This window comes from Salvelinus fontinalis, chromosome 2 (genome assembly GCF_029448725.1).
Source record: "Salvelinus fontinalis isolate EN_2023a chromosome 2, ASM2944872v1, whole genome shotgun sequence".
Taxonomy (NCBI): Eukaryota; Metazoa; Chordata; class Actinopteri; order Salmoniformes; family Salmonidae; genus Salvelinus; species Salvelinus fontinalis.
Genome location: NC_074666.1, coordinates 52,665,054 through 52,729,418, shown reverse-complemented (window position 1 = coordinate 52,729,418; position 64,365 = coordinate 52,665,054). Strand labels below are relative to the sequence as shown.

The 64,365-nt window shown below is 42.2% G+C and overlaps 1 protein-coding gene across 3 annotated transcripts; it reads right to left on the bottom strand.

The window, feature by feature from the left end:
• Window positions 1–21,500: 21,500 nt before the first annotated feature.
• On the bottom strand, window positions 21,501–60,828 carry LOC129820993 (prolyl 4-hydroxylase subunit alpha-2-like). Of its 3 annotated transcripts, none has more exons than XM_055878195.1 (15): window positions 60,706–60,828; window positions 41,688–41,790; window positions 39,532–39,628; window positions 39,180–39,331; window positions 35,611–35,748; window positions 34,635–34,874; window positions 33,384–33,583; window positions 32,889–33,065; window positions 32,621–32,691; window positions 32,405–32,504; window positions 32,128–32,181; window positions 30,992–31,045; window positions 28,892–28,960; window positions 28,518–28,614; window positions 21,501–22,089 (listed from the first exon to the last, which is right to left on the bottom strand). In XM_055878195.1, the coding sequence occupies exons 2-15, from the start codon at window positions 41,770–41,772 to the stop codon at window positions 22,019–22,021; spliced, it is 1,605 nt and encodes a 534-aa protein (XP_055734170.1). In that variant the 5' UTR covers window positions 41,773–41,790; window positions 60,706–60,828; the 3' UTR covers window positions 21,501–22,018. The 3 variants fall into 3 exon arrangements, 2 of the variants coding, with proteins under 2 accessions (XP_055734170.1, XP_055734163.1); XM_055878188.1 differs by lacking the exon at window positions 30,992–31,045 and adding an exon at window positions 30,865–30,930; XR_008754261.1 differs by lacking the exons at window positions 21,501–22,089; window positions 28,518–28,614 and having other exon boundaries at window positions 28,927–28,960; window positions 30,865–31,045.
• Window positions 60,829–64,365: the final 3,537 nt, after the last annotated feature.

The window sequence follows — 64,365 nt, the reverse complement described above, 5'->3', positions numbered from 1 at the left end:
GCCAATATTTCACATTTTTTAAGTGTTTTACAGCGAAAACACAATATAGCATTATATTAGCTTACTACAATAGCCAACCACACAACAGCATTGATTCAAGCCAAAAATAGCGATAACGTATAAACCAGCAAAAGATACAAATTTTTTCACTAACCTTCTCAAACTTCATCAGATGACAGTCCTATAACATCATATTACACAATGCATATAGAGTTTGTTCGAAAATGTGCATATTTAGCGGCACAAATCGTGGTTATACAATGAGAAAAGTAGCCAGGCTGCCAACAATATGTCGGGAGAAATCTTGGGAGAGGCACCTAATCTAATCGATAACTAATCATAAACTTGACTAAAAAATACAGGTTGGACAGCAAATGAAAGATACATTAGTTCTTAATGCAATCGCTGTGTTAGATTTTTAAAATTAACGTTACTACGACCTACAGCGTGCGTTAAAGCGAGACGGCATCGAAATTAATGGCGGACTATGCATTTTACATTTTTCAACAGAACAACGAATTAACATCATAAATACTTCTTACTACTTGATGAGCTTCCATCAGAATCTTGGGCAAGGTGTCCTTAGTCCAAAAGAATCGTTGCTCGGTTGTAGATTGTCGCCTTCAACGTTGGAATTAGCTGTAAACATTAGCCATGTGGCAAAGACGTGTCCGACTCACTAAAACGCAGGGCAAATAAATATCCGAAAATCGCAATATACCGATATAAACTGATATAACTCGGTTTAATATAACAACATTATGATGTCTTTAACACCTATAACGAATAAAAACATGACCGGATATATCTAAGGCCTATAACCGGAGCGTTCTAGAGCCACAGCCAGATATCCTTCCTGCGTCAGAGCGAAGTGAACAAAGGCCGGACACCTCGTTCCCAGGCCATTTATAACCTCTCAGTTCTGCCTAGCAACCCCATTTCAACTCTCACTATTCGCTGACACCCAGGGGAAGACGTATGCAGTGCATCTCAACCAATAGAAGACAGGCAAATTAATAAACTGACCTGGGAACAGCTTGCAGATTTCAGCAGTCTCACATCCTCATAGGAAAAGTGCTCCAACTCCTGTTCTCTGTCACTCACAGATATAATTCAAATGGTTTTAGAAACTAGAGAGTGTTTTCTATCCAATAGTAATAATAATATACATATTGTACGAGCAAGAATTGAGTACGAGGCAGTTTAATTTGGGAACGAAATTATTACAAAGTGCAAATAGCACCCCCTATTGAGAAGACAGAACTACAGTTTTCAGCTGTGCTAACATAATTGCAAAAGGGTTTTCTAATTATCAATTAGCCTTTTAAAATGATAAACCTGGATTAGCTAACCCAATGTGCCATTGGAACACAGGAATGATGATTGCTGGTAATGGGCCTCTGTACGCTTATGTAGATATTCCATAAAAAATCTGCCATTTCCAGCTACAATAGTCATTTAGAACATTAACAATGTCTACACTGTATTTCAATTTGATGTTATTTTAATGGCCAAAAAAAAAAAATCTTACAAAAACAATGACATTTTTAAGTGACCCCAAACCTTTGAACGGTGGTTTATATATTTTTCTTGCTTTGCCCAATAAAGCACAATAATGATTCATCTTACAGAAATCATCAAGCAATTGTGACCATTGAATGATCAATTTAGGTATATTGCTATCAGGAGAAAATTACTAGGAAAAGGACTATTCATAGGAGGCTTAAATTGCAATTGTCTGATTTACCAGAGTGATTATACATTAAATGTTCCTAGACGTACAGTTCCCGGTTTGGTCTCACCTGACACATCCACTGTAATGATTTGCAGTTGTCTGTATATGTCCTGTAGACGTAGAAGATCCAGTGCAACCCCATCCATGTCCTTCTCACTGGGGAGCCGCTGGGAGACCAATGATACATTAGCCAGGGAATCTAGATTTATGGGAAAGGTTTAAACACGGCAGGGAAAAAATGGAACAAGAGTTAATGGACACTGGGTCTAGTCACTTTTAACACGTTCATACCCAAGCATACATAACTGATTTAGTAATGGAGTTGTGTAAGGTTCAATAAGTCTGCGTACAAAATGCCACGCTATTCCCTAGTGCACTGCTTTTGACCAGAGCCCTAAAGTAGTGCACTATATTAGGAATATGGGGTCATTTGGGACACAACTTGGGTCTTGTAGTCACACTTAATATGTTATGTCCAAGCATAACTGGTTTAGTAAGGGTCTTGTGTTAGCTTGAGTAAGTTTGAATAAGGTTATTTAAGACACACTTATACAAACAATAATTGTAATAAGGTGAACATAGATTCTATTACAAGCCTTGTAGATCATATCTGTGATAAAATAACAGATCACTTTGTGGAGGACGCCCTATGTGAGGGGATCCCTATACTGGTGGCTCCCAACCAGGGGTATTAAGACCCCTGGGGGTACTTGGCCTAGCCATAGGGGGTACTCGAGAAGACTCATGAGACCACAGGCTTACTGGTAAAATGCACATTAGGGGGTACTTCAGGGGTACTCCAGGGAGAGAAAAATTCAGTTGGTGGTACAGGAAACAAAAAAGATTGGGAAGCACAGCCCTTTACAATGGGATACATAAAGACTAACAAGGGGTATTAAAAGTGCCATAGTGGAGGCCTGTGGGATCTCCAGTGTAAAGTACAGTACAGATCTCAGGCAGTGTGGGAGAGGTGCAATTCATCTTTTTGGGGAACAAGGACCCATATTGTGGGCCTGAATCAGCCGAATTCACCCCTCTCTGTCGGTCTGAACTAAAGGTCAGAAGCACATGCTCAAACTGCATGCAGACCAAGTCAATAACTAATGGCAGCACTCTTGTTCTTCATGTCCAAAGAGGAGGCCGCGTCATTCATCCATAAAAACATGAAGTTGTAATTAACACGCACACGTACAAACTGAAAATAAAGACCATCCCTCCCAAATTCAAGGCTTAAATAACAGTGGAAGTGTGTATATCTAGCAGATAGATACCTTCGATATATGAAGAACATGTCTTGGTAACTTGATCCACCATGTTCCACTCCAGCCTCAGTCTTCACACCAGCTTGTATGCAGTGAAAGGGTTGTTGATGTGTTCTTCCAGATCCTCTGGGAAGGCTCCAGAGGCATTTTCACAGGCTTCAACAACACTGTGTTGGATTATTAGAAAATATGATGAACTGAAAGCCCATTTCTAAGACCAGCATTAGAGTAGGCCTGTGGCACCGGAGGCCACAATAAAGAAAAGAAAAAAGAGAGAGAAAAATATTTCAATAGAAAACAACCAAGTAACTCCTAGATTACGGTTGGAAAATATAAATGTTCTTTCTACAGCCACGTACTGTATCTACATGTCCACCTACCATGGTGAAGCCCAGAATGGGGCTGAAAAAACAGGAAGTTATTTTTAAAAGTAATCTTAGAACTAATCATCTAGTTTTTCAAAAGGAACAGGATCTGGCACTGTCCTTTTTGGACTGTTTAGTTATGGGACCTGTTTGGCCGGATTTGTTACCTCTCATGGCATTAAAAATAATTTTCACTTTTTGCAATGTAAAAATTTGAGTATAAGTAAACAACGTTAATTTGAGTTGCCTCTTCGTGAGTTATCCTAGCCCCCCCACCCCCCGCCCTATGGGATCAAAATCATGCCAAATGTATTTGCAAATGTAAATCACCAATCCACAAATATAAATCACTTTCCACAAATGTAAATCACTTTCCACAAATGTAAATCACTTTCCACAAATGTAAATCACTTTCCACATATGTAAATAGCAGGATTTCTTATAAGCTTCCGGGTTAGAGTCCCGCTCCTTGAAAGCGGCAGCTCTAGCATTTATCTCAGTGTGGATGCTGCCTGTAATCCATGGCTTCTGGTTGGGGTATGTACGTATGGGCACTGTGGGGACTACATCATCGATGCACTTATTGATGAAGCCAAAGATAGATGTGGTGTACTCCTCAATGCCATTGGAGGAATCCCGGAACATGTTCCAGTCTGTGATAGCAAAACAGCCATGTAGCATAGCATCTGCTTCATCTGACCACTTTTTAATTGATCTAGTCACTGGTGCTTCCTGCTTTATTTATTTATTCTGCTTGTAAGCAGGAATCAGGAGGATGGAATTATGGTCAGATTTGCCAAATGTAGGGCGAGGGAGAGCTTTGTATGCATCTCTGTGTGTGGAGTATAGGTGGTCCAGAGTTATTTTCCCTCTGGTTGGACATTTAAGATGCTGATTCAGCTACAAAGAATATAGATGAAAACTCTCTCGGTAGGTAATGGGGTCTGCAGCTTATCATGAGAAACTCTACCTCTGCCGCCCCTTGTCTTACCAGACACCGCTGTTCTATCCTGCCGGTACATCGCATAACCAGCTGGCTGTATGTTGATATTGTCGTCGTTCAGCCACAACTCCGAGAAGCATAAGATGTCACAGTTTTTAATGTCCCGTTGGTAGTCTAATCTTCCCAAAAACTCGTCCATTTTATTTTCCAGAGATTGCAAGTTTGCTAGCAGAATTGAGGGGAGTGTTTTTTTTTTTCTGCCTCCAACTCCTCAAAAGGCAACCCGCCCTTCGGCCTCTCTTTCTACGCCTCTTCTTCACGCAGATCACTGGGGTCGGGGCCTGTTCCCGAGGGAGCCGTATATCCTCCACCTCGGGCTCGTCAGAGTCATGAAAGAAGAAAAAGTATTCTGCTCGTCCGTGGTGAGTAATTCCAGTTCTGATGTCTATGACGAAAAAAACTGTTTTTTTGTCAGTAAAATGTCTCCAGGCATCTGTAGTGTGAGGCTAATCTCTCCCCCATTGAACTATTCACATACGCAACATGTTCCTTGAAGCATATCTTTTTGCAAAACTGTACCAGATTGGCACTTATCTGCTGATGCCAAGCTGCAGCCATACAATATATGTATTTGTACATATTATTATTTTTTTTGTACATATGTGTTATATATTGTGTTTGTTTAATTACTTATCATGGAGCGGACACAGTTTTCATGCTGTGCTTTTGTTTTGTGTCTAGGTGGGATGAAAAGGTCCTAGCAGCAACATTCAGTGCCAACAAAAAAAATACAAATTAAAATAATGAAAGCAAATGGAGCCAATTATTTGATGCATAAATAAGAAGTTTATTTGAAGTTAATACACTGAGTGTACAAAACATTAGAAACACCTGCTCTTTCCATGAGACTGACCAGGTGAATCGAGGTAAAAGCTATGATCCCTTATTGATGTCATCTGTTAAATCCACTTCAATCAGTGTAGATGAAGGGGAGGAGACAGGTTAAATAATTATTTTTAAGCCTGAAGATTATTTTTGAGACAATTGAGACGTGGATTGTGTGCCATTCAGAGGGTGAATGGACAAGACAAAATAATGAAGTGCCTTTGAACAAGGGTATGGTAGTAGGTGCCAGGCACACTGGTTTGAGTGTCAAGAACTGCAACGCTGCTCGTTTTTTCTTTACACTCAACAGTTTCCAGTGTGTATCAAGAATGGTCCACCTATCACGACTCAGGATAGGACCCAGATGCAGACACAGGAGGCGGATGGTTCAGCTCTCAGATCATTTATTATAATTAAAATTATAAACTTGGATTAGCTAACACAACGTGCCATTGGAACACAGGCGTGATGGTTGCTGATAATGGGCCTCTGTACGCCTATGTAGATATTCCATAAAAAATCTTCAGTTTCCAGCCACAATAGTGATTTACAACATTAACAATGTCTACACTGTATTTCGGATCAATGTGATGTTATTTTAATGGACAAAAAAAGTGCAGGACATTTCTAAGTGACCCCAAACGCTTGAACGGTAGTAGAAATACATTAGGCTATAGGCCTATTTCAATCATATTGAAATACATTTTAATGTTCTATTTTTCAACTTATTGGCTACTGTCTGTAGTCTAATTTGTCTCAATATAAACTACATGACCAAAGGTATGTGGACACCTGCTCGTCAAACATCTCATTCCAAAATCATGGGCATTAATATGGAGTTTGTCTCCCCTTTGCTGCTATAATAGCCTCCACTCTACTGGGAAGGCTTTCCACTAGATGTTGGAACATTGCTGCAGAGACTTGCTCCCATTCAGCCACAAGAGCATTAGTGAGGTCGGTCACTGAATTTTGGCAATTAGGCCTGGCACGCAGTCGGCGTTCCAATTCATCTTAAAGGTATTCCGATGGGGTTGAGGTCAGGGCTCTGTGCAGGCCAGACAAGTTATTTGTCTCTCCTTCACAGTGGGGGACGAGAATATACTGTGGACTCTCAGAGAAAGATGTAAATCTCTGGTGCGTCGGCGGCGCCAAAAGCACGTGTTTGTGTTAGTCTTCACTTCGGCAGTGGCACCATCCAGAAACATCCACCCTCTTGACCCACACATGCGTTTTGGGATTTTAGTTTGACGTTTGTCTATACAGAGTGATGTGGAGAACACATAGACTCAGAGTCATGTATAGCACCTCTGAATGCAGTCGTTACCTGCACTACAACGCATCAATGGGACATTGTTGTCCTTTTCTAACCTGTTCCCAAATCTCTAAGTGCTCTTGTTAACTCCATTGCTGTCATTTTCATGCCAGGCATGAGAGCAGAAACAGACTGGCACACAGGCAACACATTTTGTGGAACAAATTAAGCAAGGCGACTATAGATATGTGTGGGAAATGATGTACTGAAAAACAGAAAATCAGAATTGACCTCATATATATCTCAGTGGATTAGATGATATGACAAATCAATATCTGGGTTCACACAGCACATATGAGATCAGAAAATTGAACTTTTCAGGCTTTTTTATAGTAGCAATTCCTCTACATTAGTTTTACCTCTTCTATTTTCTCTTTGTTTGTTTTATTTGTGTGTGTGTGTGTGTGTGTGTGTGTGTGTGTGTGTGTGTGTGTGTGTGTGTGTGTGTGTGTGTGTGTGCTGCAGATTAGGTGGATGCTAAAATCAAAACAGCAAGCAAAATATATTCCGTAGTATGTATAGAGGAACAGTGATTCTTGGTCCAAATATTGTATTACTCTGTCTTCTACAATGTATTTTAAATTTATAATGCGGATCTTGCAGAGATGTTGAGACACGTTTCAATGTCATTTAAATCAATCACATAAACTACTCTATGGACTACCCGCTAACAATATAATGCTCGACAATTACTGTAAAAAAATTAAAAATGCCACACAGTTCAAATGTCAGCTTGGTATTGTTGACATCTTGTCCTGCTTCACTGTACAAACACTTGAAAGGTGCTTTTGTGTAATTCAGTGGAGAGTAACAATGGGGAAATGTGCAGAAATGTGTAGGTAAACTGAGAGGAGAATCCATCCTGGCTCCAGTCTCAGTCCATCTGGGACAAAGAGCATCTTCTCCTGAACTCCTGTCCATGGGCCCGCACCCATTTATTGGCAACTAAAACCAGGGAAGAAATAAGAGTCAAGTTCTGTGCATTTCATTTTTTTGGATCTCTAATTTACCCATTATATTATTTAATTATCTTATCACTTTATACCATCTTCTCTTTATTATGTACTGATCAGCTGATAGGTTGTTTCCCCATCTGACTGTAATGCTGATGTTATGGCTCAAGTTTTCTCGCTACCCTTCTGCTTTAAAGTACCATCAATGTACTCTACTTGTATTTGAATACTTTGGTTTTGGTTATTACATCTCAATATGTCTATTATTGATTCTGTTGATATCATATGGATCATTAGGTCTTCATTTCAATAAAATTGTTATAAAGAGTGATGAGATATTGTCTTTTATCATTACAGATAACGTTTTTCAACCTTTTTTTTCGATGTAATTGTTCATACTATGAGGCATAGGTTTTGATGGGAACTTACCCCATTTATTGCCCACAAATACAGGGCATGCAGCGTGTAAGGTCCTAGCGTCCTCCTCTCCATTCTGCAAAAGGTTGTACCACAGCACCGCTGAACCCTATAGCAGATTACACAGGTAACAATGAGTTCACGGATATACCTCAAACCAGATCTACAAGCACTACTCCCATGTTTTACTGGCTTAGGGCAGAGATGCACAGCTCCAGTGCTCGTTAAGGACCACCTATAGTGTATGAGACTGATTTCTACCTGAGAAACTAGGTACATGCACTCTCCTGCCAATCAGTAGCATTAATCAACCAGTTCAGGGCCAGGGAAAACCATAAAGCAGTAGAACTGCGGGCCTGAGTTGTGCATCGCTGGCTTTTGGACAATGCACATGGACACCTATAGTGTTTAACGTTGCTGTCACTACCCATATAACCACGAATGATGATGATGATTAATCATCTTTGAATGTACCTTGTACGGTCGTAGAGCGGCTCCTAGATCAGGGAACACAGTCGATCCACCCACTGCCACATCACTCATCTGACATGGATCAGAAGAGGGAGACATTATGTACAACACAGTCACATGTTTCATTACTTTGTCACATTTTAGCCAGAGATATCGATATACAGCAGTCTTACATAGATTAAGATCGTTGCGATCCTGCCACCCCTCGTCATGTAGTCTGTGTCATTGGTCAGCTGCGGAGCATAAGAATATTACTTAATATGCTTGTTGTACAAATAACACATACCATTATCAAATAATTTTAATGCTTACCTTGTTGTCGAAGTGTGGTTCATATTGGCCCCCAATCCCATAATTTGCAACCTGAAAAAAATCTGGCATTTGAGACATTTTAAAAAATTCAACACCCTAATCCCTTAAACCTAGCCGTATCCTCCAGCCAACACCCAGGCTTAACCCTGAGCTCTGCCTCTAGCTGTCGCCTACCTGGAGCATCTCTGCTGCCTCCATGTCCAGCCCAGTCAGGTCAGCCATTCTCTGGGTAACACGGGAGATGACAGGGTTGTCCTCGTCAGCCAGCCATGCACTGGCCACACAACACAATGGGTTAAGATAAAGTCACAGGGTCACATAAGGTCAGAGGATATCACCGAATCGTTGGTCTACGATCGATCCTGATTGCCAAGCTTTACAAATGGAACTTGCAAAAATAGAGGATGGTATAGAAAAAAAACAGAGGAAGTCTTTATTGTGTGTAAGTAGCTATTCAAATAGAAGTTACACATTACATCCTGTCTGCTTAATGCATAGGGGAATTCAATACACTAATAAAAATGCACTATTTTATAACAACATAAAAACAACCAACCTTTTAGCCACACGGGTATCAGCTGAAAATCTTTCCCCTGTCACATGGTCTGACACCTTTGCTCTGTCAAGCTTGGTCACAATGCACAACACAAAATTGAGTCCAAAAAATAGAGACACTTGTGAATATATTCTTAGTAGTTTAAAATCAAGCTACAGTACCTTTGATCTGGATAGGTGTTTTATGATCTCAATCTCCTTTTCAGATACAAGGTCATGATATCGTATTATTAGTGGATGGTCCCATTCCTGCTCCTCTTTAATAGGGGCATAGATGAGTCGAGGGTTGCCTCTACCAGTGCTGTACCTGCACCGCAATGTCCTCTGTCTCCTCGGGGTCTGACCATCACAGACACAGCATCTTTTATTTATACACTCACAAGACAGGTAGACAATGAGTACAGAATTCATGGAAAAGTTCATGTTGGCAGCTCAGAACCAAATCTTGTGTGGCGCTGAACTATGGCCAGCCTTGTTACGGATGTTAAGGACAGACTGTTATTTTACATTCGTAGTATGTTGATATTTGTTATTGAGTACGAGGGACTTGCCATTTTGATGCCCTCCCCTCTGCAAAGAGATTCGTATGTTTCGCTTGCTGGTTTGATTAGTGTTAAGAAGTTCACTGGTGCATCTGAGGGCAATGAGGGTGTTTGTGTCTGGCTCCCACACCGGATGCTCTCTCTCAGGGTTCTGTAGTAGGCCAGGTGCACCATGGTCTGCCTGCAACTGGGGTCTAAGGGGAGGAAGTGTTTTGACAGACACACACTGTTCTGTAGCACATCTTAGCTAACTCTCAAACTTGAGTCCAGATATCAAATTAACATGGTAAAATACTTCACAGGAATTTGGGCTCACTCTCTGGAGATTAATGATCACTGTATTGTTTTTGAAACCATTGCATAAGAGAAACAACTGCTCCTTTATGTAACATAAGCCACATACCCAGTTCCTGCAACTGTTGCGTTAGCTCCAATGCTAGAGGCAGATTACCCATCTGAAAGGCTAGGGGACCCAGGTAGGTCAGAACCTCTCTCCTGGTCACCAGGGCTGGGATGCCATCCTCCAGCTGCCTGAAGGTCTCCTGGAGCCAGAGCAGGGCATACTGGAACTTGTGGTTCTGCAGGGCCACCATGGCAACGTGGAAGGACTCATCTGGATCCAAGGGCGTCACATTTACCTGTCCTGTGAAGCAAATAATGCTACATTTTATTTGTACATTTTGTTTGTACAGCACTTTTCATTTAAGACAGAAATGAAAAAGCTCTGAACACAGCAACAACCTTAAACATTTATAAAACAATATGTTTTTTTATTTCAAAGGATATTGGTCAGATACTGTATAAGAAACACAAACTATTGGAGGCAGCAGAAGACTAACTGGCAGAACTTTAAAAACGTAACCCCTGTAGATCTACGCTCTTTGATCACAAAATCGACTTAGTTAACGTGGAATTGCTTTATGATGGCCGTAAAATGTATAATTTAGCTAGTTGATTTGGAGTTTTAGGACCCCGATAGGTATACAAAAATGAAACAAAATAGATTTGATGAAATATTGAATTTGGTCCCACCTGTTTTGAGCCCCACATTTGGGGGGGCGTGCATGTTTTGCATGTTATTTTGACATTAATACGTGTCACATATCAGTTTGCAAACAATGTAGAAAATAATCTATACTATCACGACTTCTGCCGACGTCGATGCCTCTCCTTGTTCGGGCGGTGCTCGGCGGTCGACGTCACCGGTCTTCTAGCCATCATTGATTCTTTTTTCATTTTCTATTGGTTTTGTCTTGTCTTCCTACACACCTGGTTCCAATCCCATTCATTACATGTTGTGTATTTAACCCTCTGTTTCCCCTCATGTCCTTGTCAGAGATTGTTTGTTTGTATATTCGTGTATTGTGTATTGGTGCGCGACGGGTTCTTGTACCCACTTTTATTTTATCTTGTATTTTTGATTATGGAGTTTTGTCAAGTCTACTAAACGACTCCATTTATACCAAGTTCGATTCTCCTGCGCCTGACTTCCCTGCCAGCTACACACACGACATTACATATACATCATTGAGCCTCATACAAACATTGTCTCTTTTTTGTTTTCTTGAGTAAGGCAGCTCCAAAATGCAGATGTTTCAGCCTAGCTCGGTGCTTTCTGTGGTGGTGGGGCAAGCCAGCAGAAAACACAGAGAGCTGCACCATGATTGACTCAGAGGTCTTTCACTCATGGGGACTTTACGTCACTGCCAAGCGTAAGAAGAGACCTTGAACATTCTAGCCCTGCGGGTTCCGCCATAGAGTTACATTAGAAGTGCCCATCCAAGAAGGCTCAAGGTCATTGGCCACAGATAAAATGACGTCAAATCACGTTATATCTACAGTAGCTTTGATTGGACTGATCATGTCAACATCATGCTTTCACAATCTTAGCTAGCAGTCATCATCATGAATCAAGTCGATAATCTTTTGGCAAATCATTTTTAATCCTTGTCATATGAAGAGAAATAATGAAGTGGTTTGGAAGGAATCAGTGACAGTGACTGTGTGGTCCCAAATCTGGGATTAAGGGGCTCTTTTCCAAATTTAAAAATGATAAACATTCAACATTGGCCATGCTGTCAATGAAGCATGATTTGTGCCACGCTTAAAACAACTGTTGACCTCGGAACTGCGAATTCTTGAACTCACTGAAGTCAAGTAAACTGGGAAGTCGGGAATAAACGAGCTTCAACTGGGAAAATACTTTTTGAATGGTCATCCAACTTGGATTTGTAAATCCGTCCTCCAGTTGTTTTGAAAGCACCATAAATCCAGAGAATGCCAGACTTTGATGACAACATTTGCCCCACGAAGGACAGGCACGCCAACTTCCTGTTCAAGACCAAAAATGTCTTGTATGCTGCTGCATAAATTATGTAATATGCCAGGAAGATATGTATACTGTAGCTAAGAAAGTAATACTAAGTGTATGTTGTGTAGTAAGATGTTAGTAAAAAAAAATTGGTATATTTACCCCTCTTAATTTCGCCGACTGTTCTACTGTAGCCTATAACCTGTTTTAGAGAAATGCAATCATCAAATATTGTAAGCTTTATTTATTTTTTCTAAAAATGTGGGGCTCAGAACAGGTGGGGCTCTACCCTGAATGATGGGTCGCCACTGGTGACATATTAGTTTGTAGCTCACATGGTTCGGATTTTACAGAAGATTTCATGACAATTTTCTTGTCCGGATTCTCTCATGTGTAGAAAAAGGCCGCTTTCACAAGTCCCCATGTAATGCATAAAGAAGTGATTGAGGTGCAGCCACTAGAAGAAACGGAAAGTCTCCAGCATAAACACACTGCGAGCTATTCAATATTCAAAAATTATGTCACCTGTGACAAACGGGTGCGTCAATCGACTCTAGGGGTTTTTAACATAGAACCACATTAGACGAAGGCCGTTAGGTAAAAAGGAGTCTTTAGCCCAGACTGAATGCTTTGATGGTCTGGGCCATGCAGAGGTGTAAGTGGGGAAGCTCGTTCAGAATGGGCAGAACGCTAGGTCACCCATCATTTTTAAGTGGGTTTTAATGGACAGACAGTCTATGATCCATGAGCTGCAGTAATGTTTGGTGACGAGGGCAGTGTTGTCATGTATAGGGTTTTCCTGCAAATTGGGCTTCTTTGAAAACGATTTTGCGGGTGAAAAATGTATTTGTCTATTTCTAAGTTGAAATATGTATTTCACTGTGACGTGCTGCTACTGACTGTCAGGCAGTGAGGAAGGTTGTTGCTGAGGGACCGGAGGGGTGGGTGTGTTTTGAGAGAGCAGTACAGCTATTGGCTGTGAGCAAGACGAGAGAGCAGCACTCGTGCACGTTGTGACAACTTTTTACCAGCTGTCGGTAGGCTATTTATAGTTTGTCATCATTGAGACAAATATTTGAAACATATTTTACATAAAACATATTAATACGCGAGAACTGATACACATCAAGAACTAATGGAGACAAAGCATTGGGAAAGACTTTGGGCGCATTAAAGCGCATTACATAAATTCGCTAGGAGGTGGTTTAAACTGCATTCTAATGTTGACTGCTTCAAGAAAACGGTGGTTCTTTTTGATACAATAAATATGTTGAAATTACAATATCACTGGAGTGATTGCAAATCAATTTGTGCCACTTGTGTAGCCTACCTGGAGCTTGCAAACCCATTTAATAATAAATAGCTTCCCAGCTAGCACAGTGGATCTGGGAAGGTTCTAGCTGAGAGTCGGGCACTCTCCTGAGAGTCAGACTCAGCCGATGTCATGTGGCCCGAGTCTGGGCCGCCTTCGGCAGTATTACTTATGGCTAGAATGTGCGGATTGAGCTGGGGCTGATTCCGGTATGAGTTATCCAGCCCAAACATATTACTTGGGGCTCTGGCAGATTGTGGCTACTCTCTGGTAGATGATTACACGGGCTGCTATTATTTATTTATTTTTCCATGTTTTCTCATTGTTTCTGTGATCAAAACATACATCTTAAATTCTAAGAGTCCTGTTTAAGTACTATTTTAGTATTTTGATACTTGGGGCAATTGATAAGCATTAAACATTTTGTGGATGGGGCCTCCCGAGTGGAGCAGCGGTCTAAGACACTGCGTTGCAGTGCAAACTGCGTTGCTACAGATGCTGGTTCGACACCCATGCCGGCCGCGACCGGGAAACTCATGAGGCGATGCACAATTGGCCCAGCTTCGTCAGGGTTGGGGAGGGTTTGGCCAGCCGGGATGTCCTTGTTCCGTCGCACTGTAGAAACTCTTGTGGCGGGCCAGGCGCTGACACGGTCACCAGGTGTACGGTGTTTCCTCCGACACATTGGTGCGGCTGGCTTCCGGGTTAAGCATGCATTGTGTCAAGAAGCAGTGCAGCTTGGCGGGGTTGTGTTACGGGAGTTGCAGCGATGAGACAAGACAATTGGATATGACGAAAAGGGGGTAATACATAAATAAATACAAATTATGGATGTGTAGAATTTGTATGTATAACATATATAATAGTGATATTTTAAATGACTAAAATCGGTTAATTTTGTATACATTTATTTAAAATTGCATCATGCCGCTTCTGGGGGGATTCTGGTAAGATGCAGGCAAGTCAGCTGAATTCCGGTCGGAAACGGTCAGATGTACTGGGGATTATGGGCAGGCATTCATTTTGATTCCGGGCCAAGTCCGACACCCGATTCCGGGCCGATTAAATCAGTGGCCGCTTCTGGGCCGATTTCTCATTGCTAGCTGAGCTATAACTTCAGTTTATTGTTGGTGTAGCCTTGTGTTATTATGCAATTATTAATGTAGATGTTTAGTTAATTAAATTGGAAATTATCAAAGCTTTATCGCAAATGTCGATCATTTGGTACCTGTCTGTCTGTGCGAGTTTGTTTTGTTCCTCAAACCTACCAGCGTGTTTCCCCTTGCTCCTGCCTTGTCTATTTTCCTGTTTTCCTTTCTGCCTGCCCTGACCCTGAGCCTGCCTGCCGTCCTGTACCTTTACCCCACTACTCTTGATTACCGACTTCTGCCTGATCTGACCCTGAGCCTGCCTGCCTGCCGTCCGGTACCTTTACCCCACTACTCTTGATTACCGACTTCTGCCTGCCCTGACCCTGAGCCTGCCTGCCGTCCGGTACCTTTACCCCACTACTCTTGATTACCGACTTCTGCCTGATCTGACCCTGAGCCTGCCTGCCTGCCGTCCGGTACCTTTACCCCACTACTCTTGATTACCGACTTCTGCCTGCCCTGACCCTGAGCCTGCCTGCCGTCCGGTACCTTTACCCCACTACTCTTGATTACCGACTTCTGCCTGATCTGACCCTGAGCCTGCCTGCCGTCCGGTACCTTTACCCCACTACTCTTGATTACCGACTTCTGCCTGATCTGACCCTGAGCCTGCCTGCCGTCCGGTACCTTTACCCCACAACTCTTGATTACTGACTTCTGCCTGATCTGACCCTGAGCCTGCATGCCGTCCGGTACCTTTACCTGCCCTTGTTCGAATTAATACACTTTCCTTACTTCGACATTGTCTTCCCTTCAAACGTGATAAGCTACGTGTTACAATAAAGGAAAGATACTACTAAAATATGATTTTTTTTTGTTGCCCAATAAAGCAAAATAATTATGAATCTTACAGAAATCATCAAGCAATTGTGACCATTGAATGATCCATTTAGGTATATGGCTATAAAGAGAAAATGGAGGCTTAAATTCTTAGGAGTCTTAAATTCCAATGGTCTGATTTACCAGAGTGATTATTTACCAAATGTTCCTAGACGTACAGTTCCCGGTTTGGTCTCACCTGACACATCCACTGTAATGATTGGCAGTTGTCTGTATATGTCCTGTAGACGTAGAAGACCCAGTGCAACCCCATCCATGTCCTTCTCACTGGGGAGCCGCTGGGAGACCAATGATACATTAGCCAGGAAATCTAGATTTATGGGAAAGGTTTAAACACGGCAGGAAAAGAATGGAACAAGAGTTAATGGACACTGGGTCTAGTCACTTTTAACACGTTCATATCCAAGCATACATAACCGATTTAGTAATGGAGTTGTGTAAGGTTCAATAAGTCTGTGTACAAAATGCCACATTGTTCCCTAGTGCACTGCTTTTGACCAGAGCCCTAATACATTTAAACTCTGTTTTTCACAATTCCTGACATTTAATCCTAGTCAAAATGTCCTGTCTTAGGTCAGTTAGGATCACCACTTCATTTTAAGAATGTGAAATGTCAGAATAATAGTAGAGAGAATGATTTATTTCAGCTTTGATTTCTTTCATCGCATTCCCAGTGAGTCAGAAGTTTACATACACTCAGTTACTATTTGGTAGCATTGCCTTTAAATTGTTTAACTTTGGTCAAACGTTTCAGGTAGCATTCCACAAGCTTCCCACAAAAAGTTGGGTAAATTTTGGCCCATTCCTCCTCACCAGAGCTGGTGTAACTGAGTTAGGTTAGTAGGCCTTCCTACTCGCACACACTTTTTCAGTTCTGCCCACAAATTTTCTAAAGGCTTGAGGTCAGGGCTTTGTGATGGTCACTCCAATACCTTGACTTTGTTGTCCTTAAGCCATTCTGCCACAACTTTGGAAGTATGCTTGGGGTCATTGTCCATTTGGTAGACCCATTTGCGACCAAGCTTTAACTTCCTTACTAATGTCTAGAGATGTTGCTTCAATATATCCACATAATTTTCATTACACATAATGCCATCTATTTTGTGAAGTGCACCAGTCCCTCCTGCAGCAAAGCACCCCCACAACATGATTCTGCCACCCATGTGCTTCACGGTTGGGATGGTGTTCTTCGGCTTGCAAGCCTCCCCCTTTTTCCTTCAAACGTAACAATGGTCATTATGTTGAAACAGTTCTATTTTTGTTTCATCGGACCAGAGGACATTTCTCCAAAAAGTACGATCTTTGTCCCCATGTGCAGTTGCAAACCGTAGTCTGGCTTTTCTATGGCGGTTTTGGTGCAGTCGCTTCTTCCTTGCCGAGCGGCCTTTCAGGTTATGTTGATATAGGACTCGTTTTACTGTGGATATAAATACTTTTGTTCCTGTCTCCTCCAGCATTTTCACAAGGTCCTTTGCTGTTGTTCTGGGATTGATTTGCACTTTTCGCACCTAAGTACTTTCATCTCTAGGAGACAGAACACGTCTCCTTCTTGAGCGGTATGATGGCTGCATGGTCCTATGGTGTTTATACTTGCGTACTATTGTTTGTACAGATGAACGTGGTACCTTCAGGCGTTTGAAAATTTCTCCCAAGTATGAACCAGACTTGTGGAGGTCTACAATTTTTTTTCTGAGGTCTTGGCTGATTTCTTTTGATTTTCCCATGATGTCAATCAAAGAGGCACTGAGTTTGAAGGTAGGCCTTGAAATACATCCACGGGTATACCTCCAGTTGACTCAAATTATGTAAATTCGTCTATCAGAAGTTTCTAAAGCCATGACATAATTTTCTGGAATTTTCCAAGATGTTTAAAGGCACAGTCAACTTAGTGTATGTAAAATTCTGACCCACTGGAATTGGGATACAGTTAATTATAAGTGATATAATCTGTCTGTAAGCAATTATTGGAAAAATTACTTATGTCATGCACACAGTAGATATCCTAACCGACTTGCCAAATCTATAGTTTGTAAACGATTGATTTGTGAAGTGGTTGAAAAACGAGTTTTAATGACTCCAACCTAAGTGTATGTAAACTTCCGACTTCAACTGTATCTGCATCATCAATCCATAAAAATGAGGTTGTATTAACGAGCGCACATCAACAGCGGAAGTGTGTATATCAAGCAGATAGATACTATGTGAATACCGTATACATCTGATGATGTGAATTTCCATTCAAGATATTAGATCACTACCTTCGATATATGAAGAACATGTCTTGGTAACTTGATCCACCATGTTCCACTCCAGCCTCAGTCTTCGCACCAGCTTGTATGCAGTGAAAGGGTTGCTGATGTGTTTTTCCAGATCCTCTGGGAAGTCTCCAGAGGCATTTTCACAGGCTTCAACAACACTGTGTTGGATTATTAGAAAATATGATGAACTGAAAGCCCATATCTAAGACCAGCAGCAGAGTATGTAGGAGTTATGGCACCAGAGGCCACACAAAAAAAAGAGAAAATACATTCTGTTTTGAAAAACCAAGTAACTCCTAGATTACGGTTGAAAGTGTTCATTTTCTTTCAACAGCTACATACTATATCTACATGTCCACCTATCCTGGTGAAGGCCAGAATGGGGCCGAAACCACACATGCAACATTTCATTTTTGTTTTCATAATATGAAGATTTCCGACAGCAGTCTAGGACTATTCCGTTTTTTTTTCTTTATTGCCAAGAAGATCAATGAAACAATTAAAACTGATTCCAGGTCTCTTTTTAGAGGACTTAGACTTCTTTTAACTTTTAAGTCGGAAACTGGGTCCTTCTGATTCCTCAATGGATAGATGAGGTTAATTGCTGAATATTATGTGACAAAGTGGACATTTCCCATAAACCCACTACCCTCTGCACTGTCACCTGTTCAATCGGTCTATGCATTGTTTCTGTGCTGTGATGTAATCTCTGAGGCTCTGGATGAGGCTCCGCTCAATGACAAGCAGTTCCATCATGTGATCTGTCAGGAAGGGGAAAATGCCGTTCCCAATGAATATCATCTGACGCTCACAGACACAGGGGTGCACATACACTAATAGTGAATCGTCTTTAAATCACAAATCCGTGAATGACCTCAATCCTGACTATAAAGTTTTGATTCAGGGAATGTGCATCTAAAAAGTAACATAACTTTACCTGTAGAGGAGTAGAACTCAGTCTCTTCAGCACAGAAAGTCCAGCCTATCAGCAATAATAAAATCACACGTCGAAGACAATTTGCTTCCATTTCTAGGCCAGTCGCACAGCTCTAGCCCTGTTTAAGTACAACTCCAAATATACCCAATGTATATGTTATATATACATTAAGGTATACCCAATGTTGATGTTGAACCAGCAAATACAATCGTATTCTTCTCAGATTCCAAGATGAGAGTCCAAAGCAGAAATGATGTGGTAAAATACAACTACTACGTTCTGAAAGACACTACTCCAAAGACAGCCGAGAAGCCAAACATGTCCACGTCAATGAGTCTGGTCAAACCCTTACACCTCGAGTCACCTGCACCTACAGTTTTCATAAAGCACAGTCATGGCAAATAGATGATCTTTTCATTCGCACTCATCTGAATTGAGTAACCTACTGTACAGTTTAAGTCCACAGATTATGGCACTAGTAAGAGCGTGCTAGCCACATTGTCTTACAAATGCTGTAGACAAGAGATAGACAGAGGTAGTCAAATGCCAGGAAGTTGTGCAAAACCGTGTAGGCGCTAAACCCCTACTACTGTAACTCCCTGATGGCGTATGTGTCATAACACCTAAGTAGAAATGCATTTAGTTTAACTGAGTATTTAGCATTTGAACTGAACCAGGGTTATGGAGATACCACCAAGGGCTACTGTTAATCCTTTAATGACAGGGTGTGGACATGACTTCATTTCTGGTGAAACACCAGAAGACATAAAGCCATGCTGAGCAACGTGAATCATAGGCTGAGTCCCTCTTACACAAACTCTTCAACTCTCTTACCCAACACATCTATTCTGTTAGGGTGTCATCTGTTGATCTCAAATGAACCACAAAGTGCACCCTCGTCAACATACAAACCTGTCATGAGAGGATCTCTGGGAAATTTTTACAGTAATTTGACATAATATCCGAACAAAGCTAAGGGAGCGGTAGAGAGAAACGTATTTATGAGTGTGGACGGACAGTAAATTAGACTTGTGTGGTAACATTAACTTTCCTGTGTTCAGTCAATACTAAAATAGAAGCACATGGTAAGATGCCCCACAGTCATAGTAGGGTAAGGGCAAGACAGCCATATACACTGAGTGTACAAAACATTAGGAACACCTGCTCTTTCCATGACATAGACTGACCAGGTGAATCCAGGTGAAAGCTATGATCCAGTATTGATGTCACTTCTTATTAAAATCAGTGTAGATGAAGGGGAGGCGACAGGTTAAAGAAGGATTTTTAAGCCTTGAGACAATTGAGAAAATAATTGTGTATGTGTGCCATTCAGAGGGTGAATGGGCAAGACAAAGATTTAAGTGGCTTTGGATGGGGTATGGCAGTAGTTGCCAGGCGCACCGGTTTGAGTGTGTCAAGAACTGCAACACTGCTGGGTTTTTAATGCTCAAAAGTTTCCCGTGTGTATCAAGAATGGAACACCACCCAAAGGACATCCAGCCAACTTGACACAACTGTGGGAAGCATTGGAGTCAACATGGGCCAACATCCCTGTGGAAGTCTTCGCCACCTTGCAGAGTCCATGCCCTGACAAATTGAGGCTGTTCTGAGGGCAAAGGGGGGTGCAACTCAATATTAGGAAGGTGGAAATGGAAAATGTTGACACCAACATTACCGTAATGAGTTACAGGGTAAAGGCTGAGATGTTACCAAATCGCAGTCTGCTCGGAAATGAGTCCCTGTCCATGAACTCTTGTCCGATCATTCTCGAAGTGTTTTAAATAATCAATTTTAAATAATCAATGTGACACGCAACACTCCATGTTTTCAGTGTGGTGCGTAAAAAGGCTTCACATTTTAATAGTGAATGTCTGACTGACTTTTCGCAAAGTGAGAGGCCGTGTTTGAGAGCGTCAAAACCGTGATGTAGCATGGGTAAATTGTGACTGACTGATCTACAAATAATATTGAATAGTTCTTTTGCAGGTGATTTGACTAGTCAGTCTTGACTCGCCTTTAAAGTCGACTGCAATGTTGAACGCACCCATAGAGTTTGGTCCCGCTCCCCTGCTCAGACATTGCATCCATCCACCAACGGTTGCGTACCAGGTCATCAACGTTTCTGTTGGACACCACATTGCTATAACATATGGTACTTAAAATACCTATCCAGGCGTCGTAAGATCTGGCATGCATCATCAACGCCTGGGCAGAGGAACGCGCCCCATGTGTGTAGGAAAAATGGCACCCTCATCACCGCTTTGCTACAATTCTCTGTCGTGAACAGTTGGGACGTCTTAATCTGGAAAACATGTCATCCTTACTAGGTGGTGATGATGCCATGGCTTTACATTTAAAAAAACCCATTTGATTTATCTAGGCAAGTCAGTTAAGAACAAATTCTTATTTACAATGACGGCCTACACCGGCCAAACCCAGATGACACTGAGCCAATTGCGTGCCGCCCTATGGGACTCCCAATCACACCCGGTTACATACATCAATAGCCTTTCTCAATGGTGGTGGTGATGACATTATGAAACAGTAATGTTACACAACTTTGTTCACAAGGTTACAATATAGGCCTCCCAATGTAGCCTGGTCTCTTATCTGTTTGACAATGACTGACAAGGAGTTGGCATGATAGCACAAACAGACTGGCCCTCAGTCAGCTGCCCATCAGCTAGTGGCTAACTCCTGAAGTGGTTCATATTTGATGATGACTAGTCCTTTTTTCTTGAACTTAGATCATGCAGGCAGCGTTGATGTGATTTATCAGGCAGTCAGATATAAATCATGAGCCTTAGCCAATTTTAGGCTAATTTAGTAAAATGTAATCATAAAATAGGTTAGGGCTAGGCAAAAACCTCATAACAACTTACATTTGACAGAGCCGGCAGAGATCCGCCATCACAATAGTGAATGTAGGACGCCTGCACTTTTAATCAAATACACTGTTTATTCTGCTCCACATTTTCCACCTTTTAAAAAGGTCACAATCATACAGTGTAATAATTTAAGAAGTCTATAAATACAAACGTAAATGGACAGGAATAGATGAAGCAGTATGTTCTGATAGGGTTGTGCAGTCAGTATGTGATTATGCATAAGTCATTTTTGTATGAAACATCTGAATGCTAAATAAACATGTAAACAAAACAAGAAATCAGATACTTTAATGCTACATATCCATTTCTCTCTATCTGCATAGGTACTGCAGACTCCCAAGCTTCAGATCATTGTTAAAAGCCATAATGGATACCACAGTAGGTAGGGGTGTGTGTGTGTGTGTGTGTGTGTGTGTGTGTGTGTGTGTGTGTGTGTGTGTGTGTGTGTGTGTGTGTGTGTGTGTGTGTGTGTGTGTGTGTGTGTGTGTGTGTGTGTTTTCAATCAAAATTTCAGGCACTGCAGTTGGAGTGTACTCCTCCAGCCAGGGTTCAGGGGTGGGAGGTCAAGTTCAGTCCACTTCTGTCAGGCCACATGGTCTCCTGAACTCCTGACCTCGTTCGTGGATCCATTTGTTGGAGACTGGCAACAGATTTAAAAATAAAAAAAAGTACAGTATGTCAATGTCAGTCTCAATTCAGTGGAAGTCTCAATTATCTCCAACGTGTGAGATTAGGGCTCTGTGAAAACCTACAACTACCAGGAAGACTCCACTCACAGGTAGATGCTTCCTATTCCCAAAGTACAGTGCCTTCAGAAAGTATTCATACCACTTGACTTATTCTCCATTTCCTTGTGTTGTTTTATCCATTTTGGATTTGAGGCTATGTCAAATCTCACCCATCTACACACAATGCTCCATAATGACAACTTGAAAACATGTTTTTAGAAATTATGGCAATGCTATTGAAAATGGAAATATCTTATTTACATAAGTATTCACACCCCCGAGTCAATATTTTCTGGAAGCACCTTGGGCAGCAATTACCGCTGAGAGTCTTTCTGGGTAAGTCTGTAAGAGCTTTCCACACTTGGATTGTGCAACATTTGCCCAATTATTATTTTCAAAATTCTTCAAGTTCCGTCAAATTGATTGCTGATCAATCCTAGACAATAGTTTTCAGTATACTGAACAAAAATATAAAAACGCAACACGCAACAATTTCAAAGGTTTTACTAAGTTACAGTTCATATAATAAAATAAAATCAATTTAAATACATTTATTAGGCCCTTAATCTATGGACTTCACATGACTGGGAACACAGACATGCATCTGATGGTCACAGATACATTAAAAAAGGTAGGGATCAGAAAACCAGTCGGTATCTGGCATGACCATAACTTGCTTCATGCAGCGTAGAGTTGATCAGGCTGTTGATTGTGGCATTGGAATGTTGTCCCACTCCTCTTCAATGGCTGTGCGAAGTTGCTGGATATTGGCGGGAACTGGAACATGCTATTGCACACGTCGATCCAGAGCATCACAAACATGTTCAAAGGGTGACATGTCTGGTGAGTATGCAGGCCACGGAAGAACTGGGACATTTTCAGCTTCCAGGTAGTGTACAGATCCTTGCAACATGGGGCCGTGTATTATCATGCTGAAACATGAGGTGATGGCGTCGGATGAACGGCACCACAATGGGCCTCAGGATCTCGTTATGGTATCCCTGTGCATTCAAATTGCCATCGATAAAATGCAATTGTGTTTGTTGTACGTAGCATATGCCTGCCCATACCATATCCCCACCGGCATCATGGGGCAGGCACTCTGTTCACAACGTTGACATCAGCAAACTGGTCTCCCACATTACGCCATACACTGCTATCTGTACAGTTGAAACTGGGATTAATCCGTGAAGGGCACACTTCTCCAGTGCGCCAGTGGCCATCGAAGGAGAGCATTTGCCCACTGAAGTCGGTTACGACGACAAACTGCAGTCAGGTCAAGACCCTGGCGAGGACAACGAGCATGCAGATGAGCTTCCCTGAGACGGTTTCTGACAGTTTGTGCAGAAATTCTTCAGATGTGCAAACCCACAGTTTCATCAGCTGTCTGGGTGGCTGGTCTCAGATGATCCGTCAGGTGAATAAGCCGGATGTGGAGGTCCTGGCCTGGTAACATATGGTCTGCGGTTGAGGCCGCTTGGACGTACTGCCAAATTCTCTAAAACAACGTTGGAGGCAGTTTATGGTAGAGAACTTAGCATTCAATTCTTTGGCAACAGCTCTGGTGGACATTCCTGCACTCAGCATCCCAATTGAACACTACCTCAAAACTTAAGTAATCTGTGGCATTGTGTTGTGTGACAAAGCTGCACATTTTAGTGGCCTTTTATTGTCCAAAGCACAAGGTGCACTTGTGTAATGACTATGCTGTTTAATCAGCTTCTTGACATGGCACAGCTGTCACGTGAATTAATTATCTTGGCAAAGGAGAAATGCTCACTAACAGGGATGTAAACAAATTTGTGCACAACATTTGGGAGAAATAAGCTTTTTGTGCATATGGAACATTTCTGCTATCTTTGATTTCAGCTCATGAAACATGGGACCAAAACTTTACATGTTGCTTTTACATTTTTGTTCAGTGTAAATTTAAGTCAAAACTGTAACTCGGCCACTCAGGAACATTCACTGTCTTCTTGGTGAGCAACTCCAGTGTAGATTTGTCCTTGTGTTTTAGGTTCTTCAGAGCCGCGTCTTCAGAGCACGTGTTTACAGACATATTCAATCTCTCCCTATCCTAGTCTGCTGTCCCCACTTGCTTCAAGATGTCTACCATTATTCCTGTACCCAAGAAAGCAAAGGTAACTGAAGTAAATAACTAAATCGCCCCGTAGCACTCACTTCTGTCATCATGAAGTGCTTTGAAAGGCTACTTAAGGATCATATCACCTCTATCTTACACCATAGACCCACTTCAATTTGCATACCGCCCCAATAGATCCACAGACGCTGCAATCACCATCGTGCAGTGCGATGGAACACTGGTCACACTGCCCTATCCCATCCTGACAAGAGGAATACCTATGTAAGAGCGCTGTTCATTGAAAACAGCTCAGCCTTCAACACCATAGTACCCGCCAAGCTCATCCTTAAGCTTGGGGCCCTGGGTCTGAACCGCGCCATGTGCAACTGGGTCCTGGAGTTCCTGACGGGCCACCCCAAGGTGGTGACAGTAGGAAACAACACCTCCATTACGCTGATCCTAAACACAGGGGCCTCACAAGGGTGCGTGCTCAGCCCCGTCTTGTACTCCCTGTTCACCCATGACTGCGTGGCCACGCACGCCTCCAACTTAATCATCAAGTTTGCAGATCTGGTCTGCCCAACAAATTACCGGGGGCACACTGCCTGCCCTCCAGGACACCTACAGCACCCGATGTCACAGGAAGACCTAAAAGATCATCAAGGATATCAACTACCTGAGCCACGGCCTGTTCACACAGCTATCATTCAGAAGGCGAGGTCAGTACAGGTGCATCAACAGCTTCTATCTCAAGGCCATCAGACTGTTGAATAGCCATCACTTGCCGGCCTCCATCCAGTACCCTGCCTTGAACACAGTCACTGTCATTAGCTGGCTACCACCCGGTTACTCAAACCTGCTCCTTAGAGGCTGCTGCCCTTTGTACATAGGCATGGAATCACTGGTCACTTTGATAACGGAACACTGGTCACTTAAATAATATTTACATAAAAGTAAGGTATTTAAAGCGGAAAGTATTCAGGGCACTTGACTTTTTCCACATTTTGTTACGTTAGAGCCTTATTCTAAAATGTATTAAATTATTTCCCCCCCCTCATCAATCTACACACTGACAAAGCGAAAACAGGCGTTTAAAAATGTTAGCAAATGTATTGAACATTTTAAACTGAAATACCTTATTTGCTTAAGTATTCAGACCCTTTGCTATGAGACTCAAAATTGAGCTCAGGTGCATCCTGTTTCCATTAATCATTCTTGAGATGTTTCTACAACTTGATTGGAGACCACCTGTGGTATATTCAGTTGATTGGACATGATTTGGAAAGACTCACATCTGTCTATATAAGGTCCCACAGTTGACAGTGCATGTCAGAGCAAAAACCAAGCCATGAGATCGAAGGAATTGTCCGTAGAGCTCTGAGACAGGACGAGGCACAGATCTGGGGGAGGGTACCAAAAAGTTTCTGCAGCATTGAATGTCCACAAGAACACAGTGGCCTCCATCATTCTTAAATGGAAGAAGTTTGGACTCACTAAAGACTCTTCCTAGAGATGGCCGCCCAGCTAAACTGAGCAATCGGGGGAGAAGGGCCTTGGTCAGGGAGGTGACCAAGAAACCGATGGTGGAGATGGTAGAACATTCCAGAAGGACAACCATCTCTGCAGCACTCCACCAATAAACGCCTGATTGTTTGAGTGCTGCAGAGATAGTTGTCCTTCTGGAAAGTTCTCCCATCTTCACAGAGGAACTCAGGAGCTCTGTTAGAGTGACCATCGGGTTCTTGGTCACCTCCCTGACCAAGGCCCTTCTCCCCTAATTGCTCAGTTTGGCCGGGCGGGTCTGAATTCTTATGTAAATGTAATATAACTTTTCTATTTTTTATACATTTGAAAACATTTCTAAAAACCTGTTTTTGCTTTGTCATTCAGCGGTAATGTGTGTAGATTGATGAGAAAAAACAACAACAATTGAATACATTTTAGAATAAGGCTGTAACGTAACAAAATGTGGAACAAGTCAAGGGGTCTGAATACTTTCCAAAGGTACTGTAGATGAAGTCTCTTCTAGATGAAAAGTCCCCTCCTCGATCTTAATGGAGGCTGCTGTTCTGTCTTACCCAGCTAATTGTATATCATCCATGTCCTTGTTCAGCCACGACTTGGTGCCAAGAGTGTGCAAAGCTGTCATCAAGGCAAAGAATTTCAAATTTAACATATATTTTGATTTGTTTAAAACTTTTTGGGTTACTACACAATTCCATATGTGTTATTTCATAGTGTTGATGTCTTCACTATTATTCTACAATGTAGAAAATAGTAAAAATAAAGAAAAACCCTAGAATGAGTGTCCAAACTTTTGACTAGTACTGTAAATGTGTATGCGACCAATAAAATGTGATGTATTGTCCGGCTGAAAGGTGAGTTCATTTCCCAGTGTCTGGTGGAAAGGAGACAGACCCAGGCTTTCCTCTAGGATTTTGCCTGTGCTTAGCTCCATTCCGTTTCTTTTTTATCCTGAAAAACTCCCCAGTCCTTATCAATTACAAGCATACCAATAACATGACGCAGCCACCCCTATGCTTGAAAATATGGTACTCAATAATGTGTTTTAATTGGATTTGCCCTAAAAATAACACTTTCTATTCAAGACAAAGGGTTAATTGCTTTGACACGTTTTTTTTGTTTGTTGCAGACTCCATGCAACTTATTATGTGACTTGTTAAGCAAATGTATTTAGGCTTGCCATAACAAAGGAGTTGAATACTTATTGACTCAAGACATTTCAGCTTTCCATTTTTAATTAACTTGTAACAATTTGAAAAACATAATTCCACTGACATTATGGGGCATTGTGTATAGGACAGTGATAAAAAAATCTGAATTTAAATCAGGCTACAACACATAGTCAAGGGTTGTGATTAATCTCTGAAGGCACTGTAAGTGTATGTGCAGGCAGACTTTCAAAAAACAAACACTGCGGGTCATTCCATGTCATTTCCACAAGCCATGACACCCACCATCTCAGATTGTTAGAAACAGATAAGATAAGCATTCCTTCAACATTATTTTGTTGAAATATTACATTTACATTTAAGTCATTTAGCTGACGCTCTTATCCAGAGCGACTTACAAACTGGAAAGTTCATACATATTCATCCTGGTCCCCCCGTGGGGAATGAACCCACAACCCTGGCGTTGCAAGCGCCATGCTCTACCAACTGAACCACAGGGGACCACAAAATAAATATAATATAACACAAATATAATTTGATCTTTGAGAATTTGTACATCATTTGTACATAAATTGGCCATTTTATTTGATAGGATTCATATATTATTCAATAAATATAGTACCCAACCTCCGATTTGGACCAAACTTCTTCTTACCAATGAGTAAGACATGAGGAATCCAAAAATGGTTGCTAAGAGAAGGTCAACAACATCTATTTCATGGAGAACTGTCTTGACTTGTAGGACCACATAATTTACAGTATTTTTATCATGAGCAATTCGTTTTCTACCCAAAAGTGCAAAGAAAATGTTGTGATCCATTTAATAAATACAAGTGACCAGCAAAATTGGTAAAAAGGTGTGACAGTATAGCAGGAACAGTAAACCTGGTACTTTCACAAAGTTTAACAGGAAATAAGGCAAGTGACTTCAATGACTAATTTCTCTGAACAGGGGGAAATAACCGTCACCAGATTCACAGGGAATATATTACATAGTATGAATAAACAATACTCCAAGATGCAGCTCCATACTACCTGTCAAACACAGAGAACTGATACTGAACACTGGTTGTTGGGGTGGGATTGGTGTGAGGTGTGGGGGTGGCTTTCGCCAATTCTTTGGGATTCCTCATGGCTTTATCATTGCTTGGAAGAATGTAGGTCCAAATCAGATGTAAGGTACTATATCTATTGAATATTATATGAATCATATAAATTAAAATGGCCGATTTGGGTGCAATCAATTGTCTTCATTTCTCAAAGACTAAATTATAATTTGAAATAATAATGATTCAGGAATGCAAATCCTAACTACAGAAACGATTTCAAAACAATCTGAGATGGTGGGTGTCAATCTTCTTTCTTGTTTTTTTTTTGTTGATGTGGAACGACCCTGCGGTAACATTCCTATGAAGGTTTGATTGCAGCCTATGTGAGAGATACATACAAGGAGCACCGACTAGGAAGTAGTCAAAGAAACACAAATGACTGACACCAATTAATTGATTGATATTGAGATTAGACGCTGCTTGTGAGTTTGGATTAAACTCTCCATCCAACTCACCCCATTTACATCCTACTAACACAGGACAGGCAGCGTGTCTAGTCCTGTAGTCTCCCTCTCCACTCCTAAAGAGGTTGTACCAGAAGACTGCAGTTCCCTGTGGACACACATAGATGAGACATACCCTGTTCAGTACATGTAAGTCACCACTGCATCGACATGATGGCCCACTATAAGATAGTGTGCCCTCTCAACCCAGGGTTCCATTTATTTGATGAAAAGGGCCAGGGGGTTTCTCTGACCATGTGACCTGACCAGGAAAACCTAGAGCCAAGAGGTTTTCACGACCAGGTCACATGGTCAGGAAAAGCTCCTGGCCCTATAGTGATGAGGCCTGTACTTGTCTAAGAGTAGGTAAATGGTTTATCTCTCACCTTTTTGGGATATATAGCTGCTCCAAAGTCTGGGAACACAGTTGCTCCTCCCGCTTCAACATCACTCATCTGTCAGGGAAAACACAGCCCTGTCAGCTGGCTTTACTGATATACAGTAAGTGCACTTATGAATTTACTATACTGTAAGAAATGTGTACTGCCTTTAAAAGGACACACTGTTTTAAAAGGCGCGTAATGATATAAGTTACAGGTAGCCTAGTGGTAAGAAAGGCGAGCCAGCAACCGGAATGTTGCCCGTTATAATCCCAGGTCTGACGGTATGAAATCCTAGATGACATTGCTTGTTGTTGTGCCCTTGAGCAAGGCACGTAACCACCCACAACAACTGCTCCCCTGGCGCCCAGTGTGGCAGCCCCCTGCTACAACCTGTACATATATACTTGTGTCTTTCAGAGGGGTTGGGATAAAGCAAAGTGACATTTCTATTGGACCATGTGACCAATGGACGAATAAAGTGATCTTTATTTAAAAAAATAACATGTATCAATGTAAAGACTACTGACGATCTAAATAACATGTAGCAATGTAAAGACTACTGACGATCTAAATAAAAAAATAACATGTATCAATGTAAAGATGACTGACGATCTAAATAAAAAAATAACATGTATCAATGTAAAGACTACTGACGATCTAAATAACATGTAGCAATGTAAAGACTACTGACGATCTAAATAAAATAATAACATGTAGCAATGTAAAGATGACTGACGATCTAAATAAAAAAATAACATGTAGCAATGTCAAGACTACTGACGATCTAAATAACATGTAGCAATGTAAAGACTACTGACGATCGAAATAAAATAATAACATGTAGCAATGTAAAGACTACTGACGATCTAAATAAAATAATAACATGTAGCAATGTAAAGACTACTGACGATCGAAATAAAATAATAACATGTAGCAATGTAAAGACTACTGACGATCTAAATAAAATAATAACATGTAGCAATGTAAAGACTACTGACGATCGAAATAAAAAAATAACATGTAGCAATGTAAAGACTACTGACGATCTAAATAAAAAAATAACATGTAGCAATGTCAAGACTACTGACGATCTAAATAACATGTAGCAATGTAAAGACTACTGACGATCTAAATAAAATAATAACACGTAGCAATGTAAAGACTACTGACGATCTAAATAAAAAAATAACATGTAGCAATGTAAAGACTACTGACGATCTAAATAAAAAAATAACATGTAGCAATGTAAATACTACTGACGATCTAAATAAAAAAATAACATGTATCAATGTAAAGACTACTGACGATCTAAATAACATGTAGCAATGTAAAGACTACTGACGATCGAAATAAAATAATAACATATAGCAATGTAAAGACTACTGACGATCTAAATAAGTGTCTTGAAAGTCTTGAAACTATGACAAATTGTTTAATGACACTAAACATAATGTTTATTCAACACCATTATACTATTATACAGCAACACCAAGTCCATAACAGCCAGTCATTCAACTAGACAGAAGTGCAGCAGAAAACTGAGTGGTCCAAAAGCGCTGTAGTTTTGCAAAGCATGGCATTCTTCTTCTGTTTACACACTCACATCATGCATACGGTATTAGCATGGACCAAGAAACCAGGTAGCATGTTGTGGGGGGGGGGGTACAACACGCCGCAATATGCACTGAAATTGACTGACAGAGACTCCAAGGAGAAATGTCCTGTATTTGACCACCTTTCTTCCGACAACCATCTACTAGGTTAGTGATTAGGTTAAATCGGTGACAACCGATTGGTCAAATGGTTGAGAAACATGGAAATGTCAATCAATTGAAGTCCAATATTCAAATAGAGTTCATGGATCTGCCGAAAACAAAAAAAATGATGCAAAATGGAGACCCCGAAAAAAAGAGTCCAAATCTAAATCAGTAATTGCTACTGTAAATTGACGGCAGCAACTGAAGACGCATACTTACGTAATTTAAAAAAGTAGCCACACGATTTCCAGTGCCTAATGTTTTGAAAGCATCAGGTTCATCTTTCTATGAAGATAAAATTTGAGAGTAAAACACACGTTGAACATACACAGAGACATGTACTTACGTAGTTCAGGAAGGTAGCAAGTCTATTTCCATCGACCATGATGTCCTGAGGACGCTGCAACAAATGGTTATAACTTTTAACCCAGACTGAAATGAATAACTCTTGGATCCCGCCACTAGGGCACTAAATAAATCATCTATAACTAAATGGATTATTAACAACTGTTTGACTTAAAATAATTATTGAAAAATCAGTTAACCAATTTCACAAAATATGAGCTACTACTGAATATTTAATATATTGAATATAATATAGAATAATGTAGATGATTAGATTCACTATTTGATTATATGGATATATTTTCGTGAAGTGAATTGATACTTTGTGCAACTCCCATAGGCACTGTCTACAAATGGGTGGTGGCCCCGGGAATCTTGCGTTGCACAGTCTGAAACCTTCCAGACAGAAGAAACCTACACACATGACTCACTATAAAACCTTAAACTGTGCCCGAGTTTAAAAATGCAATCTTCACCCTGCTGTGATTTTTTTGTTGCCAGAAACGTAAAATAAAACAACTTCTGACCGTGTATTGAATGTGTTTTAAAAGAATCCCATAACTCAATCACCACATATCAAAGGCAGCATGCATGGACAAACTTGAACATGTCTGAAAATGTGCTGATTTTCTAAATACAGTTGTATATTATTACTAGAGACTCTTCTCCTTCTAGGAAGATGCACTCGGGAGTTATGGACATGGTTGAACTGTGACTCAACCCATCATCTAGGGACGCGTCCAAGAGCCCTGGTCAAAAGTAGTGCACTATATAGGGAATATGGTGCCATTTGAGATAATACCTAGGTCTCGTTTGGCAATCTGCCATATAGGAATTCTGGGCCTCTCTTAGATTACACACTATTCTAGCAGTGGATGGTCAATGAGATGGAGAAGCCCGATAAAACTTTATAGATCTACATTTGTCTTAGACAATGTCTGGCATGTTGACTGCTAACACCGTCAACAGCGCAGCGGTAAATGTGTGTGCTACGGAAGTAATTTGGATCACAGGTCAACATACACGTGAAAACATATTTCCCCATAGAACCCAGCAGGATAAACCATTGCATGCCTGTTGCATCCCTTCTCAGATGCAACAGAGAGCAATTTTAGGCCGTCTAGAGGTTACCCTTACCCTGGAGAAATCAAAATGTGGCTCATATTGTCCTCCGACCCCATAGTTAGCAATCTGTTCAGTGAAAAGAGAAGAAGCTGAATTATTTAACAACATCTGAAGCTGAAAGACTAGTCACACAAAACCAGGTGTCTGTTAAGATTGTCAGTATAGTTTCAAAGAGTGAACAGGGGTATTCTTGCAGTGAGCCACCAGAAAATAGTATCCAGTGCTAGGTAATATGCGTGTCTTAACAGGTAGAATGCATGTACAGTCCTATACAGTATGTGGTGTGTACCTGGAGTAACTCGGCAGTCTGCGTTGTCAGGCCTGTGATGTCCTCTATCCTCTGGTTGACACGCTCAATAACAGGGTCCTCCTCCCCCTCCAGCCAGGCACTGAAGGACAACAGATCCACTGACTCGACACAACAACACCATTCATTCACCCAGATAGCATAGCTAAACATGAACCACAGAGGGCGCCAAAACCCTGCTTACCCATAATGACTCACCTTTTTGATACCCTGTAGTTTGCTGTGGTCAGGACGCCTGTTTTGGGGTCTCGAACAGTAGCTCTCGCAAGCTATACAAAGATGTACAGACAAGTAGGAATAAATATTGACATACGGTACTTGTAACATCTCATTTTCCTTGGACATTCACCACCTTATGATACAATGTTTCAATACTACCACTGAGACATACTGTATAGTGTTATATCTAAAAACATAGATCATCTGTGAGGTAATAGTGGCCCTGCTGCTTCTCTGCTCCTCTCACCCTGGGCTTGGCCAGCTGCTTAATCTTCTCAATTTCTGAGTCTGAAAGGGCGTTGAGGTAGCGGACGATGTGTGGGCTGTCCCACTCGTCCTCCTCCTTCATGGGCTGGAGCAGCAGGCGAGGGTTCCTGTTCCCGTCATGGTAACGGCAGTACAGCCGGCTGCGCCGCTCACTGGTCTGGATGGGGTGGGTCGAGGGTGTAGGAGTTAGACCGGAATTCACAGCTCCTCTCCAAAACCCTGTCAAATGACCTCACCTCTAAAAGTTCCCTCACAATAACTGCGTGTCTCTTTTAGACATCACCCTTTTGACACCATCTCATTGAGCTCCCCGTCTGCTTCTGGTCTCTTGTCAACTCCATGTCACTCCTCGTCACACCATGGACAACGAGTGACAAGGAGTTGACATGGTATCACATACTGGGAACAGGCTACATCTCATGCTCTTTACTTTTAAAAACCCTATCTGTGCGTTATAAGAGTCAGTCGGTCTCACCATTTTGACTCCTTCTCCCCTACACAGGCCCTCGTAGATCTCCCTCTCAGGCAGGTAGTCCTTGGGTCTCTTGTAGGTCCCCAGCTGGATGGGCTCCTCTGTGGCCGGCTCCTGGACCTCTTGGTTCAGCTCCTTCAGCTGCTTGGACAGCAGCTTCTCAAAGTAACGCAGGTTCCCTCCTGCCCTCTGGTGGCTCGAGTCTGTAAGGACACCATGGGTAATGCAGTTTGGCAGGTTAACAGGACATGGGGGAATATGAGGGAATTGTGTGATGGCATGGCACAATTCAACAACGCTTAACTCTCATCAATGGTTTGAGTAAAAAGGAACGGTCTCTCTCTGTGTGATGCTACTTCAACCATACAAAATGAATCCGTTTTGAGTATCAAGGGAAATAGGCCCGAACACTAACATTGAATGTCTGAAATAAGGCGCCCACTTGTGGTGTTTGGAGTCAGTTATTTCAAAATTGCCATTACATGTTATGAGATGAGAGACATGATAAAGGATTTAATCCAGTATAGCAAAAAGGCATTCAGTTACTTTAGTTAGATCCAGTTGTCTTTTCAGTTTGAATTACAGGAACCTCTACAACAAAAATGTTATACCAACTCCCTAGTATGGTATTTCCCTTTGTTTACTTCAAAGTTAGCTTTGAAGAGTTAAAAGTAGCACTTTTCCCGCCACAATCACACAGGGGATTGGGGTCACAGACAGCTGTAAAAAAAGATACCAAAACTAGAGACAACTACCCAACGATATGTTACTCTAGCTAACTACAGCGGCTGACGTTATTGTTTTAAATCTGACTCTTTCCTTGCTAAATATGCTGGTAGATCTTACTAGGTGTTGACCTTGGGTTCGGTTCATTAGACTTCACATTCAAGCAAAGTAACCGGAACTCCATAATTGCAGCCTTTAACAGACAACATTCCTCATGCAGTTCAAAATAGTAAACCATGAGCACTCTTTGGGTTACACCCTGTAACTCTGGACGTATACGAGAGGTTTTGAGAGGGTGATTATGGGAGAATATGAGAGTACGTGAGGGAGAGTGAGTGAGTGAATGCGAATGTGTGGAGTGAATGAGAATGTGCGAGGGAGAGCGAGGGTAGAAGAGATTGAGAAAGTGAGAATGCGTGTGAGAGAGAGGGTATGAGAGAGTAAGACGTCTCTCCTGTATGTCAAACACACCTAAAAATAAGCTCCTGGATATGAAACAGCGGTGTGTCGCGTGTGTGTGTGTCCTACCGATGGCCACTAGGCGGCGTGTCAGCTCGATGGCGCGGGGCAGGTCTCCCATCTGGTAGACGGAGTAGCTGAGATAGTCCAGGACATCGGCCTTGGACACCACGTGTTCCTCCCCTGCATCCATCTGCCTGAGGGCCTGCTGCATCCACAGCACCGCGTGGTAGTAGTCTGCCTCGTTGTACGCCGTCTTCCCCATGTCGTAACAGTCATCTACTGTCAGGATGGCATTCTGGTGCATACCTGCAGGTATAGTATAGTATAGTATAGTATAGTATAATGCAACCTTTTTGGCAATTCAGCACCATTCTGCTCTGTTTGAGGTTTCCTGGTAGCATGTCATAATAACATCCATTATTAAGACAGCTGTTTATGAGTAGTTTAGCAACTGCTTATGAGGTTACTCCATAAGAATGCTCCATAAATCCACAATGGTGTTATGATACTGTAGTGGACGTTGCTGTAGCAGCAGTAAGAGGGTCATATCAGAACCCTTTGCTTTTGCAACCTTTTTCCTGACAGACCTCCTAGACTTGGTGGGGTGTGCAATACTAGGATAGGATGCATATTTGTCATACAAGATATACATAGTGAATGTGTGGCCACAGCATTTGCTCCCCAGTATCAAGACTGTTTTGTTTGAGCTTGCATTTCTGGATAAACATCTGGCTGGGTAAAAATCTGTCTGGGCGAAAGAGAAACCGCTCTCTGCGGTCTGGTAGTGCTGGAAGGGCAGGCTGAGAAATGCTCAGCTCACACACCATCTACACCCCAAATGGCACCCTATTCCCCACAGTGCACTACTTTTGACCAGAGCTCTAATCAAAAGTAGTGCACTGTGTAGGGAATAGGGAGCTATTTGGGATGCAACCCACTGTGATAACACATCTGGAGGCTTCTGGAATCTTCCATGGCAGCGTTTCAGTGAGTGTTCACACACAAAGAGTAGGGATGAGTCAAGGAGATGATAGAGCCTCACCAGGAAGTTTGCCCTTGGAGAAACTCTCTGAATCCAGTTTGTACGTGTCCTGGAGACGCATCAGTGCCTTGGCAGCACCTTTCTCATCCTCCTCATCAGGGAAGTACTGCCTGTGTACGGTCATGTTGGAGATGAACCCTGAGGAGGGAACACAGTGATAAGGACACAGAGTGAAGCAGTGAAAAGGCTGTGTCCCAAATACCACACTTCTCACTACTTTTGACCAGGGCTTTGACAGGGACCATGTGGGACGCAAACAATGAGTCGAAGGCATCACAGCACAAAACATCTGCATTGGAGTTGCCTGGTGTGCACTGCTATGATGTGTGATAATGTAGTGTGTGAGGTCAAGACAACTAGAGAATGTTTATTTTTATTTTTTATTTCACCTTTATTTAACCAGGTAGAACAGTTGAGAACGAGTTCTCATTTACAACTGCGACCTGGCCAAGATAGAGCTAAGCAGTGCGACAAAAACAACAACAGAGTTACACATAAACAAACGTACGGTCAATAACACAACAGAAAGCTATATGTACAGTGTGTGCAGATGTAGTAAGGTTAGGGAGGTAGGCAATAAATAGGCCATAGTGGCAAAATAATTTTGCATTAAAGTTAGCATTAACACTGGAGTGATAGATGTGCAGATGATGATATGCAAGTAGAGATACGGGGGGGCAAAAGAGCAAAAAATGTATTAACAGTATGGGGATAGTGTAGTTGGGTGTGCTATTTACAGATGGGCTGTGTACAGGTACAGTGATCGGTAAGCTGCTCTGACAGCTGATGCTTAAAGTTAGAGAGGGAGATATAAGTCTCCAGCTTCAGTGATTTTTGCAATTCGTTCCAGTCATTGGCAGCAGAGAACTGGAAGGAAAGGCAGCCAAAGTAGGTGTTGGCTTTGAGGATGACCAGTGAGACATACCTGCTGGAGCGCGTGCAACGGATGGGTGTTGCTATGGTGACCAGTGAGCTGAGATAAGGTGGGACTTTACCTAGCAAAGACTTATAGATGACCTGGAGCCTGTGGGTTTGGCGACAAATATGTAGCAAGGTCCAGCCAGCGAGAGCATACAGGTCGCAATGGTGGGTAGTATATGTGGCTTTGGTGACAAAACGGATGGCACTGTGATAGACTACATCCAATTTGCTGAGTAGAGTGTTGGAGGCTATTTTGTAAATGACATCGCCGAAGTCAAGGATCGGTAGGATAGTCAGCTTTACGAGGGTATGTTTGGCAGCATGAGTGAAGGAGGCTTTGTTGCGGAATATGAAGCCGATTCTAGATTAAAATTTTGGATTTGAGATGCTTAATGTGAGTCTGGAAGGAGAGTTTACAGTCTAACCAGACACCTAGGTATTTGTAGTTGTCCACATATTCTGGGTCAGAACCGTCCAGAGTAGTGATGCTAGGCGGGCGGGCAGGTGCGGGCAGCAATCGGTTGAAGAGCATGCATTTAGTTTTACTAGTATTAAAGAGCAGTTGGAGGCCACGGAAGGAGTGTTGTATGGCATTGAAGCTCGTTTGGAGGTTTGTTACAGTGTCCAAGGAAGGGCCAGATGTATACAGAATTGTGTCGTCTGCGTAGAGGTGGATCAGAGACTCACCAGCAGCAAGAGAGACATCATTGATATATACAGAGAAAAGAGTCGGCCCGAGAATTGAACCCTGTGGCACCCCCATAGAGACTGTCAGAGGTCCGGACAACAGGCCCTTCGATTTGACACACTGAACTCTATATGTGAAGTAGTTGGTGAACCAGGCGAAGCAGTCATTTGAGAAACCAAGGCTACTGAGTCTGCCGATAAGAATGCAGTGATTGACAGAGTCGAAAGCCTTGGCCAGGTCGATGAAAACGGCTGCACAGTATTGTCTTTTTTTCTCTCTCCCCTTTTCTCCCCAATTTTTGTGGTATCCAATCGCTAGTAATTACTATCTTGTCTCATCGCTACAACTCCCGTACGGGCTCGGGAGAGACGAAGGTTGAAAGCCATGCGTCCTCCGAAGCACAACCCAACCAAGCCGCATTGCTTCTTAACACAGCACGCCTCCAACCCGGAAGCCAGCTGCACCAATGTGTCGGAGGAAACACTGTGCACCTGCCCCCCTCGGTTAGCGCGCACTGCGCCCGGCCCGCCACAGGAGTCGCTGGAGCGCGATGAGACAAGGATATCCCTACCGGCCAAACCCTCCCTAACCCGGACGACGCAAAGCCAATTGTGCGTCGCCCCACGGACCTCCCGGTCGCGGCCGGCTGCGACAGAGCCTGGGCGCGAACCCAGAGACTCTGGTGGCACAGCTAGCACTGCGATGCGCCACTGCGCCACCGGGACGCCCACAGTATTGTCTTTTATCTATGGCGGTTATGATATCGTTTAGGACCTTGAGCGTGGCTGAGGTGCACCCATGACCAGCTCAGAAACCAGATTGCATAGTAGAGAAGGTACGGTGGGATTCGAAATGGCCGGTGATCTGTTTGTTCACTTGGCTTTCGAAGACTTTAGAAAGGCAGGGCAGGATGGATATAGGTCTGTGACAGTTTGGGTCTAGAGTGTCTCCCCCTTTGAAGAGGGGGATGACCGCGGAAGCTTTCCAATCTTTAGGGATCTCAGACGATACGAAGGAGAGGTTAAACAGGCTAGTAATAGGGGTTGCAACAATTTCGTCAGATAATTTTAGAAAAAGAGGGTCCAGATCGTTTAGCCTAGCTGATTTGTAGGGGTCCAGATTATGCAGCTCTTTCAGAACATCAGCTATCTGGATTTGGGTGAAGGAGAAGCGGGGGGGGCTTGGGCAAGTTGCTGTGGGGAGTGCAGAGCTGTTGGCCGGGGTAAGGGTAGCCATGTGGAAAGCATGGCCAGCCATAGAAAAAAGCTTATTGAAATTCTCAATTATTGTGGATTTATCGGTGGTGACAGTGTTTCCTAGCCTCAGTGCAGTGGGCAGCTGGGAGAAGGTGCTCTTATTCTCCATGGACTTTATGGCGTCCCAAAACTCTTTGGAATTAGTAAACTGTGATGCTAGTCACGCAGTGGCTAAGAGCTCTCCAGGGACACACAAGGGAGAGTAGCTGATACAATAAAGCAATAAGGCACGATGGGGTGTGGTATATGGCCAATATACCGCGGCTAAGGGCTGTTCTTACGCACGACGCAACGTGGAGGGCCTGGATACAGCCCTTAGCCGTGGTATATTGGTCATATACAATCATAAATACATTTGATTTGATATACCACAAACTCTGGAGGTGCATATTGCTATTAGAAACTGGTTACCAACTTAATAAGAACAGTAAAAATAAATGTTTTGTCATACCAGTGGTATGCGGCCTCATACACTGCAGATGTGGCCAATGTAAACAGAGGAAAGATGCAGCTGCACATGAAAGACGACAGCCTGTGTTCTCTCTCAGCTCCACTCTACTCACCCCAACTCTACTCTGCAGATGTTGGGGTGGAGCATGATGGATCAGAATTGGCCTCACACCTTCTTTTCCAGAAGCCTCCTCACACCCACAGAGGAGCTATATAGAAGCTGTAACCTCTCCCTCCCTCCGACCCTATCTTACCATCTGAGGGGTCCTGCAGCACAAGGCTCTCCAGCTCGGACCACTCGGTGTTGAGTCTCTTCATCAGCTTGTAGGCGTTGACGGGGTGGCCCAGGTAGACCTCTGGGTCTGAGGTGGAGGCACGCGTCAGCACGTCCAGCTTGTTAGCCCAGCTACAACACAGCACAGGGAAGAAAACAATCAGGTTCCGTATAGTAGACAATGATCTCCAATCTTGCTACAATCTGATTATTGAACATTTCTCAAAATGGGCTTATTCTGTCTAGTCTTATTTTGGCACATTAACATAATTTAAAACATGGCTATCAAAGTCGCCTTTATTAGCACTATGGTTGCAGAGTGTCGTGTTCACCTTTTCACAGCAGCAAGTTTGGACTCCTCTGCTTGAATATATTCTTTCAAGGACTGAACCAACTCCTTCTCTGTGTATATCAGGTCTGTCATTTGACCTAATGGAAAGTGGAAAGAAAAAAGGGCCATGTTGAATATGAAACTGGAGATGACTCATTAAATATACTGAAGCTTTTGTGTTCTGTGTTATAGACCTACATAATAAATGTGTTCGGCAACCAGATCAAGTATTTCCCCTTGATCATCATTTCCTGAGGGAAAGTGGGGGATGTAGAATATGCTTTGGTTTAATTGTCCGGAAAATAACGGTTTCCTCACACAGACTTCGCAGTAAGTGAAAAGTTTCCACCTGTAGCATTCTCTGCTGTGATTGTATAGAATTACCGGTATGTGTCCAACCACACACACCACTCTAAATACCCATGGTTCTTGGGGTAAGGGGGTGGGAATGTTGCTGTTTGCAGAAAATAATTCCATAGCAACACTAGACAGTTATGAGTGAACTCAATGCTGTTGCCAGAAGGAAAGCGAAAGAGCTTCACGCAATATTTATACCTTAGGGTAATGGCAGCCAAAGTAAGTATATAAATTACAGATTATTGAACTGACATTATGCAGTTATTTTAGAAATTGGACTGAAAGAACTGCTGCTACTTGCTTATCCTGTAAACGATCCTATGCCTTGCCTATAGCAGGTGTTTCCTTCATTTGATAGCTATACTGGACAGATGTGAGGAGAGTTCAGAGACTTAGCTAATTGTTTTCCAGATACTTTTTAGAAGCCTGTTGAACACTGGAGGTTTGGCGAGAGAAAGAACGTCAGTCAACTCTAAGACAAAGAGGCGCCGTAGGCTGGAGGTGTAAAGCTCTCTCTTCTCAATAGCACACTGGACACAGCAAATATAGCGTCGTCAACATGCACGGAAAAGCAGGAATCCCGAACTCAATGTCCTATAGACTTAAGAATTCTAAATGAGAAGATTTACGACAGGAATTAGGGCATGCAGAAACTAAGGTTGACTGGTGTCATGTCAGATATACAAGGGTAATGGTATAGGCTAACTTATAGATGTGTAATGGTAAAGGGTACCTACAGAGGCGTAATGGTATAACCATACAGCATGTAGGTATACACTACCATTCAAAAGTTTGGGGTCGCTTAGAAATATCCTTGTTTTTGAAAGAAAATCTAATTTTTTAAAGTAACATCACATTGATCAGAAATACATTGTAGACATTGTTAATGTTGTAAATGACTATTGTAGCTGGAAACGGCAGATTTTTAATGGAATATCTACATAGGCCCATTATCAGCAACCATCACTCCTGTGTTCCAATGACACGTTATGTTAGCGAATTCAAGGTTAGCATTTTAAAAGGCTAATTGATCATTAGAAAACCCTTTTGCAAATATATTAGCACAACTGTCATACTGAATAAAGAAGCAATAAAACTGGCCTTCTTTAGACTAGTTGAGTATCTGGAGCATCAGCATTTGTGGGTTCTATTACAGGCTCAAAATGGCCAGAAACAAAAGCACTTTCTTCTAAAACTCATCAGTCTATTCTTGTTCTGAGAAATTAAGGCTATTCCATGCGAGAAATTGCCAAGAAACTGAAGATCTCGTACAATGCTGTGTACTACTCCCTTCACAGAACAGCACAAACTGGCGTTAACCAGAATAGAAAGAGGAGTGGGAGGCCCCAGTGCACAACTGAGCAAAATGACAAGTACATTAGAGTGTCTAGTTTAAGAAAGACACCTCACAAGTCCTCAACTGGCAGCTTCATTAAATAGTACCCGCAAAACACCAGTCTAAACGTCAACAGTGAAGAGGCGACTCCGGGATGCTAGCCTTCTAGGCAGAGTTGCAAAGAAAAAGCTGTATCTCAAACTGGCCAATAAAAATTTTAAAAAATTGACAACTAGAATGCCAAATGTCTGCAAGGCTGTAATTGCTGCAAATGGAGGATTCTTTGACGAAAGCAAAGTTTGAAGGACACAATTATTATTTCAATTAAAAATCATTATTTGTAACCTTGTCAACATCTTGACTACATTTCCTATTCATTTTGCAACTAATTTCATGTATGTTTTCATAGAAAACAAGGACATTTCTAAGTGACCCCAAACTTTTGAACGTTAGTGTAGGTTTACCTATAGAGGTGTAGACTTCAGCCTGAACGCTCCAGAAGCAGCAGCAAACCAGAGCCAGGGCTAGGAGAGACAGGTGTTCCCTCATTGTACTGGTAGATAAGACCTGCAATGACATCATACAATCCCATCAATTAGTCATTATATTTAATTCAATACAACTTTATGTATCCTCTCATGGGCAATTAAGACAGGCAAGTCAGTCGGTCATTTCCATTTTAATGATCCACACAACAAATTACATTCGGCTACTGTACTATCAGAGATGTGATATTGAAACAGTTTTTTTTTTTTTTAAACAGGCAATGTCTTCATTATGAAAAAGCTTGTGGTGCTGTGTGTTCATAGTTTCCAACAGGCTTTTTACTATTCTGTTAGCCTTTACCCACCAGCTGGGAGGCCCTGTGCGGCCTGGTGGTTTGTCATCCGAGTCTAAAAATGGTTGCAAAAGCAAAACTGAGGGCTGGCCTGCCACATGACTAATGAGAAACGATGACTCATAGGGTGAATCTATAAAATCAGTATTTTCGTTGATCATATGATCTTAATTTGATCACCCTGTTGCAGGAGAACTTTCTTGCAGCGCAGGGCATTTTTAACTTGTCGTGTATTTGAGGTTTAAAAAGAGTTGGAAATGTCCACTTCGAAATCTCAGACTTGGTCAATCCCTATAACAACGTCCATTCATTATAATCCAGATGATTCACATTTCCTGTTGCTGCAGGATGATTTTCCAGCTGTAGCAAACTGACTCAAATTAAGATCTTACATCTGTAGCAGAGCATTGGAGGAGAAGACTCACAAATTCCCTGCTAAAAGGTGGCAGGTAGCCTAGCGGTGAAGAGCATTGGGCCAGTAACCGAAAAGTCGGTGGTTCAAACCCCGAGCCGACTAGGCTAAAATCTGTCGATGTGCCCTTGAGCAAGGCACTTAACATTAATTGCACCTGTAAGTCGCTCTGGATAAGAGTGTCTGCTAAATGACTTGAAATGTTCAATGTAAAAGGTCTGGTTACCAACTACTGTATGTATGGGTCAGGGGTTAGGAGACAGGGCAGAGTGTATTATTAGAAAGCGGTCACATCTGCTTCCCTCGTTGTTAAGAAGTCTGTAAACCTGTCTGGCTCACACATACGGAGAAATTACAGCACTTGATTGATAGAAGTAGTCTTTCGACCAAAGACAAAACAACATTTTCCACTTTCTCTTTCCTGTATAAAATCCCAAATACTGTTGACAGAGACACACATGACATAGTTCAGAGAGAGAGTTTACAGGGAGGTTATACAGGGTGTAAAGCAGCATTGCACAAAGTGTCCAAACGCTCCCCAGCTGCTTCACCACAGCACTCCCCAGTGAGGACTGTTTACCGCAGGTCTGTCTAATTAAGCACAGCTCACTTCACACTCCGTCTGAACCACTATACCCCTTGCTTCTCCTTAATCCAGCTCTACTTTTGGGATGATCGCCAACGACCTGCTGAAACACAGTGTGATGCCTAACTGTCAAAAATACCTAATTTGAAGCATACTAAGCATCTGGAGAAGTGATTGTGTCAGGTTTTGACAAAGTTTTGACAATAGATTTAAACATTCTTAAATATATATGCTTCAAATTGTTTACACTGATAGAGGAGAGCAGATTGTATTTATAGATTTATATGTGTAGAATATGCTATGGTTTTGGCAAATCGTAGTTTTTTATCTAAAGTCTATCAGTCCAACATAATTTTTGTGACGAATGGAGGGAAACAGTCCCTTCCCAGGAGAAGAGATCCATCCGGGACAATGACAGATGCTATGAAAACGGGGAGAGGAGGAGGGACAGAAGTGACTTCGAGCTAAAGCACTACGTAGCTGACTGTGGCAGTCTTTTTCAAATTTAACAGACTAAAAAAATGCAAAAAGGTAAAGCAATTGTGGAATTTGATACATTCATGATAAAGGCAGATATTTGGTTAGAGAGCAGCTTACCATTGCTAAATGGTATTTACCAAATGTCCGAACTAGTGTGTAGATGTGGAATTGCTGAGTAAGTGAATACTGTGCACTGTGAATTCAGCACCATCATCCCACGCATCACCTCACCTCTAGATCCTCTGACCTCCCACTCCCAGTTTTGCTAGTCATGGGTTAGTCCTGCAGTTCTGACCATTGGCAGGGTTTCCCCGTATATTAATTTAGCAGCGGCTGCTAAACTGTTGCCTTGCCACCGCTACAAAGAATATGATGTAATTATTGCCACCGCTACCCTTGCCACCATTGGTATTGAAAGGACAGAGGACAACGTGTGCAGTAGGAGCTTACTTTGGAGAGCATAGTAAAAGGTTTCTGACTGAGAAAACAGGAAATGTTTACTCAGCAGATGCCTCCATCTGGGGAATGTTCTAATGCTGTTGCAGCTGAAAGAAGTTCCATGGAAGAGCATCTGACTTGTACAAGCAATGGTTGTCTATGGCCAGTCAGATTCCAGTAGGGGAAATCTCCAATTCACAAGTCCACTTAGAGAGTAAATAATACACTACCGGACTCTTTGTCTACTGATACAAGTGAAAATACTACAGTACATTTCGCATTAATACAAACAGGTTTATACTGTCTCATATTTCTTTCAACTTAATGGCCTCGGGCTGGGATGAACTCACAGTGAAACTGCTGTGTAGAGATATATCATCATGTCGAAGTGAATCAGTGAAGCTGGATAAAGGGCACGATCATGCAGAAACACACACCCTCCCCAGGCTGAGAGAATGCAGAGACAACCCACTCAAGCCTCAGACTTCACCTTTCCAGATTTCTGTCATAGCCTAATGTTAACTCATTCCTCACAACACACTGCTAGAACACACATCCCACAACGCCTTTCACCTATGGAGGTCCCAACGGGGAGGCCTGACCGATTGCTCCCTTCCATCTCTGCAGCACACCGCTCCAATTTTGTGTAATATTTTTCCACATTTTCTAGGTGTTACTTGAGTTGACAAGAACACAGCTCTGAACCATTCTAGCGCAGGATAGGGTAGTGTGTGACCTTTCCAGTATTTATTATGAGCTGAGATCCAGTAAGCCCCAGGGGTTAAATTGGTCCGGGACCTGGTACCTATGATCCAAATGAGAGCCGGGCAGAGCTGAAACCTTTCAATTGTTGTCCACACAACATTTTCCACCGCCAACAACACGTGTAAGCAGCAGGGGAATCAGAAAACTCCACAGTGGAATAGTTTACCTATTCAATTGTTCAGCCTGTCACATTCTGTGCGAGAAAATAATACTCCTCTCGAGGTGTATTCAAATTGCGAGTGCCGCATAGGGAGAGAAATACGCATGTCCAGTTATTGTAGCCTATAACATTATGAATGCAGTCGAGGGAAAAAAAACGCCTTTGAAAGCTTTTTTGATGGCCACTGTTAAAAGAGGAGGATTCACTGAACTTTCTTATGGAAGCCCTGAAGCCCAAGGCAAAAAAAAGTAACTTAGACTCTTGGAATTATTTAGTTAGTATCTCGTTTGAGCAACTTAGTAAAAAGATTATACTTTTTATTTTTACTAAATTGTTCAAATTAGATAGTATCTTGTTTGAACAATTTATTAAGTCGTTTGAACGACTTATTTTGTTTGAATGACTTAATTGTTCTTTTGTCTATAAAGGCATCTTTTGTTATGCAGCTTGTCAAACCTTGTAACGGTTGCTAGAGCCATTCATTCACTGATTCTATCCATTGACATGAGTGGGCTGCTTTTGAATACCAGAGCATGTATGTGGGCGAGAGTGGAGCAGAGCATAATTTCAGCAGACTAAAAAAAATGCCTAGCATTTTTCATTTCCTTTATCACTATTCTTTGAATTACTGTGACCCCACCCACAGTAGCCAATATCTAGTGTATATTCTACTTTCTACCATCAAGATATGTAGTTAATATTTTGAAGGACTTAACATGTATTAAATTATGGTTTTAGGTAGGCAATACATTGGCTACTGAAAATATATATTTTTTCTTTGAATAGAAACACTATATGTAAATCAATTTAATTAAGCTAAAATATCATGAACACCACATTCATGTCAATAGGAATAACAGTTATTTTGTCTTCACTCACTATCGAAAAAGGATCAACAAAAAACAACAAAAAACCCTAGTGTATTGAAATGAGTCAATTTGACTAAATTACTCACTCAAAATGTACCAAGTATAATATATTGTATAATATACCAATATACCAAGTATACATTTTGAGTATATATATATATATATACACTGCTCAAAGAAATAAAGGGAACACTAAAATAACACATCCTAGATCTGAATGAATGAAATATTCTTATTAAATACTTTTTTCTTTACATAGTTGAATGTGCTGACAACAAAATCACACAAAAATTATCAATGGAAATCAAATTGATCAAACCATGGGTCTGGATTTGGAGTCACACTCAAAATGAAAGTGGAAAACCACACTACAGGCTGATCCAACTTTGATGTAATGTCCTTAAAACAAGTCAAAATGAGGCTCAGTGGTGTGTGTGGCCTCCACGTGCCTGTATGACCTCCCTACAACGCCTGGGCATGCTCCTGATGCGGTGGCGGATGTTCTCCTGAGGGATCTCCTCCCAGACCTGGACTAAAGCATCCGCCAACTCCTGGACAGTCTGTGGTGCAACGTGGCGTTGGTGGATGGAGTGAGACATGATGTCCCAGATGTGCTCAATTGGATTCAGGTCTAGGGAACGGGCGCGCCAGTCCATAGCATCAATGCCTTCCTCTTGCAGGAACTGCTGACACACTCCAGCCACATGAGGTCTAGCATTGTCTTGCATTAGGAGGAACCCAGGGCCAACCGCACCAGCATATGGTCTCACAAGGGGTCTGAGGATCTCATCTCGGTACCTAATGGCAGTCAGGCTACCTCTGGCGAGCACATGGAGGGCTGTGCGGCCCCCCAAAAAATGCCACCCCACACCATGACTGACCCACCGCCAAACCGGTCATGCTGGAGGATGTTGCAGGCAGCAGAACGTTCTCCACGGCGTCTCCAGACTCTGTCACATCTGTCACATGTGCGTGTGAACCTGCTTTCATCTGTGAAGAGCACAGGGCGCCAGTGGCGAATTTGCCAATCTTGGTGTTCTATGGCAAATGCCAAAACGTCCTGCACGGTGTTGGGCTGTAAGCACAACCCCCACCTGTGGACGTCGGGCCCTCATACCACCCTCATGGAGTCTGTTTCTGACCGTTTGAGCAGACACATGCACATTTGTGGCCTGCTGGAGGTCATTCTCCTCCTGCTCCTCCTTGCACAAAGGCGGAGGTAGCGGTCCTGCTGCTGGGTTGTTGCCCTCCTACGGCCTCCTCCACGTCTCCTGATGTACTGGCCTGTCTCCTGGTAGCGCCTCCATGCTCTGGACACTACGCCGACAGACACAGCAAACCTTCTTGCCACAGCTCGCATTGATGTGCCATCCTGGATGAGCTGCACTACCTGAGCCACTTGTGTGGTTTGTAGACTCTGTCTCATGCTACCACTAGAGTGAAAGCACCGCCAGCATTCAAAAGTGACCAAAACATCAGCCAGGAAGCATAGGAACTGAGAATTGGTCTGTGGTCGCCACCTGCAGAACCACTCCTTTATTGGGGGTGTCTTGCTAATTGCCTATAATTTCCACCTTTTGTCTATTCCATTTGCACAACAGCATGTGAAATTTATTGTCAATCAGTGTTGCTTCCTAAGTGGACAGTTTGATTTCACAGAAGTGTGATTGACTTGGAGTTACATTGTGTTGTTTATGTGTTCCCTTTATTTATATATATATATACTCAAAATGTACCAAGTATAACATGTTTAAAAGATTATCCAAAATGTGACCAAAGGACAATATTCAGAAACTATTTCAAAACCCACACAACGCAGGCTATTTCATTGACAACAATTCTTACCGTAAAAATGCTAAATACTATTTAGAGACTATTTCAAAATGTAGGTAACCTCTCTCAATAAGATTTAGTACAGACTAGGCCTGACACAAAATGTTATAATAGTAGCCCGCTTTGACAACAATTCAGTGAATGCAACGAGTATTAGATAGAGACTGAATAAAGAGAGAAGATACAAAACACAACAACTGGTCAGAGACAAAATATTTGTAGGACAAATTCATATTTCACACGGTCACTTTAGTGTTTGCATTTAGCATACAACATGTCATGGAACTTCTGGAAGCACGGTCCCATCCTGTAAAGTAGCACAGAACACATAGAGCGCCCAAAGGAGGTTTCTACACATTTCCCAGTCTTCGCCCTGCGTCCACTCCGAATGCACGCCACACACCCTCTCTGGCACCCTTCAAACTTCACCTGTTTTCAAATGAGCTACAACTCCGTCCACACGCCCTGGTACACACTTTTGCTTCCCCTCTTTCTGCCACTGTAGCCATATCACAAAGTGAATGCACAAGCTGCATTCGAATGCCTACCGGGACCAGCGCCTGCAGTTTCTGGGAGGGGGCCTTTGCAGGGTCCCCCACACAATATACACATTTACGATGGCAATGTTGAGCATCCCCCAAAACACATACATCCACCATTTTCCGCCTGTGCATCCTTGTAAATAGCTCCTCAGTTGGTCAACCCCACCCATTTCCTTGTTGTAATCCATTACAAGCACAGGAACAGAAATAAATTACTACCACTTTTAAAAACAACTCCAAAACTCCTGCCTCTGTCACTTTAGGCCCAGGCGGTGTGGTACAAGGGTGAATGGTGGTACTTGGGGCAGAGACAATCCATTGAAACGTAGGCTCCCCTCTTGGGTGTGCTCTACCTCTCCCTCCACTCTCCCTCTGCTTCCTCCTCTTCTCCATGTTCCCTACATCCACTCTCGTATCCCTCTTCGCTCTCCTCCTTTATCCCTCCATTCAATTCAATTCAAACGGCTTTATTGGCATGGGAAACATATGTTTACATTGCCAAAGCAAGTGAAATAAATCTTAACCTTTCATGCGTGAGTTCCAAATATCTCTAACGGTCGCCCCAGCGTGAGTTTTTTTATGCACGTGATGTTAGAACGTTCTCTCCATTCCAGAATCTGATTGTTACGCAAGAGTACATTTAATCCGCGCTGCCCTCAAACCAAGGCACGCAGCCTGTTTAAATTTATAGGCTGTTTACAACTTGTCAATTTCAAATGATTTTCCAACAAGTTTTTATTTTCTAAGAACAGTTTGAATTGAGGTGTGTTCCAGCTCATTCATTCACATAAAAGTAGTCATTTTTACTTTCGCGGATAATTATATTTTTTTGACATTTCTGACCCGGACAAAATTCCCCAAGCACTTTGCGCATGTCCCATCAGAACAAGATCTGCACGTGTTCACATTTTCCGTCGTGTTCACATGCCCGCATCGCAGTCATTGTTTTCGTTACCAATAACAACTTTGGAAATGTGTGCGTTTCTATCAAAATAAGTGCCTTTTTTTACGTTATAATAGTTTCTGTATGTCGTTTCTACTGTAGCTCACTGTATGTATGGAGCATAGTATATTTGTGTATATTCCTTATAACCGCGGACACGCGAGGTAACGTTACTCATTTCATAACCTTTATGGTGTTATATTCAATCATGCTTATGTAGCTAGCTACATTCTTCTATTAGCTCTGTAAAACAATGCTAATAGCATCAGAGAAGTATTAGCTTGTGTTGTATTTTAAAGCTACCCTGGCCTTATGAATCCCAAGTGGCGCAGTGGTCTAAGGCACAGCATCTCAATGCTAGAGGCATCCCTACAGACACCCTGGTTCAAATCCAGGCTGCATTTCTATCAAAGTTAATAGTTTCTGTATGTGATTTGCATGTCCAATTACAAAAAATACCATGTTATGTAATCATCTCACCTGTTAATTGGCGGTGAACTATGTGGCCATTGAGGGCAGCAGTGTTGATCAGATGGGAAAAAATCTTCTTATTCCACTTGGTCATTTTCCGAGCGCATTCCACAAAGCTGTTTATCATGTTCGCCTTATCCACTGCCCCCATTTTGAGGATATAGTCAAGCACACAGTCTGGTTTGATTTTTCTCTCTCTCACCAGGTGGTCCACCTTCCCTGTGGCTGACATGGTTGCTGTATGGACAGTGGAGAGGACATGGACGTCTTGTTTGTCATGCCACTTTACTGCCAGCTGTTGACCGTTCTCCTGGTACTCCACCTCCCCTCTCTGCATCTTCCTGCATGCGAATGCCGGCATCCCCTTCCTGTTTGACCTGACTGTCCTACAGGCCCCTGTGCTGTTGGATAGCAGATGCTGGAAGAGTGTGGGACTGCTGTAACAATTGTCCACACACAAAGTGTGTCCCTTGCTGAGATGAGGAGCCAGCATGGTCATCACCACATAATGTTGGAAGTCAGTGGTGGACCCTGTGTAAACTATAATGTCCTGGACAAATCCTGTCTTCACGTCGCACCTGAGAAAGAACTTGACCCCAAACCTGTGCCTTTCGGAGGGAATAAATTTACGCATCGCCAGCCTACCTTTCCCTAACATCAGGTACTCATCAATGCATAGGTTCTTGTATGGCACAAAGACCTAACCAAATGCTGATGTCAGGCTGGTAAGAACATTTCTTATTCTGTATAACGGGTCATTTAGGATGGCAGTAGCATTGTTGACGAAATGCAGGCATCGCAGCAGAACTAGGAAGCGGTCTTGGGAAAAGAGGGTGGCAAAGAAGGGAGTTGCAAACATAGGATCTGTGCTCCAGTATTCTCTTAGGGAGTTCTTCTTTACTATCCCCATGAGAAGGACTGTCACCAGGAAGGTATACATTTCACAAATTGTGGTTGTCACCCATTTAGCAAGTTTCCCCCTCACTCCTGGCTCGCTCGTCTCTTGTAGCTCCAAAGTGTAACCGATGTGAAATGGCTAGCTATTTAGCGGTGGTGCGCGCTAATAGCGTTTCAATTGGTGACGTCATTCACTCTGAGACCTTGAAGTAGTTGTTCCCCTTGCTCTGCAAGGGCCGTGGCTTTTGTGGAGTAATGGGTAACGATGCTTCGAGGGTGACTGTTGTCGATGTGTGCAGAGGGTTCCTGGTTCGAGCCCAGGTAGGCGCGAGGAGAGGGATGGAAGCTATAGCGATTGGTCTCCTCTACGATGTCTCCCACCAGCTCCTGCGTCAGAAACAACTTGAAGCACTCTGCCTTAGATGGAAATGGCACTCTAGACTGGGACTCATCAAAGCAAACAGCAGGGCCAGGAGGGGTGAAATGGCTGGCAACCATCCAGCTACCACAGAACTCCTGTACTTCATCCACTGTCGGTCTGCCTCCATCACCACCAGCATCTTCAAAAAGGGACCTGGGACTTCATCAGTGGACAAGGAGTCCTCAGATTCAGGGTTCTCAATGGCTGAAAAAAATATCCGGAATATCTGCATTTGTGAGTTGTCTCCTTTTGAAAGACATTGCTAATGCTACAGCTTAGTTCACTAGCTACATACATAAACAACAACACTGAATGGCTCAGAGTGGGAGTGAGAGGTTACGTGATTGACTGCCCACCATGTGCCACATATCAAGTCACTATCAGAAAATGTTTTGTGTGGTAATTATTTATATATTTACTGTTTTATTTACGTTTTCAATTACCGGTGACAAATCACACATTCCGATTCTTGCACATATTATGTGTGTAAAATACTTTTTTGAGGGTTGTACTGATTATGATGAGCTAAGCTAATTCCAGCTGTGTGTGGAGCCATGTTTGTTGACATACAATGCATTCTGGGTTTCACGTAATTGTCTGTCGGACCAAAGATGTTATAAATGAGGTGAGTAAGGGTTCACTCATTTTTTGGAGAACCTCTGGAAATGAATGGTGGGATGTGAACGATGGTAGATAACACACCCCCTTCAACATGCATACTATAAACAGACCAAACTCATCTTGTCTTCTCTTATTATCTTTGGTTTCTGTGAGAGAAAAAAGCTTGGCAGTGAGCAGAAACTACCCATCGTCGGATTAATTTCGATATCTAGAGCGTGTTTTACTCAATTATTTAGATCAATTGTGAGCTCACCCGTGATGTGATTAATTATATAAATAGTAATTTCTTTTAGCTAATTCATTTTGTAGTTTATGTCAGCTGAGAGTTATACAAATATGACCGGCTTGTGTTTAGTCAATCTTTCCTCAGTTAGCGCTAGGACAAAGGTAGCCTACAATTTTTCCAGTTTGGATGATGTTATTCTGTAGATACTTCTGTGAATGTCTGAACATTGCATTCAAAACTAAACTGCTCACATTCTGGACACAACTTTGTAAGGACTGTCTTTTTCAGAAACATTTTGCAAAAACACAATGTGGCCAGCTCAAATGTTATGTCATTCGAAACTGTCCGTTCTAAATAAGCATTCTAATCACACTGGTGTGATCATACCCTACAGGGACCCTGTAGAATGATCACACCCATGTGATGGTATATGTGAAAGGGTTAAACAAAAGTGAAATAAACAAAAAATGTACAGTAAACATCACACTCGCAAAAGTTCCAAAGGAATAGAGACATTTCAAATGTCATTATGCCTATGTACAGTGTTATAACAATGTGCAAATTAAAAAAAGTACAAAGGGGAAAATAAATAAACATGAGTTGTATTTACAATGGTGTTTGTTCTTCATTGTTTGCCCTTTTCTTGTGGCAACAGGTCACACATCTTGCTGTTGTGATGGCACACTGGTATTTCACCCAATAGATATGGGAGTTGATCACAATTGGATTTGTTTTTTAAAATTCTTTGTGGGTCTGTGTAATCTGAGGAAAATATGTCTCTCTAATATGGTCATACATTTGGCAGGATGTTAGGAAGTGAGGCTCGGTTTCCACCTCATGGGCAGTGTGCACATAGCCTGTCTTCGCTTGAGAGCCAGGTCTGCCTTCCTAATAAAGGGTTTCTATAATAAATTGTGTGATACAGTTACATGCCTCCTATTCCACACACACACAGCCCCTCTCTCTCCTCCAATCAATTCTTGCTTTCTTGCCTGATGGACTAACTACAGAGTTTGCCAATGTTAGCTGATTAGTTACGAAGCTGGGACAGTTTCCAACTGCATTGCATCAGTAGAAACAGGACAAAACAAGCAACTTGTTAGCTGGCTATGTAAACAAATATCGAACATCATATGAGCTCCATTGCTCTCCAACACGACAGCTAAACTGTCAAATAATTGGAAAACAAGGCAATCTATAGTCTATGAATATCTGCTCCAAGCAAACATGACAAACTATAACCGAAGCCCAACAGATAAACACAAATTACTCTAGCCATTTTGGTGGCTAGTTAGCCGGTTATCTGTATGGCTAGCAAATGAAAGTGACAGCTGAGGTTGACGCTTCATGAGCGCAGCTCAAATTTAGCCGCTCCATACAACTTTTCTGGCCTGACAGACTAACTAGCTTGCTAGCTAGCTATAGCAAGCAGGTGTTTCCATATGAATTACATTGGTATAAACATGACAAAAACCACCAACTACTTATTTGACAATATAAAGCTAACCACGGCAAGTACTTCAATGAGAGAGCAATCATTGTTTCTTTAGTTTTAATGATCAGAATTTGTTTTGGTAGAATGTTCTTAACATTTTTGTATCCAGAGGAACAACAAATAAATGGATTATCAAACTCTGGACATTGGTGAAATGTTAGTCTTGACGCATACAAATCTAATCTCCATTGTGGCTAAAGGATTAGAATGGAAATGGTATTGGGACAATTATATTGGGCAATTTAGCCACTATCATTTTAATAAAGAGAATGACTGTAATTATGATTTGACTTTTGTGATTAGCAATTTGTTTGGATACGTTATTCTGTTACTTTTGTTATGCAGCACACACACACTATCCAGTTAATATACCACTTTGTGGTTAAAGGAATTCCTGCCTCAGTCCCCTGTCATCTGACCCACGACCTCCTGTTCACCTTCACTATTGTCAGTCATCCTACCTGTCTGGCTACACACACAGATTCCAAGAATCTATCAATGGTCCACCTAGCTAGATGATAACTGAACCAAAGACAGGTGAAAAGGAAATGGAGGAGGAGAAGGAAGAATTGTCTCCACTGGAAGGAAGAAAGGAAAGATGGGGAAACAGCAGCTGAGGCTAAAGTCCTGGAAAGAAAAAAGTTATTTGAAGGATTATGTGGTGGGGTTTCTCCTAGCAAAGGGCAAGCCCACTAAATCAAATGTTATTGCTCACATACACATGTTAAGCAGATGTTATTGTGGGTGTAGCGAAATGCTTATGTTTCTAGCTCCAACAGAGCAGTAATATCAAAAAATTCTCACAATACACACAAACCTAAAAGTATGGAATATATGAATACACTGCTCAAAAAAATAAAGGGAATACTTAAACAACACAATGTAACTCCAAGTCAATCACACTTCTGTGAAATCAAACTGTCCACTTAGGAAGCAACACTGATTGACAATAAATTTCACATGCTGTTGTGCAAATGGAATAGACAAAAGGTGGAAATTATAGGCAATTAGTAAGACACCCCAAAAAAGGAATGGTTCTGCAGGTGGTGACCACACACCACTTCTCAGTTCCTATGCTTCCTGGCTGATGTTTTGGTCACTTTTGAATGCTGGCGGTGCTTTCACTCTAGTGGTAGCATGAGACGGAGTCTACAACCCACACAAGTGGCTCAGGTAGTGCAGTTCATCCAGGATGGCACATCAATGCGAGCTGTGGCAAAAAGGTTTGTTGTGTCTGTCAGCGTAGTGTCCAGAGCATGGAGGCGCTACCAGGAGACGGGCCAATACATCAGGAGACGTGGAGGAGGCCGTAGGAGGGCAACAACCCAGCAGCAGGACCGCTACCTCCGCCTTTGTGCAAGGAGTGGCACTGCCAGAGCGCTGCAAAATGACCTCCAGCAGGCCACAAATGTGCAGGAACCCACAAGAGTCCACTCTAGGATTGATATGGAGCTGCATACCGCATACAAGCGCCGCTCAGCCCTGAGCACCGAAATCCCCTCGGGTATATCCTGCCTTACACAACCCGTGCCAAAGTCTTAGTCCAGGATCTGTGGCAGACCAAAAGGGACTGGGATGAACCAATCCACCCAGCTGACCTAGTGGAAAGATGGATCTGTTGGGAAACAGAGTTGTCGGCACTCTGCAAAGTCCAGATGCCAAGGTGTTATGTCCCACCCTATGCTGACCAACTAGGTCCAAGCCAGGAACTTCATGTGTTCTGTGACACTTCAGAGCGGGATTACGGAGCGGTTTCCTATCTCTGAGTGGAGGATGATGCTGGCCAGACCCATGTCTCCTTTGTCATTGGCAGGTCCAGGGTCACACCCAAGAAGCAGTTGTCAATGCCTAGGCTGTAACTCAGCACTGCCCTTTCTGGAGCCCAGTTGGCCTCCGCCTAGCAAATCGAGGTCACCTTGCAAATCCAAAGGGTCATCTACTAGGGTAATTCGACCACGATACTGACATGGCTCAAGTCGGAGTCCTGCAGGTATAAGGTGTTCGTCGGAACTCGCATTGCAGAAATTCAAGACCTATTGGAATTCAATGACTGGAGGTATGTTGATAGCACAAACAATCGTGCTGATGACATCACTCGTGGTAAAACTCTCCAGGAACTGGCTCAACCCCATCGCTGGGGCTTGGGACCACCATTCTTTTCCCAACCGCAGAAGTGGCCGACAACCACCGTGCCTGCGGTGTCTCCGCATCAACTGCAGTTCACGCAATGCTACAACATCTATACGGAGCCAACAGCAGCTCTCTCTGACCCAGCACAATCCCCAACACTGCAGGATCTGATTGCAGGCACCAACCAGACCTCAGATGGGGGTCGCTTCCATACCTACCACCCTCACTGCAGAGACACTCCTCCTGCAGTATGCTCAAGCAGCCAGCTTCTCTGAGGAGCTAAAAGCTCTGAAAACCGGTAAGGAAGTGTTTAAGGAGGGACGTCTTCTCTCTCTTGCCCCAAATACTCAGAATGATCCGAGTCGGAGGGAGGCTGCACCAAGCAGAAGTCTTGGAACCCGATACTATCCATCCAATTATCCAATTACCCTTGAATCCAGACACCCTCTTACCAGCCTCCTTATCAAGAGTTACGATGAGAAGCTTCTCCAACCAGGGCCAGAGAGAGTCTATGTCGAGATGAGGTGGAAGTACTGGATACTTGGAGATCGAGGAGCCATTCACAAGCACCAATGAAGCTGCATGGAATCTCAGAGACGGCAGGCCAGAGCAACTGTGCCCAACCCTCCAGGATCAACTGATGGACCAACAAATCTCCTTCAAATTCAACACTCCAGGAGCTCCTCATTTCGGAGGAAGATGGGAGCAAGAGGTCAAATCGGTGAAGACAACACTACGAGTCGTTCTGGGTGACCAAACTGTGACTGAAACAGTCTTGTGGACCGTCCGGATAGAGGTGGAAGGGATACTGAACTCCAAACCCTTGGGATATCTCTCTGCAGACATCGCTGACCTAGATCCGGTCACACCGAATCTGCTCTTTATGGGGCGCCGAGATGCATTACTTCCTCAAGCCATGTATACTGATACCACCCTCATTGTCAGATGCTGGTGGAGGCACAGCCAGATCTTGGCTGACCATTTCTGGGCCCAATTCATTCGGGATTACCTACCAAGCCTACAGCAGAGGGAATTGCAGAGAAATACATCCAGCCTGGACACTGGCCAAGTAGTAATGATAGTGGACCCTCATCTGCCTCTGGACTCCTGGCCAGTGGGCCATATCACCATTTTTCTTGGTCAATCTCCACAGAGGAACTCTGGAGCTCTGTCAGAGTTACCATCATGTTCTTGGTCAACTCCCTGACCAAGGCCCTTCTCCCACGATTGCTCAGTATGGTGGTTCCAAAATTCTATTGGCATGTTCTTGGGGACCTTCAATGCTGAAAAAATGCTTTGGTACCCTTCCCATGATCTCTGCCTCAGAGCTCTATGGACAATTCATTCAACCTCATGGCTTGGTTTTTGCTCTGACATGCACTGTCAACTGTTGGACCTTATATAGACAGGTGTGTGCCTTTCCAAATCATGTCCAATCAATTTAATTTACCACAGGTGGACTCCAATCAAGTTGAAGAAACATCTCAAGGATGATTCAAATTAAAGAACTACATTTCGAGACTCATAGCAAAGGGTCTGAATACTTACCTAAATAAGTTCCATTTTTTATTTCTAGTACATTTGCAAAAATTCCTAAAAAACAGTTTTGCTTTGTCACTATGGAGTACAGTGTGTAGATTGATGTACACTTTTTTTCTCATCCATTTTAGAATAAGGCTGTACTGTAGTTAAATGTGGAGTTGACCAATGGGAACACCAATGGTCAAAAGTTGACCAATGGGAACACTTTCATTGGCATAGACAACACCGTTCAGTCAAGAGCGTCTAACCCAGGGCTCTCTAACCCTGTTCCCGGAGAGCTACCCTCCTGTAGGTTTTCAATCCAACCCCAGTTGTAACTAACCTGATTCAGCTTATGACCAGAAAATTATTAATATCAGGTGCTCTAAATTAGGGTTGGAATGAAACTTTTTGACACACCCATTCCTTTCGACACAGCCATTACTCCGAGACCAGTCCAGGACACAGCTACCTATACTTGAGCTTTGCTCCTAATGTGAGGCACTGAGGCTAGCTAGGTTAGTTAGCTAGTTACGTATAAAGTTAGACTACAGTACATTTTAGGTATAGCAAACACAGCTAGCTAACTAGCTTAACTTGAATAGCTTGGTTCGTAGTGGTACTAGCATGTCCCGTTGTGGTCGAAACGATCACCAAATTGTACTGTGCAACACTGCCTAGGTTAAAAGATACCTTATATTGCTAACTAGCTAAAGACAGCAAAACAACTCCTGGTCCAGCTGGTCTAGGCTGGTGCCACTGCTTGCTGGTCTCGCAATTATTTTTCCTCGCTGTCTTAACTCCTTTTCAGTTTATTCCAGCTCGAATAAATAGGGCTGTATGTTCCTATGTGAAAGACAATCTAAAAATGTTTCGTCGTTCAGCTTATCTTGGAAAGAGGAACCATCAGAAGCAGCCATTACAGCTAATTATTTCGAAATCTCGGAGACAGTACACAGTAACATAGCCTGCCTTCGAGGCTGAGAACAAGGAAGTAGGTCTCCCATCAGGCTGTACAATTTCCCCTGTCTTTACAAAGCCAGGGGAAATTAGTAAACCTAGATATCCTGCAATGTCCTGGCAGATAGGAACATCGTCGAGACCAATGGCTCTATTGAACAAGGACAACAATATCTACTCGCTGCTAGCGTGACCGTGCAATCGGAGAAACACAAAGGCCATAATAATTGTTACAAAACATACAGTTTTAGATAACACAGCAGTCTCAATCAACCAAAGCAAGGTCCATACATAAATGGTTTGTTAAGATCGGTGTGGAAGAACTTGACTGGTCTGCACAGAGCCCCGACCTCAACCCCATTGAATTGGAACGCAGACTTGGAACGCAGACTGCGAGCCAGGTCGGATCACCCGACCTCACGAATGCTCTTGAAGCTGAATGGAAGCAAGTCCGCACAGAAATGTTCCAACATCTAGTGGAAAGCCTTCCCAGAAGAATGGAAGATGTTAGAGCAGCAAAGTGGGAGGCCAACTCCAAAATAATGCCCATGATTTTGGAATCTATATGATTTTGGGATTAGTCCAAATATCACACATGGCACTTTCCTATGGCCGGATATGGACTCATTCGATATCCAGATGTGTGACATCCTATTTTCACTCTTCATGTTGACAAATATACACTGTATATTCAAGATAAGAAGCTATATTGAGTCAAGATATGCATCTCTTGGCTAAGGTATATATCCGGATCTTGTGATTCTTTTTGATATGCTAAAAATAAGTAAGATTTCTGAATATTTTCTGAGTTATCATCACATGCTCAATAATGACAAATATGAAATCCATATTTTTCTTTCATGGACATATAATTTTTTTATTCCCTCTGGATATCATACATGGTATGGCCGGATATGGACTCATTAGATATCCTGAGATAGACCTATGTGGACATCTTATTTTCTCTATATGTTGACAAGTACTAACAGTAGGCCTACATAGCATATGTTCTCTGGATTTTGATATGCTAAATAAGGACAATGTGATGTTTATTTGAGTTTTGAGGACATGCTCAATAATTTGACAAATATTAAATCCATATAAATCTTTCAGACACTATAATGTTTTATTCCCTCTGGATAAAAGTGCTCACTATTTACCCCAGCCACAAAATTCTAAACCCGCCTATTTCAAGAATTTCCCTTCTTACAATCTGATTTTAAACCTAACCTTAACCACACGATCAAGCTTATGCCTAACCTTAAATTAAGTGGTAATTAGCAGGAGTTGGTAGCGGTTCAGGGAACAGGAAAATAATTGTATTTTTCTAGGAACAGAAACTGAAGCTGAAAAGAAAGGGATCCATACTGTTCCGGAACAGAACCGTTATTTAAGAAGCATGGGAACCGGTTAATAACGATATTTTACGTTCCAGGCCTATTTTTTCTAGTGTTGGGATTGGAACTCTGAATTTGCTAAACTGCATTTATTTAAATAGAAAAAGCAGATGTGCTTTGGAAGTAGCAACTTGGATGAAATAGGTTGCCTTTTTGTGCCTTGTATAGCCTACTACTGAATATGATGCAAATGTATGCTCAGATATGTCACCTTCATGTGCGTTGATTTCCGACGCCTGAACAAGGCAAAATAATTTGGGTGATGGACATTTCATAAATCAGATTTAGCCTATTTTCGATCAGACATACAATGATGAAACATTAAAATATCCATGATCCACATTGATTCAAATATCATGTAAGGATATCTATTGAAATAAATCAGGTCAGGTAATGATTACAGATATGATAAATTTCTGAAAATATGTGGATTCGTTCATGCCTGAGTATAAAGGCTTAGACATGTCAGCATGTTGACACACACCCTTTCCGGAGTTAGAATATTCTACTAATATGCATCAGGCGCGTGTCTTGAACCTATCTCACCCCAAAAATGGATTCATACCGTAGCAAGGAGATTTCAGAAGTCCAGATTGGATGCATGTAGAAACTGTCCCATTACAGAGAATATCCTAGCTCCGTATTATGAAATTAAGGACATGCTTATCTGGAGTAGGTCTACTCCTTTCAGGTAATAAAATGTCAGACATATATTGATAAAGATATCCCAAAGGTATTGAGCCTTTTCACTCAGTCTTCCCACTGGGCAACCAAAATGATCTATGTGATGTCATTGAACCAACATGGAAAACTGACTGGATTGGCAAAAAATAATCAATGTAAGGGCATTTCATATTTTTTTCACATTGAATTCACGTTAGCTGACAACAAATCTAGACGTTGAACTGACGTCTGTGCCCATGGGTTCTTGCTACAGTACTTCGCTCCGTTACAATGCCCGAGACTTCACCCAAGACGGCGATGTTTCTATAAATAACACATCACAGGGTCTTGTGAAAAAGTTGTTTGGGGGAAAAAATGCATAAAAACAGTTGAGAGAAAGGTGAATGCCAATGTTACGTTCTAAATACATATTGCCTACCTAACCCTCAAAACCCTGAAGTTATAATGGAATTCTGTAATGTTGGCTAAACCTTCCAAAACTTTCTGTCAGTGTTGATACGTTGTTACTGCAGCTACAGTTGCCAACAAGGCATGTAAAGCAAGCGAATGCGCAAAAACGAGCATGCCAGTATAAAGCCTACCCAATTCACGATTTCATTCAATTATTATGCTGAAATCTCAGGTTTAGCAACAAGAATGTCCCAAAAAGGGGTCAGTTATTACTGACAACAATAGGCCTACACATCATGTTACAGGAATTACATGCTGCGCTCCTCTGTGCAACACACAGATTAAAAATATATATATAATGACAGTATGCATCTGGAACATTAAAATGTACATGTAAGCTTACCTTTTCGTTCCCTTGTGATTGTAAAATAATCCTACACCTTTAACAGTATGTACAAATCTATTGTAGACGCCCCGAGTTAGTGATCTGCAGAGATTTTTTCTCTGCCACGTACAGACCCTGGTCAAAAACCTTCTACAAAATGCGCACTTCATTCTGGGACCCCTCAGCTCAAACCGAGGAGTACTGAGAGAGCAAGAGGAGAGTCTATGCCCTTCTGCAAGTTTACAATTTTATATACAGTTGAAATCGGAACTTTACATCCATTTAGGTTGGAGTCATTAAAACTAATTTTTCAACCACTCCACAAGTTTCTTGTTAACAAACTATAGTTTTGGCAAGTCGGTTAGGACATCTACTTTGTGCATAACACAATAAATTTTTCCAACAATTGTTTACAGACAGATTATTTCACTTATAATTCACTGTATCACAATTACGTTCAAATATTTTTTATTGAACACACACAGGAATGGTGTATAGGTAGGAAAGGCAGGTATACAATTTTTAACTAAACATAAAAGAGTAGACAGAAATAAAAAGATCCAGAGTTCTGGGTACAAAACAATTATTACAAAACAAGACATACAGAACAAGGACAGGTAGAAAGAAAGAGGGTGGGTGTCACACCCCACTTATTCCCCCCCCCTTTATCCCTCCCCCCCTTTATCCCTTCCCCTTATTCCCCTCCCTACTGCTCGGGTGGCGGTGCCAGCACGTGCTGCCCAGAGGTGGATTAAAATATTACAATTGAGAGTGCGTTAAAAAGTACAAATTCACAGCGCCGAATGGTCCAAGTAAGAGAGGAAAGGCTGCCAGATTTGATCAAATGTTGATAATTTATTGTTCAGAATATATCTAATCCTTTCTAAGTGTACAGTGTTTGCCAATTCGCTGAGCCATAATTTGGTAGTGGGCGCTTCCTTCTTTTTCCAAAACAACAAGATTAGTTTTTTTGCCGAAATGAGACTGTAAGAGATGAGTTGTTTTTGGGGGTTGGTTAATCCGTTTAGGGAATCAGACACTCCCAGGATTATCAGAAGCGGGTCTGGGTCAATTGAAGTCTCCAGAACTTCAGAGAGGATCCTAAAAATTCCACACCAGTAACCATACAAGCTAGAGCATAGGGCAAAGCAGTGGAGTAGTGTACCCTGTGCAGCCTGACATTTATCACACATAGGGGATGTATCAGGAAATATCCTATGCAGTTTGGTTTTGGAATAGTGTAATCTGTGTAATACCTTGAATTGTATGAGACGATGTCTGGAGTTAATGGAGCAGGTGTGGATATACTCCAAGCTATCTTCCCAGTTCTCTGCCACCGAAATGTCAGTCCCTAGTTCTTCCTCCCATTTTGCCTTAATGGCATCTGTAGAGGGTGTGCTAACCGATTGAAAAGAATCATATAAACGAGATATCAGTTTGTCTGAGGTGGGGGATGTTTTTATGCATCCGTCAAACATGGAAGGCTTAGCGTTCCCAAATGTTGGGAGGTGTTTCCTAACATAGTCTCTGATTTGTAGGTATCTGAAAAAGTTACTTCTGGGAAGATTATAAGTTTCCCTCAGCAACTCAAAGGAAGCAAAGGTCCCTTCTATATATAAATCCCCTATGGTACTTATCCCCAACTCTCCCCATTGCTCAAAGGTGTTATCAAGGTTGGAGGGGGCAAAGGAGGGGTTCCTGGCAACAGGGAGCATAAATGACATTGGTCTAAGCTCAAAGTGGGTTTTAATTTGCTTCCAGATTCGGACTGTGCTATGTATAATAGGATTGTTACGATAAAGTGACCTCTCCAGATTGACAGGCGACAAAATCACAGCACCAATAGAGAAGGGGTGACACTCCTCCCGCTCCATACTAAGCCAGCTGGGTGACGGACGTGCGACATCCAGCAAAAACGTAACCGCGCGGAGGTTAGCGGCCCAATAATAAAATATAAAATTTGGGAGAGACAATCCTCCTTCCATCTTGGATTTGCAGAGGTGTTTTTTACCTATCCTGTGTGTTTTATAATCCCAGATGAAAGGATTGATAATTGAGTCCAGTTGTTTATGAAAGGATTTAGGTATGAATACTGGGATGTTCTGGTATAGGTAGAGCAGTTGTGGGAGGAAGACCATTTTAATGGCATTAATTCTTCCGAGCAGAGAAATTGGGAGAGTTCTCCAAAATTGTATGTTTGCCTTGAGTTTTTGCATCAGAGAGGGGAAATTCTCTTTAAATATTAAGGAGTATTGTTTGGTAACTACAATTCCTAGATAGGTAAATTTTTCTGAAGATAACTTAACTGGAAGATGTTCTAGCCAGGAGGTGTTTTGTAACCTTATGGGCATTAATTCACTCTTGTTCCAATTTATTCTGTATCCCGAGAAGGTACCAAACAAATTAATCACATCAAGAATAGCTGGAATACTAGCTTGGGGTTCTGTTACATAGAGGAGAATGTCATCTGCGTATAGGGAAATCTTATTTAGAGTATCTTTAGTATTATAGCCGTGTATTGCTGCATCAGATCTAATCGCCTGAGCGAGAGGTTCAATGATTAGGGCGAAGAGCATAGGCGACAGTGCACAACCCTGCCTTGTCCCTCTGTAGAGGTTAAATCGGGGCGACAATGATTGGTTAGTGAGTATTCTCGCACAGGGGTTCCTATATAAAAGCTGGATCCAATTTATGAACCCATCTCCAATATTACATTTCTGTATGACTTTGAATAGATAGGACCACTCAACTTGGTCAAAAGCCTTCTCGGCGTCAAGAGATATAACGGCAAGGTCCACGTTTGGTAACCTCTGAGAATATATAATGTTGAAGAGGCGCCTGAGATTGAAGAATGAGTTTCTGTTCGGGATAAAGCCGGTCTGGTCCGAATGGACCAGTTTGCCAATTAAAGTGCTAAGCCTGTTAGCCAGGGTTTTTGCTAAAATCTTTTGGTCTGTATTGAGGAGGGATATTGGTCTGTATGACCCTACCTCTTCCGGATCTTTACCCTTCTTATGTATAACTGTATTGAATGCTTCATCCAAAGTAGATGGGAGAGCTCCATCCTCTCTGGCCTGAACCAACATTTTGTGCAGGTAGGGAGAGAGCATGTTGCTGAATGTTTTATAGAATTCACCAGGGTATCCATCTGGGCCTGGGGTCTTGCCACTCTTTAGAGTTTTGATTGTTTCTCGAATTTCGTCAAGAGATATTTCCTTATTCAGGAAGTTAGAATCTTCCTGGTTCAGGGCAGGAAGATTACAGTCCTCCAAAAAGTTTTGCATAATTAAGGGGTTAGGATCTGCTTTAGATGTATATAGAGTCTCATAAAACTGACGGAATCTGTCATTGATGTCTTTGGGGGAAGAGAGTAATTCCCCAGATGCAGATTTAACTTTGTGAATCATTCGGTCACTCACATTTTTTCGAAGTTGTCTGGCGAGTAATTTGTGTGGTTTGTCACCAAACTCAAAATATTTTTGCTTGGCGTAGAGAAAAGATTTAGCAATTTTAGCTGAGAGAATCTGATTATATTCAAATTTTAAAGAGGTAATTTTTTTATGTTTCTCCATAGATGGATGTCTAGCATTCTCCCTATCCAGTAAGTGAATTTGTCCCTCCAGTTCTACCAATTTTCCCCTGTTTTGCCTACTTCTGGCAGTCTGATAGGAGATGATA

What these genes read in the sequence shown, in the direction of transcription:
- LOC129820993 (XM_055878188.1), bottom strand. Translation starts at nt 41,772, where the DNA reads ATGAGGGAACACCTGTCTCTCCTAGCCCTGGCTCTGGTTTGCTGCTGC. An exon ending in AGCAGCTGGCCAAGCCCAGG is followed by an intron (nt 32,692 to 32,888) that starts GTGAGAGGAGCA and finishes ATCTTTGTATAG; the next exon opens with CTTGCGAGAGCTACTGTTCG. An exon ending in CAGCTATATATCCCAAAAAG is followed by an intron (nt 28,615 to 28,891) that starts GTGAGAGATAAA and finishes GTGTGTCCACAG; the next exon opens with GGAACTGCAGTCTTCTGGTA.